Below are 72,089 nucleotides of genomic sequence, written 5' to 3' on the forward strand. Positions count from 1 at the left end.
CAGTGATTTTCAGAGCATAACAGTTCTGTTTTGAATTACTGTTTGGAATTCTCTCTCTCTCTCTCTCTCTCTCTCTCTCTCTCTCTCTCTCTCTCTCTCTCTCTCTCTCTCTCTCTCTCGTATGAGAGAAATACAACAAAGTGAAGTCACTTTCTTTTTATAGCTCGATATTCATCAAATATTTTGAATAACCGCAAAGAGCACAGATATGAGAAAGCAGATGAAAATATCTGTTATTCTGCTCATTTATCATGTAAATATCCGTGTCGTCCTGTATTCTGGGAACAGACTCTGTATACCTGGTGAAGTTGATATCCGACATTGATATGAATCTTTGTAATAACCTGAATTATAATATTTTAGTATTATTAATTTTACGGGAACGATTTTGGTTCTTGAATAAGAAATCAATTTGCGAGCATTCAGTATAAATTATCCTGTAGGGGTGGGTTAGCGCCGTCAGTGCACCTCAGGTGGTGCACTGTAGGCATTACTTAGGGGTCTTTGCAGCGTTCCTTCCATGGACCCTAGCTGCGACCTCTTTCATTCCTTTTACTGCGCCTCCGTTCATATTCTTTCTTCCACCTGACTTTCCACCGTCTCTAACAGTTGTTTCATAGAGCAACTGCAAAAGGTTTTCCTCCTGTTACGCCTTTCATACCTCTTTTACTGTCAATTTCCGTTTCAGCGCTGAATGACCTCATAGGTCCCAGCCCTTGGCCTCAATTCTATATTCTGTTCTGTTCGATTTAAATCGACTGGAACTTTCTATATTCTGTTCGTTTTGCTTGTCTTTATAAGAGACAATTGTACTTCATTTTTGTTCGTGGCATTCAATCAATATTTGTTCGTTTGCAATTTATAAACTTCTACTACCCAAATTATGATGGGCATCAAATAGAAAATGACACAATAAGTTTTAGTTTAACATGGGTAATAGGATATCACAGGTATAGGTAATTCTTTCGTTAAGTTTGTTATAATATATATATACAGTATATACACACTAAGTTTTTGTTATCACCAAATATAAAAAAAACAGTGGCCCTAAAATCGTGAGGTTTTCCTCGACCAAATGCATTGATGAGAATTAAAACGACGTAAACGTGGTGTATGCATTAAAAAAAATATAACATTCATGTTAATATAACCGTTCCTTCTCTGTGTGTTATATGTGTACCATATACTGAATTCTTTTGTTTATTTATAAACCTTAAGACACGTTCTCATTTCCAACTTGTGTATTTTCCAAAACTTATATCGTTCTTGGAAACTGAATTTCAGTGCAAGAATCTCACCAATCAAAATATTATTCCATTTTATAAAAAAAATTTGTTTTTTTGGAAACCAGGGAGCATATAATCGCCTTTTGAGAGTTATGAGAAGTCTGGAATTTAATATAATTAAAGAAGCCAAATTTCAATTGACACAGAATTTTCTTTCGTCTGGCGTGGTACAGGAATTGTGATCGTAAACGGAATGCAATATGTTTAGCTTATGTATCATATACTTTTTTTAAATGTTTTTCAGTGGATTATGAAAGTTCTGTGTTCAGCCTAGATATTTTATATTCCAGGACAAATTCTGAAATAGACTGTACAGTCTTGTAGCAGACTGAAATCCAAGACTACTCGATATAAAAGGTTCTGTTCCATGCTAATAATTTTAGGAAAACTGATGACTTACTTTTTTTTTTATGTTTTCCAGAAGATTATGAAAGTTATATCTTCAGCCTAGATATTTTGTATTCCAGAGTAATTTCTGAAATAGACTGTACAGTCTTATAGCAGACTAAAATCCAAGAGTACTCGATGTGAAAGGTTCTGTGCCATGCGAATAATTTTAGGAAACTGATGACTTATTTTTTTGTTATGTTTTTCAGCGGATTATGAAAGTTGTGTGTTCAGTCCAGATATCTTATATTCCAGGATAAATTCTGAAAAGATTGCAGTCTTATATCAGACTAAAATCCAAGACTACTCGATACGAAAGGTTCTGTGCCATGCGAATATTTTTAGGAAAATTGTCGACCTTTGTAATGTTTTTTCTGCATCGACTGAAACATATGAAAACCTTTTGGAAGACACCAATGAACTCGCTTACGTTTTGAGAAGCTTATATAAGCACCACGTGTATTGATCACTATAAATCTAGAGACCATAACATGTAAAAAACATTCATAAAACGTAGGAATAAAACACGTATTGATCTTTTTCAATCTGCAGTTACTGTGCAGTGAAAATTAATGTTTGCTGTTTTTCCTGAAGTGAGCATTAAGAAAAGGAAGGTGTGCACCCTTCCACCCTCTGCCCAGGGTCAAGTAACTTGTGTCTGTTTTCTTCGATCAACGCTCAAAAATACTGAAAAAAAAAAAAAAATGTTCATAAAATGGTAAGGCTTAGAATTTCAAATGAATTTTGATTTGTTTTGTAATTTGTAGATGAATGAGTTCACTAAACATTAAGGAATATCCAGCATAATATGAACTATATGTTTTGTATATATCAAATGTTTGTAATAAATGGATCCCACGATAAAGTTCCCTTTCAATGTCCCAGTAACTAAGTGCTCAATAGAACTGCCTAGTTTTAAGACGGTAATTAGAATAATTTGAGTGTAAGTGGTTTCCCGCTGGGGCTTGTAATCCTGTAATAAAAATATTGTTTGCAAAAAAGTTAAAAGAATATGTTATTTTATCTAGGATTATAATATGCAAAAAAAAGGCCAATGACGCAGAAATACGACGTTGAAAACATTCCCCGGAATCCTTGTACTCCGTTCGTGTTTCCATAGCAACTGTCTGGCAGTGTTATGTTCACCAACACAGCAGGTTTCTTTGTAACCCAGCTTAAGGTTTTCTTTAGACCTCAGAAGTCTTATTGATTCCGATTTAGCCCTTGGTCATCGTGAAATGGAGATATGAGAATGGAATACAATACTCACATTTTGTTGAAGACTGGTGATCTTCTGAACGGGATTAAGGCTTAGCAAACAAGTTAGGCGACATTGTAAGGGTGATGAGTTCACCATATCATTCTTCATTTATTACGTTCATATTTTAAGATTGGATTTTACTAGTACAGTATGTTATCATTCACTTTTTCATTCTCAATCACATCATTAATTTATGTATTTTATCTTCATTGCTGCGCTGAATAATCCTGATGGGTTCCGGCGCTTGGTCTTCAAGACGTCAATTTCATAATCAATCAATCAATCAACAATTGGTAAAAAAAAAAGATCTCCTTCCGGTTAGGAGCGATGCATGGAACTGTAGTCTAAATTTCATAATGAGCAAAGTGTGAAGGTCCCAAGACCCACTAAACTAAGGCGGGTCACTCCCGCTCAGACTTGTCCCCCAAAACAAGTCGAAAGAAATGAAACGGCCATTGACAGTACGACCCGGTCACCGGTCTGTGTAAATTACTCAGTTGCTTCTTGGACGTGCTAGAGCGATGGCCTACTAACTCTCCAACAGAGAACTGGAAACTATGGCAATTTGTGCTATTATAGGAAGCTGGGAACCTCCATTCACGCATGGATATGTATTGTCAACCACAGAACAACCGCGTCTCACAGTGAATGGGCTATTTATACCTAATTTTGAACAAGTCGCCACGCCACGCGGCAGTCTGTACCAACTTTACAAATCTTGCGACCGGTGCTGCGTGAATGAGGCGTCTAAGACTATGGTGGATCTTAGAAGGTCCATAGAAGACCTGCTCCCCCCTCCCCCCAAAACTTCCATACGCCTCCTAGAAAGGTAGGAGTAGTTACTTGTCCAGGTAACTATCGGGAGAGGAAGAACAACCACCTTCTTGGATACTGGGGCGAAAGTCTCCCAGCTGGAAAGGGGAACCATTCCCCCGGGCGCGAGGAGAATCAAGAAGCTGATCCTCGTAACCCCTGGGGGGACATGTAGTGACAACGAGGCAGACGGCACCGCAGCCAACAAAGGTAGGAGACACCCATTTGGAACGAGATTTTTACATAATTAGCTCTTTAGGAATGACGGGAATGTGCTGGGTAAAAGTTCGTTTCCGGTCCGAACTCCAATCCAACATGGGGGCTAGTACTAAACACGGCGAAACAGTGATTCGTCTACACTGTTTCGCCGTGTTTAGTACTAGCCCCGGGGGTGTCAAATGTATTTCGCCGTGTTTAGTGCTACCCCCTTGGGGATCAAATGTCCCTTCAAATGCCCCTAAGTTCATCTCGCAAAACTGAAACATAAAAAACCCTCAATTATTTACATTTATATTTTATTTTTTATTGCGACAAATATTACTTTGCAAGAACCATGGATGCAGAATATTTTTTTCATTTTTTTTTTATGATTCGAAAGATGTAACAGAAATAATCGAGTATGGATGTTCGGACGGGAAACGAACATTATCCATGTGCTGTATCTGGGGAATTGATTGCATCCAGAAATTTAGGGTGAACATTCAAGGCCCCCACAGGCCCACTAGAGTCATAGTTAGGGATGTTTCCTGTTAAATCTTTCTAGGGGGGACATATAAACTATGATTCCCGCATACAGACAGTCGAGGTGTAGTCCTGGGTACACCTGCGAGAAGCGACTGAGTTCCCGCTAGGACATTGTTTAGCCTGTTGGCAGGGTTCCCAGACGTACGATAATTATCGTACAAGTACGATAATTTGACCCTCTGTACGATAAACGATAACGTGTGTACGATATACGATAATTTCCGATATATTTAAGATAATTACTGAAAATGTGCGATAATTTGAACGATGTACATAATGTATTGAAACACTCCTCAAAAAGATTAATTCAGTTCAGTGAATTTCAAAAATTTTCTGCTGCTCCACAGCATAGGATTTTATCACCCTCAAGGACACGATGGCTTTCCTATGAAGCGGTAGTTAGAAGAATGATAGAACAATGGGGACCACTTCAGTTATACTTCACAGATCTGCAATATCAACCGTTAAGGAGTACTTCTGCAATCATGATTACTAGTATTTATGAGAAATTACGAAATCCTTTTGTTCGATTGTATTACTGCTTCTTGGAATTTGCCTTACCAAAATTCACTCAGTTAAATCTTTTATTTCAAAGTGAGAGACCTTTATCACTTCATTGTATAAGCAAGTATGTGATTTTGTACAAGGAATTTCTACTCATGTACATGAGCCGTGATTATGTTATGAAAAATGATCTCTCAGACATAGACCCCAACAATGAACGTAATTTTTGATGCTAGAACAGATATATTTCAGAGCTTCAGTGATCAAGAGGATTAGTGAAAATTCTAATTTGTACTCCAGTAAGAGGAAATGGTAAAATTTCCAAATTGCAGAGCCTTCATGATCACGGCTGCAAAACAGATCAAGATGAGGTTTGACTTTGGAGACAGCATACTACCAAAACTATCTGTGTTAGATCCAGTCAACGCTCTGAGTCTAGATCGTGATCAGTCTCTCCTGCCTCTTGCAATGAAGCTTCCAAGAATAATTGAGCAAGATGATGCAAACCTACAACAACTGGACAATGAATGGAGAACTCAATAGAAGACCTTCCAGAACATATCATCAACATGACACAAAAAACCTTGCATGTTAAAGAGAGAAATCCAGATAAGTTTTGGGTAGCTGTTAAAAATGTTTTGGATTTCGATGGAGAACCCAAATTTAAACTTGTGTCTGAATTTGCGTTAAATTGTCTTTCTCTCCCACACGCCAATGCAGATTGTGAGAGATGCTTTTCAAATATAAACCATGTTAAAACCAAAGATAGGAACAGACTTAAAGTTGAAACAGTCAAAAACATAATGCTTGCCAAAGAAAGTGTTATTACCAGTCCAAATAGTGACTGTACTTCATTCAAGCCTTCAATGTCCATGATAAGGAAAATGACAGCAAATAACTTGTACCTGAGTCCTTCAGAAAAGCTGGGCCCCAAATCTCTGATGAAAGTGGTGATAAGAATGATGATATTTCCTTTCCATTAGTGACATCAGTGATGATGAATAAGGCAGTGAAGTCTTTTTTTTTTCCTGTATATGATTTTTGCTACATATTTCTCTTTTTGTATTTTTCTTTATTATAAAAATATAACATTAAATTCAATACATTATTTACATAGTATTTATCTTATCATAAATACAGAAGAATTAAATAAAAATTAAAAGTACAATGTTAAATATACTTGTTACAAAAATGATATTAGTATAATCTATTTTATATAAATTATTAGTAATTGAAATTTCCTTTTAAAAAAAACATAACCCTATATCTTTATTATACTGTATTAGACAGGTAGTCTTTTGTAAATATCATATTTAAATAATTTTTGAAAGCATCAAATATTAATATTTTTATTTTCGAGTTTCTATTTTTTATGCATATAACTAAATTTGGGTCATGTATCAGCAGTCCCACAGATCGGGGTTGTAATGTGAAGTTTAAGAACAACTGGAAATTTTCTTAAAACAATTCTCATGTTAGTTGTGATATTTTCTTTTGTTTATGTTTACATTGGTGATATAATGACAATAATAATAATCACTTAAGTACTAAATTGGCTACTTTGTACAGCCCACAGGAAAGTTATATTTTTGTTCTTTTTTTTTTTGGTCATTATTAGCAATAAATAGGAATGATATCAGGATTTTTTAAATTTATCCTTACATTAATAGATATAAGGATATATTTTTGAAGGTGAAATACAGTCATATTATGAAATGAAAAATGTACGATAATGCTCATCAAAAAACGATAATTTGAAGAGGTTTGGTACGATAATTTGGTCTGATACATCTGGGAACCCTGCCTGTTGGTTAAACCCTACGCCAGATGGCAGGAGTGTATACCAGAGGGACTTGTGATTGTGGGTGAAGGTGTTTATATTCCCATCGTAAATGTCACCCAGTGTATAATACAATTTGAAGGGGATTCCATGTGCAATCTGGTATCTGTCACACTTTCAATCATCATCCCGATTGAGTGTCAAAAAGAATTAGAAGATATTTTAAACGGCAACACGATGTCTTGGGCAACGGAGACGGTCCCCAGAGAGAGTTAGCCGATTCCTATTCCAAATCGACCCTGGAGACCATGCCCTTATAGGTTCGAGACCTTAAAGGCTTCCTGTGCGCTACCAAAGGTAAGTAGAGAAGGAAACAGAAATGAAAGCCAGGCGATTATTCAGGATAGTGATGTTTCCTGGGCCGTTCGTGGTTGTCGTGGCATAGAAAGAGGATGGTTCGCTACGATTGTTACAGATTACAGGAAGTTTAACGCTATTATGAACGATAATGCTTATCTGTTACCCTCATCAGAGGCAACAGAATTTAAAAGTGGGTTACCACCCAATTCCGGTTCATGAGGACGGTAGAAAAACGGCTTCTCGCCTTATATGAATATCGGCTTCTTCCCTTTGGTGTTAAAAACGCTCCCTGTCATTTTTCTAGAGTAAAAATAACTGTCCTGTTGTCGATCGGAAGGGACGGACGTTTATTTATTTAGATATTATTGTTACTGGGAATTAGGCAAAAGAGCATAAAGAACACTTAAAATATTAGAAGCGATGAAACTTAATTTGATGAAGTGTCAACTCATTCAACGTGAGATAGAATTCCTTAGCATATATACAGTAATAGACAGAAGCTATTCGGGGCTTTGCCGCTCCCAACCACGGGGAAGGAAGTGGGAGCTTTCTAGGGAAGCTCATCCTGGATTCGGGACAAATTGTTCGACCGTCTAAAGGGAGAAAGAGAGAGTGAATGGAGACCAGTAAAAGAACTGGCTGTTAGTCATTTGAAAGCTGCTCTAGCGAGCGATGCCTCATTGCTATATCCTCATTTTGATTGACCCCCCTTTATCGACTACGGATGCCAGTAATATTATCATTGGGGGGTGTTAAATTTATCATTGATAATGGAGGGCGAGAGATGCCTATTTGTTGCGCATCACGAATGCTAAAGGGAACCGAGAAGAATTATAGTACTATTGACCGTTAACTGTGTTCGATCTACGAGGGGAGACTTAACTGCCCGGCAAAGTGTTGGATAGATAGATTATTGGTAGTTAATGCTGTCGGACGTCAGCATACAGAAGGGGGTGCCCGATGCCCTTTCTAAAAATCCGGTCGCAGGTGTATGGCACAAAATCAGAGACGATCGGAGGGGGCTACGCTTTTACAGAGTGGCCGAGTTAACCAGAGAACTGAAGAAAGAAAACGGACGTCTACGTGATCATCTGTTGAACAGGACGGACGAGACGAATGGAGAGAGAGAATGTCTGAAAAGGAGATTGTGAATAAGTGGATGAATGAAATGAACGACGCGGTAGGGGGCGCCCCTTCTGATGCATGCCCCGAAGATGAGGCAATAAAAGATTTGTGTGAATAGAAGATCCAAGAATTGCGCGAAGGACAAAGACGAGAAAAGTTGATACTAGACATTTAGCTGCCATCAATGGGGAACCCGAACGATCTAGGGTCTTCTTTCATAAACGTAACTTTTAAGAGTTTTTTTTTTTTTTGGCAGAAACGATATTGCATTGGAAAGAGCCATGGAAGAATTGCACGCAGGCCCGTCCTTTGGATGAAAAGGTCTGTGACAGATTACATGGCTAAATGCCATAGGCTTGTAACTGTATACCCAATCATCCAATCGAAATACCCAAGGCCCGGCAATGGCCGGTGGCCCCCATAAATTGTTTCATTGGATCTATAGATGTGGTTGGACAGTGGCCCCGAGGGGGCTATCGTACATGCTTATGGACGCGTTTAGCAGTACACTTTTACGTATAAATCCTCGGTCTCGGTGGCACAAGCTGTGTTGTACTCGTTTATAACCAAATTTACGTGCCCGCGTGTGATAATTACAGACCAAGGAGGAGAGTTTATTAATGAAGTGTAGCGTGAGGTAGCTAACGTCATGAAAATAAAACATTTCCTAGTCACGGCTTATCGACCCACCGCTAATCGTCGAATCTTATAATACGAAGACAGCGAAATTGCTGCGTTATGTAGTGATCGAGAATGCGGATCAGTTGCAGAACTACCTATAAATGGAGTATAATACATAAATTCCGGATGCACCGTTCTTTGCATCCGGAATTGATGTATTATACTTCATTTTACTGCACGGCCAAGACCCAGTGTTTCCCTATTCGACGACGATGGACCAAGTGAGACTGCCACTTTGCCAAATTATTCGGTAGAGAACGCTATAAGGTCCATTTGCGTCACACGATAAAAAAAAAAGTAGTACCGGCAACGGAAGATTTTTGGTGAAGACTAACGAGATATATCAAAACCAGCATGAGCAAAGATTTAGAACGAACCCTGTGAAGATTTCCCGCAGGGGATCGAATATATTTAAAGGGCTTGCAGCCGAGAAATAATACACTACTGTGGAAATAACCACATCAACGTTGCACAAAACATTCGAATTGGTAAAATATCAGGACATCCATAAAGCCCATATACATCCTGTGACCGGAGTTGTATTGTCTCCTTGTTATGTAAAATAGGATTCCCCCACACCCACAACCAGGCGTACGTGGGCTTTGGAAGAGGATGGGCGTGTTGACGAAGTGAACAGTAAAGAGTATTGCTTTGGTTAAGTGGTTCCGATATTAACAGGTATTATTCTGTTGGATATGTTACTCATATATATAACATTTCCTGTCCTTTTTATATATGCTATAACGTATGTATCTTTTTTTTTATCTTCTTTATGTCTTGGTATGAATCTAAGTCGATTGTGTGGGTGCGCTAAAGGCTGGAATCTGAAAAACACCAAGTTACGAGGACTGGGAAATGTTGCTTATAATGAAAATACTGTGCGGTAAACATTCATCAATTATATGCCTCGTTCCTTTACGAAAGTTAGTTTTAAAAATCGATCGTTGGATGCTTTAAGATCTGGAAGTGAAAGTGGATGTTATCAGTGTTTATTGCCTTACTAATATACGAGGGCAAGAGGAAAGTTTCCAGTCGAATTTGTTGTTTTAGATATGTGCATATTTTTACTGCAGTATTGGATGTAGACATTTGTTTTACTTTCAGTTTACCGTATGGTTGCCTCGTGCGGTAGATGTAGAAATGTATTGGTAATGTAAATATGCAATACCAAGTCTGAACAGTGTTGCCAGATCTACAGATTAACCTGAAATCTACAGCTTTTTAGCGTGTTTTAAGATTTTTAGATTTTTCCTCTAATGCAGTTGAAATCTACAGCTTTTTACATTCTCATCTCATTCCTGAAACTGAGCCTCTAAATATTTTAAATAATTGAAAATTATGGTACTCAAAAGTAATTTGCTCTCGTGTGTACATAATTCCAGACTTAAATGTAAACATGGTTATGGCCAGAATGAACAGTACAGTGCATTGACACATATTACGAATGCTGTCCTGGGTGACAAGCTTACAAGTCTGAAATCTAATTTGTAGTGACTATGCAACGATATAACCAAATTATATCTATTATTTATAGATTTTGTCTTGCTAGTTTTCAGTAACTTAAACAGATAAATGGTATCTGAGGCACATTAGATAAGCATTTTACAGATTTCTACTACTACAGCTTGTAAAATATTTTTGGAAAGCCATCTCAGAAACGGTTGCGCTGATCAGACACCGCTAAAGAAAATAAGCATAGGGAACCTTGAGGCTTCAAACCTTTGGAGGAAATGTATCTTGGTATCAAAGAAGGACTGAGTTGAGAAATGAAGCTCTTTATGATACACAAGTATTAAAGTATTTTAGCTAAACAGTTTGGAAATTTTATGAAAGCTGCTTCTCAGATTTACAAAAGATTTCCTTTTGTCTTAGATGTAACTGGGTAGAGCATTAAATTCCTTAATTCATCTGGTGTCTTCTTTTGGCTATGAAGTAAAGTCAAGGCTGCTTAGTAATATTCTTGATAGACTTGATGTTAACCCTGATATGACTCCATAACTATTTTGGAGCAAAGTAGCATCAGTTGGACAGATGCACAATATATTTGTTTCCAAGTTTTTCCAACTTTGTTGCGTTTACCCAACTAAAAATTTATAGTGAAAGAATTGGTCGTACTATCAACTGGAAAAAAACTAAATAAAGAAATAGCTTACCTACTGAAACACAGGTTTGATTCATTCTAAAGAAATGGTAAGAAATACATCATGTTTTGAGATTACTGTAACAAACGATTTGCTTAAATTTAGAGCAAGGAAGTCTGGACGAAGTATGACAGCCAAGAAATGTAGGACTTATAATTTTGTTGTATTGTGGGAAGCATTGATTTGAATTGGACATGTTTATTTGAGCAAAGAAACTCCTTTAATTCTCCTATTTTCTAGTCTAAAGAAAGTACCATTAACCTGTTATTTATAGCGATCTGGGGAAACACTATAATTTTGGTTGCGTTCAGAACATAAAAGTATTAATGACTGAATGTTCTTTTATTTGTCCGAATTCCGTCCTAATTATATGCAAATACACGGAAAAAAGTGCTTATGAATAAACACGTGATCCTGCAGATTTATTTCAAGATTTTATTTCAAGATTTTATTTCGCACCTACAGATTTTTTACAGAAATTTTCAGATTTTTTGAAATATCTGGCAACATTGCCTAGTAAATGAATTTATGTTGGTTTTCATGGAAATTTAGTTTTGCATCTGTAGGAGTCATGTTAAGGACGTGTGGGCGTTGTCCGAGGGGCGTGGAATGCATAAGAAGATATATCCAGACCTCGGGCCTGAGGGTCCTTGTCTTGTAGGATGAAGCTCCTTGATACTGAAGTGTCTTCGGCCCAGGCCAAGTTTGGTGACATTGAAGAAGTTCCGAATTTCTCAATCATGACGTAATTTTATTTTAATTATTTAAATGTTTTTGTTTTAACGATTTTCATCTAAATGATTCTTAATATTAATTTATTATGAAATCGACCGAAAATCGTCCCGGTTTCTAAGTCCCTGGAAGGGGATTTAGGTTAGATATGGTAGGTTAACCGGTTAATGCCCAGTTCAAGTTATGTTGGCCCCAGTGCCAAAAGAATAGATTTTGCTGTATCTCCATTCATATTCTTTTTTTGTGTAGGCCTAACCTACTGATTAAAAAATGGAAGCAGCATCGAGTAGCCTTACTCAAAAACTACGTAACCAACCCCAACATAAGGCTTTTATTGTAGGCTGCTGTTAGTGTCATGGTTAAGTTATTTCTCCCATTAAGTTTCATTGGTTAAGTTATTTCTCCCATTGTTTCATTGGGTTGACTTAGTATAGGCTATTGTAAGATTTACAAAAAAAATATAAATTTAAAAAAGTAATGTAAATATCTTTTTTAAATTTCTGTTTTTCACAGTTTTATTTGTATTGTTTTTCGGTATTAGATTATTAGGTCGTTTTTAGGCTATTGGCTAATGTCCTAACCTACCACTCAAACCTAAACAAATATGGCGTTATAGTCCAACATTTGATGGTGATACTGTAACCTAACCTGTCTTAGGTAAAGGGTAACTGTGAATATAGCATGGCCACCAAATAATTCGGTAAAATTTTATAAGTTGCCAATAAGATTCCAGCTGGCCATTTTTGCATGAAAAACCATTTTGGGTTTTTCATGCAAAAATGGCTAGGAAATGATAGGGCACTAAATAAAAGAACCTAAAAATACCAACCTAACATAAACTAGGGATGGTTACTGGTTACTTTTTTGCTGAATTAGCTATGGAGGTGGGGGGGGAGAGGTGGCCGGTATTATTTCATCTTGTAATTCATAAATTTATTAATTTTTTTATTTATCATTCGTGTACAGGCAGTCCCCGGTTTACAACGTGTCCGGCTTACGACGTTCCGAGGTTACGACGCTTTTCAGATATATTCATCAGAAATTATTTCCCGGTTTACGACGCATGTTCCAGGGTTACGACGCGTCGTACGCCGATCCGATGGAAGAAATATGGCTCCAAAATGGCAGAATAATAAAAATTTGGAGGGTTTTTTGATGAACTCAATAAAAATGCAGTTTACATCGTTTTCAATACACCCAAAGCATTAAAAGTCAGGTTTTCTTAGGAATTTTGACGATTTTCGACGATTTTTCGGTTTACGACGATTTTTGGCTTACGACGCTGCGTAAGAACGGAACCCCCATCGTAAACCGGGGACTGCCTGTATAGTGTTAATAGGGTTCAAAATAACGAGAATGAAGAGCTCTTTTTAAAAATGTTAGGTTACAATTTCATATTGCATATTGGCAACTTATAAATTAATACCAAAACATTTACCAAGATATTAATCCTAGGTTAAGCCAGTTCTTTGTATGTTTGCCCAAGTGATCTCAGTATTCCTTGTGGTAGCATTATATAACATTTTTTAGATTAAATGCATTTGCAGGGGACAGACATTTATTGCAGGGGACAGACACCAATTGATGAGTGGACCAGGCATACTTTTTTCATTATTAGTTGTTATTCATTTAACAGTTAAACATTAAATGATGTGTTGATAATTTTTTAAGGCAATCCTAACCATAGGTATTTTTTGTCATCCCCTTCATGTTTATGTTAAAGAACAGGAATTTAATCTTTAGCCACAAGTTTGGGATCCGATGTAAAGATGTTGATGAAAATGCTGATGAGGTTGAAGCAGGTGATGCTAGTGTGAATAGATTGAATTTTGCCTTGTTCCTAAACATATACAAACCTTCAGTCTTTACATATGGGATTTACTTTCAGCGCAAGCTGGAACTGGCCATTAAACTTAAAAAAAAAAAGGTGATTATTGGTAGTTGGCTACCACCAGCAGGGGAGGAAGACAGCCATCCAGTCGGTACGTATTCACTTTTTCTTTTGGCCGCAGTCTGAGACAGACATGTCTCTTCTGCTGCCTGCCATTCGACTTAATTGTTCATTTTCTTTTTTCTTTTGTATTTTTGTTTTAATATTTTGCTGTTTTGAGATATTTTGGAAATACTGAACCTTACAACATGTCTACTCATTTTAGATTGTTCCTGCACAAAATAAAAACCCTCTATCTTTACATAAGGAATATGCTTTGTTAGAACTGGCTTGACCAAGAAGAGGTGTCCAAGAACAGTCTTTCTGGCTTCAAGAAACAATCAAACAGGTGTACTCTGCAGCTGGCGAGGACGACACCAGTACGTTCAGGATGAGAGCTTATGATGTCGGGCATTGGTCTGTCCCTCGCATTCAGGAAGAATTTGTCGGTTCCTCGGGTACTGAAGGCGGGGTGTGGTCACGCCTTCTTTCCCTGGACGTTGCCCTCCCTTGCGGGCAAAGTGTAGTTTATCGAGCCGTCACACAGCTGGAATAGGTGCCGAAGCAGGTGAGTTTTTTACAACTGAGTAACCATTCTATAATCTATTGATGTATAGAAGCAACCCTCCCCTCTCTCTAGCAATGGGGGAGAGGGGCAGACAGTGCAAACCTTTTGCTTATACTGTACATGGTCTTTCCATTGTCTCTAACACAAGATTCAACCTGCTGTTAAAGTAGACACACACACCCATAACAGCATTTTAGGAAAGCATTCCACTGTGATTCCTAATGTTGTTATGGGTGTGTGTTTATACCTCAACATAGATTTGCAATTACTGTATTCATGCTTTCATTTTAATTTACTTTTCAGTTTGCATTGCAGGGTACTGGAGGCAGTGATGATGATGGTACACTTCAAGGAGAGAAATTTACCCTCATTGAACTACTTCCAGCCACCTGCAAGTCAGTAGTTAACAGTCCTTAAAAGTTATGTACCCAATGTTGAGCTTGTGCATGTGAATTACTGATACACAAAAGCTACTGCAATCCCTTTTATGTGTTCTATTTTGCTGTTTGTTTTCAAACATCTTAGAATTTTTTTGTTGCTCATAAATCTTTTTCTAAATTCCTGCTCATAATAGTTTTTGTTTTCATATAAGCAACTTACCATGTAATTACAGAGCTACCGTTTCTAACTCGCAGCAACTTTTTAAAAATTCGTGATAATGCTGCTTCTGCCCCATCCTCGCCCGCTTCCAGGACAAGGTATATCAGCTTTGGACCCCTTTGCTTCGTCCTTTCTACTGCCCCTCAAGTATTTAGTTGAGTCCTCGCTCCTCTCTCGAAATATCTCCACTTAATAGGAATCAATGTCAGCTTTTGTCTGGACGACTGGCTACTTTGATCCCTGTCGAAGGAAAAGTGCATGAAGGACTCACAAGATCCTTCTTCTTACCAAGGAATTGGGCATCTTTGTCAATCTCCAAAAATCCCAGATGAACCCATCGCAAGAGATCCTCTATTTGGGGATGACTCCAAACTCTCAATAGTTTCCAGCTGCCACCAAATGGTCCAGAGTTGTCTAGTCCTTGTGTCTTGCTTGGCTCAACAGTCGATAAGCCTACAGGTGACTGGCATCCAGAGAGATGTTTGTCAGACTAGGCAGACTTCATATGAGAGTCCTCCAGATTTATCTGAAGGCCACCTGGGACAGAAAGACACAGCCAGACACTTCCGTGTCTCAGATCACCCTGGAGATCAAATCAGATCTGCAGTGGTGGCTGTCAGAATAGAAATCCTTTCAACCTCTGAGCACCAACCTAGACTTTCATTCAGATGCCCCAGACATAGGCTGGGGAATCAGGAAGTACAGTACTGTATCTGGTACATGGACCCCAGATGAGCAAAGCCTACATATCAGATCAGTGTAAGAGCCATTAGGCCAACTGAGAGAGAGACAATACTCCAGCATATTTCACACGATAATCAAAATACAGGAAATAGCTTACCTTACAGTGGAGGATAGGGTTCAGCAGCAGCTTTCACAAAGGCGTGAAACCTTCGTAAGGGGTCTTGAATGTGCAATTTAAAATATGCCACGGCTAAATATCCAATAAAATGTTATTTGTGTCGGCCATATTTTGGGACCAAATTCTTGACATCTCTCCACCGTCTCTCTGTGGTATTGGTATGGGCACGAGTTTGTGGATCAACAAAATTTACACTGTGATTGACCTGTAAATGTTTGTAGCCCTCGCTTGCCAGGCAATCGTATGCTTTCCAGCAATCGGAAATGATTGTTGTTCCTGGTTCAATGTACTGTTTAATGACAGCAAGCAAAACCTCACAGTTTCGTTGTTCAACAGGAACCATAAAGAACCCCCTAGTTTCCCTACAAATGCCCCCAAATACCCACTGACCCTCTATAATTCTGCCCACATTATACTTCCTCTTACCAAATTTTGATTCATCATTTTCCACTATTTTACCGTCCCCTCCAATTTTATGAGACCGTCTAAATACCCAATTTACTATTACTTCCCTACAAAGTGAAGCCCAATCATTGATGGTGGGATCGCTGAGATGAAGCTCAAAACTTGCAAACTTATAAGAAAACCAATCAGATACAAAAATAAAGCAAAATGTTAAATTAGTTTCAATATCCACGTGAGACTTGGAGAACCATGTGTTTTTAAATATTGAGACATAAAAATTACACTTTTTTCTTTTTTTTGGACACTACATACGTTTTATCGCACCGAAAGGCTTTTTTGTTCAAGTCAAGACGGCACTTTTCCTTACATGTCGGGCAAATGTGTTCACTCTTGATTAAACCGTGATTTTGGACAAATGTTACGAGCCTTTCCATATGCCCATAATAATAGTTTGTGAAATCTCTATAATTCACGTTACAATTTTCACACACTGCGGGGAAACTTTCCTTGGGAACAAAATCGGAGCTTGTAGACGGCCCTGTTAATTCACTCATGGCGCTAGTGCAAGTAACGCTTAATTGGAGAAAATAGGTGTATTTGCTGAAAAAATGAACAACTTGGTAACGTAAAATATTTGTCATTGGCTGAAAACACTGCTTTCTTTTGTTTCAGAGAAAATTGAAACGTGCTTATTTACGACTGGGTATTGTCTAATGATGTCGCTTTTTGGGTGGAGTTTTTTTCGTGATGTCATTCGGAAGGTGTGGTTTCCCCATGACAATTTGAGACTGCGCAGCACACAAACGAACGAACAGGAGCTCAGTAAAATAGGTGATACAACAGAGACAACAACATGAAGGACTTTGTTTTTTTCTGTAGGTACAAATATTCAAGTTGTGTTTTCTAGACCGATAGGACTTACCGCCACTAATTTCCTTCTTCATTAGAACATACTTAGTATCTTCTTTCAATGTATAAACACATTTATACTAAAAATTGGCCGGAGCACTTATTAAGTTTTGCCCTAACTGTTACTATATGAACATCTATTCTCCGATTGAATAATGATTTGTAGTTTTTAATAAGCACACTTACCAATTACTCAATTATCACTGCATCCCAGTCTTCCTCCTCAAAGTCATCAATTGCACTAAGAGGCAGACTGCTTGAAGCTTTTGATGTGGTTGCTTGATCCAATGTGCTGTATGTCTCCAGTGTACTTTTTTTTCTAAGAATATCATTTGGTAAAGTGTATTTTGAACAACAGGTATTATATCTTTTTAACCCATACTTTATGACAAGAAGTGCTTTGCGTGTTAACAGTTTCATTTTATTTCGCAACTTTGACTTCACCAAATTCATATTGCTAAATGTGCACTCTACGTCAGCATTAGAGTGTGGTAAAGATAATGCAGAGAGAAAGAGTCATTTCAGACAGATCCTCCTGGTATGGATTTTCACCTGACGCATCTCTGTAGTGGGCTACTTCTGACCAGAAATTTAGTGTACTTGATGTTTCTGCCCAAACCACATGACGAAGTTTCTTCCACTGGAAATCTATTTGAGTAAGGGAGCTTGCATCATCTGTAAATAATTTTGCCACCTCAGTTACATTCAGATATAATGGGCTTCAAGCATTCATCAACACTCAAAAGTGAGACCAATTGCAATACACGAATATTGTCAGGTAGGCGTTGACGGAGCTGCTTTACCAATTCAACGACAAACTTTGTACATCTCTCTCTCGCATACAACTTTTATCCATAGAGGAAAATTTGCCCTCAGCCAACTCTTTTTCAAACTCAAAACCCAAGTAAGGTCTTGGATCCAAATGTTCTTCAATCACTTTGCAATGCATAACTTTCTTTCCTGGGATTAATATCTTTGCTCCTAATGAATCTGTCAATAAAACAAGGTCTCTGGGCAATTTTGTTGGGTCCTGCATTTCCACTTCAAAATTCTTAATGACAGCTTGTACCTCGCCAAAGTATCGGTATGATAAAAAGAAGAATTGCATAATTCTGTTTGTCTTTAAACGTTGAGCATAAGAGCTCTGCTGTGTAACATCGTTCTTCTAATCTTGCTAATTGGAAATGTGTTTTAAGCTCGGTCCATTGTTTCAGGATTCTCACCACAGCACGCTTGATAGATAACCGTCTAGTCTGGCTCAACTGCACTAATTTCAGAGGTGGTAAACCATCATTGATGATTTCAAACAATAGTTTGTATTTCTCCCGGCGTACAGATGACTGGGAAAACCAGTTAAGTGGAACCCGGTACCGAAACTCGACAAAATGATTCGAAATTTTGCGCCGGTTGAACAACAAACCGAATCCGAAGACGCGATCCGACCCGTCGACGAAACATATGATGTTTGTAAACAAAAGTGCCGTAACACCGCGCTAGTTGGCGTTGTTGGTGGCGTTCTTCCCACGCACTTTTAAAAGCACTTAAAGCAGTGATTTTATACATTACAGTAGACTCTGAATGGAATTTACCATAAATTAATACAATCCTGAACGTACACAATGTTTATGTAATTAGTACCGATACGCCACCAGGACGGCACTCTGGTTTGGTTACATCCGCGCTTACAAGCTGCCGATGCCGACGTAATTTAAGACGTTTTTCTTAATTTTTATAACAGACTTACAGTACAGGCTTATTTTTAATATTGTATTATTAATTTAATGTAATGACCAGGCTTGTTTTTCATTGTATTTATCATTAACAACAGTTTTGTGTATACCCGTTACAGTACATTCTGAGTGCATATAGGCTGCCTAGCCTAGCCTGCAGCGCCGGTCTACCACTGGTAGGCCAATTTTTATGATACAGTATGCATTTAAAACTGTAAGAAGACTTCTAATAAGGTAAGTTATTTAACTCTGAACTTATTTAATTGTAATGTGTGTAGTGTTTTGTATAAAAGACAAGGTTGGAGTAGTGACTGGTGGTCAGGAACGGATTAATCCATTTTCAGTTATTTCTTATGGTCGAAATTGATTCGGAATTCAACAAAATCGAATCTCGACACTCCTTCTAGAACGGATTAGTGTCGGGAACCGAGGTTCCACTGTATATGTCTCTTTAATCATGAGCTCTAAGTTCTGTGGCAATGTTTCACGTGCAGCTTGTGAAACAGCTAATTGAACTGAGTGACATATTCATCTAATTAGCTGCAGGTGGGGTATTTCGGCTTTCAGTCTTGCAAATACTCCATCATTAATACCTGTCATTACCGATGCGTTATCTGTTCCAAGTGTCAGCAGATTCTGCGTTTCTAAGCCGTTGTTATGGAGTGACATTTTGATTGCTTCACATATTGACTGCATTACATTCTTTTAGTTCAACCAAATCGAAAAATGTAACAACAATACGCTTCAGCGAACTAGAGTAATACCTAATGACAATTCCCAGCATCTTTGAGGTAGTAACGTCATTAATTTCATCAATTATCAGACTAAATTTTCTCTTTCCAATATCAGCTTGCAAGTCTTTCATGAAGTGCGGTGCAAGAACATTGCAAATTATACCCGTCCACTTCGATCTTTTTAATTTCAATTCACTAACAGCCTTACTGCCACTGAAGCATATTTTGCACACCTCAGTTAAGTGATCCACCACACGAATAGAACAATGTTCAGCTACAAACATGGATAGAGTTCCTTCAACTTTCTTTATTCACCAACTTTTTAAAATGGTAGGACAGCTTGCCTCTGTGTGCTGAATGGTTCCTCAGCTTCTCTGTGTTTGTTGTTCCTGTGTTTCTCTAAGTCACAAATTTTAGCTGAAACAGTACACTTACAGTGTTTGCAAAAACCCTTTTTACTATCACCTGGGGCCTCAAGCAGCCAGTTTTTAAACCTATCATCCTTGAGCCACTCCTTCCGGAAACGTTGCGTATACTGCGGCTTGCCCATTTTCAACTGCTCACTAAAATCACTGAAAAGAAGCAACAGATCGCACAAACTCTGACTCTCGTCAATCTAGTACTGGCAGGTTAACTGAGTGACGATGAATGGCACGAGAATTGCTTACCAAATGGACAGGTATTTGACATATTCAGTTTTGAACCAAGATTCGTGTGTGTGATTAAATCTATGCAATTTGATATTTATTTTTATCAAAACATCTAACAAATACAAAACTAGAATTGTTGCTAGATATTTCTAAATATCTCTAGATTTTTGCTATGTCGCTAACTGCTGAAAAAAGTCGCTAGTTAGACACTAATATCTCTAGATTTAGCGACAAAGTCGCTAAATTGGCAACACTACTGGGTAAGGAATTATAGGAAGCCCTCTTTTTCTCATATCTTTTCGCCTTGGTGTAGGGTTTTCGAGTTTAGGAGACCCTGGGGTACAAGGTACTTGGAGTAATCCACCAGTCTTAGTGGATAGGTTGTGGTGTTTTTTACAAGTGTTTTCAGAGTAGGTGACAGCATTGTCTCGTTTTTTAATCTTGGCACTGTGCCCAGGACAAGGGCACATTTTTGTATGCTTTGCTGCCATCAGGCATATCCTTGGCTGCAAAGCTCCCACTTTACTGAGTAGAGGTGACCCAGGGCTCAACAGCCACACCACTTTGGGTTAAGATGAGCACCAACCAGAGGCAGTATTCACCTGCAGTAACTCTCTTACCAGGCAAGGAGTAGAATATGTCCATGTATCCCAACTCCATTCAATGTGGGATTCAGCTATGTAATTATTTGGTAAGTTACTTACATGTGTGGGATTCAGTTATGTAATTATTTGGTAAGTGGAATCAGAGCCTGCCCTCCTCCCCTCTTATGGACATAAGGGCAGAAACAAATTGAGCTTACCTGCCAGGTTGTCTCCTCATAGTGGGCGGGAGTTGTCACCGAGACCAAAGAAGAAGCGCTACCGTGAATTTTAAAAAAGTTGCTGCTCGAGTTAGAAACGTTAGCTATGTGATTGCTTGGTAAGTATATATGAAACTTAGTTTTATTATGAAAATGTCATTTTCTTACGCTGTGTAAAGATTGAGTTTAGTGCCTTGTCTTCGAGTGTACTCCATGCGGGTAGATAGGTTCATTCATGTATTCTTTGTTCATTTTTCTTCCTTTTCCAGTATCCAGACCTGGAAACCTAGATGCTTCTGCCACCATGTTCCAGTGCTTGGTCCCATGGGCTGTGAAGCTTATACTTGTTGAAGGATCAGGTTTTAGGAATTGAAGAAGGATTTTCTCTTGTGTGTTCAGCTTTTTTCCTTCGATAACTTCTGAGCTGTTTATAGTACTGTACTTGCTTTGGCAACATGATTTTTATTAATTTGTGGTAAAATGCTTCTTCGCGTAGACCATTCATATGTTGGTTGGTATTTGGATTAGGTTAACGACTATAATACTTCACAAAAATGTTGTGTAATGAAAGATTTGGGGCTGTGGCTGAAAGAGAACTGGAGGCTTTTAGTGGAAGTTTGGGTTATTTGGAAAGAATGGAAATATTTAGAAATTGAATGTTTTTAGGATCTTTATTAGGAATTGTAATGAAGCTCATAGTTATCAGGTTGAAGTGTAATTTATGATTGTGTGATGAAGCTGGCTCATTAGTGCGATAGCATGTATACTTGTGTATGTCAGTGGAAGATCTGAATTACGGAATCAGTGTAATGTAGGAGTTTTGTCAGATTTTGTAACTCATGAATTTTTTATGTTTCACTTTACAACTGAATTACTTCTCAAGCAGTTGTAATCTTTTCCAGTTGTACAGATGCCAGTGAGCTTAATCTTGCAGTGGATTACAGGTGATAGATACATTGTTGCGTAACTGATGCATCATTAATTAATGGTCAGGTATTTCCTATATGTTTGGTAAGGGAAAAGTGTATAAATAGGATAGCACAGCAGCAGGAATTTTAGAACTATTTATTTTCAGTTATGTACATTTATGTGGATCACCTGTAATTCTTCCCAGACTTTGGTATGTGCACTTGATTTTGTTTAGGATTAATAAATGTGTCTTGATGTCCAGGCAACACATATTGTTCTTAGAGTGCCATTGGCCTAATGTATACACGGTATCAAGAGGGTTTTTGCCTATTTAGATCAGCATAGTAAGAATTAGTCTCAATAAATCACAGTTATTTTTGCAGGGTTTCATCACCATTTGTCAGACTTCAACTGGAAAAGAAACATTGTCATTTTTTTTTTCTTGCGACTCCTCTTTGAAATTTCAAAGCATTTAGCCCATTTTCATGAGTATCATGGTATTTGTTGAGCTTTCAGTTTAAGATATCTTGTCTCTTATTTGAGTAAATTAGGTAGTGTAAGTCTTAAGAGAACCCAATAAAAAAATAAAAAAGTTGTGGCAGTTAAACAGTAACACAAGAAGAAAACCAGTCAAAAACAACATACATTTATGGTTTCTGATGATGTAGGAAATTAATGCATAGTAAAGGTGAGTGTTCTTTACTTAATTGACAAGTATATTTATGACTTGCTGAATTTCAAGTACACCCAACCAGAGTTCTTTCATTGATAAGTGAGTCCTGTTCCCTTGTGCAGTTCATATTTAAAGTATATTTCTTATGGTATTAGACATTCTTTTAAAACACTTTTGAAGCCATTATTTTGGTTCCAGTGCAGTTTATGTACACCATACTTCACACGAGGGTACGTCTTCATAACGATTTTCTGTAAATATGTTCAGAATGTATTAACAGTGTTTGTTTTATGGAAGGCCATCTCTTACTTACGTTCCAAGTCCAGTTACTGTATGTGATATCAGAAATCAGCTGAGGGGTGATGCATTATTTGTTATCATGAATCGAAAGAACTGGCTTCCACATTTTAAGTGTCAGGGACAGTATTATATTTTTGCTGTTACTAAAAAGTTCACAGGCATTTTGTACATTATTGTTAATTTTATTTTGTGTCATTGCAAATATTTTTCATGAAATTGTAACAGGCAGAACACATTTTAGTTTCTTTGTTACAAGGAGCAAAGATTCTGTTCTTTATTTGAAAGTTCAGAGGTCATTTAGAAGAATCCCTCAAGATGAAAGGAAGTTAGGGTAGAAATTTTAGTTTTTTCTTTATTTTTATACTATATTATTATAATTCAGTATTTAAACCAGCCTGTTGACTGTTAATATCTTTACCCCTTGAGTGGAAACCCAGATGAATTAGTTCTGAAATGAGCAAAGGAAAAGTTGAATAAGTTGGATAGCCAAGTTTTTTGTCATTTCTAGCAATTTTATCACTGCTACTCTACTGTGATTACCTGTTCAAGTATCTTGTTCGTTGACAGGTTTCCACTTTTGAAAAAGTTTTTTTTTTTTTTTTGCCATCCTACATGTATTTAGAATATAAAGAAAAATATGTCTAATTAAGATACTTCAAATGTGTTCTGGCTGTTAATTCTCATGGTTGACTTTAGTATAGTACCTCATTGCAGCAGTGGCCAAATCTTTAAGGTTAATCTAAAAAAAAGTGTACTTTCAGTGGAGGTTTTCATGTGTGGGTGGGTATGGATTGCAGTGATTCTATTATACAGTTGCTGTATTGAATTTATTTTGTTGTAAATCAAGTAAGGGGTTTTCTATTCTACTAATCTAAAGGAATATTTGTTCATACAAATCGTGCCTAATTACCAAGGTCCAATAATGAAATTAAAGTGCAGGATAAAAGTTATTCAAATGGTAATTAGCTGACAGGCTAATGTTTCTTTGTTAGATGGCGCCCTGTGTGCTCACTGTAAGGAGCAGGTACTTTTATTTTTCCCTTCATAGGGACTTTGGTCCAAGGGTTGGATCTCAGAAATTCAGACTCTTAGAAGATTTAAGAAAGAGCTTCCACCTGTAATCAGACTTTCCAAGTGAGACCTCCTTCATGTCTTGAGAATGTTGCCTAGAGAACAATACTATTTGACAAAGGCATCACTAAATGATCTAGCACCCAAAACTGTTTTGCTCATGTTATTTACCATCTCTAAGTAATGAATGAAACTTGGAGACTGTCAGGTTCCCTGTTTGATAGGATGTTCATCAGTAGTTTGTTGATTTACTCTAGATAATAGATATACTAGGTATGATACAAGTCCCAGGTGAGATCACAAGCCCATTTGTTATTCCTGGTCTGACCACCCTTTGTGGACAATTGTCGTAGAACACACTCTGTTGTGTCCATTCCTGGGACTATAGCTGTACATGAAATAAATTAAGCAATCTAAGGTTGGCAACATTCTGGTTGAAGGATGTTATCATCAGGCTCCTTGAATCAGCATCAAAACAGACCTTCACCACCTCGTGAAAGTCCCCGTTTGTGAAATTCTTATTTTTTACCATTTTATTCAAGGATGTTTGTTGTTCCAGTTACAGAACCAGGTTGGATATTCCCACCAGATTTTATTACAAAAAATCTCGGAAACATAACGTGTGACAATTGTAGCACTTTCAATCATGTCATGTGGTAGTGATTAAGTGTAAATTTGCAAGATTACCATCCTTCATCTTGACCTGTTTCAATGTTTTTGACTCGTGCTTACAAGTTCACACTAAACCTTGGCACAAAAATGGTGTGCCAAATGCATATTGACTACCTCCTGTAGGGGGTAGTGCCACCAATCCACCTCGCACGGTGCACTGTAAGCATTACTTCAGGTTCTTTGCAGTGTCTCTCCGGTCCTTAGCTGTTACCCCTTGCATTTCTTTTACTGTACCTCTGTTCATCTCCATCTTGCCCCCCCCCTTTTTTTCCAACAATTGTTTCATAGTGCAACTGAAATTTTCCTCCTGTTACACCTTTCAGACCATCTAGTGTCAATTTCCTTTTCAGTGCTCGGCCTTATGGCCCAACTTTATATTCCAGTCTTTAAAAAAATTCAGCGATATGCTACTCAATGCCTATTGCCACTAAAGCATTCCAACCTTTTGGTTGGCTTCTTACTGTAACTGCAACATGAAAGCACCCTCAACTTTTAAAGCCAATTAAAAGTTTGAGATGTCTAATGCAGTAGTTCTTGAGTATGAATTTAGTTTGCAATACATGCGTCTTCTCAGTGATTTGTAAATTGTTTGTTATGTTGATTACATGTTGAGTGCTTAGATTTTCAAGTTTTACAACAAAATTAAGTCTTTATTGAAAATGAATTTGGCCACTGATGCAGTATTGTCTCAGAGTAATTACTTGAATATTATACATCTCCAGAAGTTAACTGGCTGAATTTTTTAAAAGAATTTCATGTCTAAAGTTGGCTTTGCTGTGTTAGACATTTCTTTTGGCATAAGAATGGGCTTCCATTTTTAGCTCTGAGTGAGGATTCATATTTGTAATTGCAGGTTAGCAAGGAAGTCTTTTCATATTACGGAACAATTTTATACAACACTTTGTATTTATGAAAGTTTAGTCAACAGCTTGCAAAATGAAATAGCAGTGATGCACTAGGTAACGATGATGAAGGTAGTTGTGTAGTATTGCATTTATAGTACACTTTCAGGGAAAATACCTAAAAATATTCCATGTCAGTTTTCATAGATGCTAAGGAAACCAGATGTAAATGTTCCTGTACATAATTTTTTTTTTTTATTTCAAGACTTCAAAAGCAAGTTAAATATACAAATTGTTTACTAGCTGCAGGAATAAATGTTCAGTATATAAATATATATTTATTTATTTTTCCATTTTAACACATTGAAAATGTGGTAACTATGCCACTTCTTTACTAGCTGTAGGGAGACACACCAAGTTGATAATGATGATGAATACCCTCAACAGTTTATGAACTTATTTACTAGCTGTAGGGAAACACAAGTTGATAATGATCAAGAATCCCTCAACAGTTTATGAAACACTTGTTCACTAGTAGGCAAACTGACCCAGAGGCACATTGTAGGCAAACTGCCCAGCCATGCTTAAAGGCTTTACAAGGCACAAACACCATCCACGAAATGGTACCCGTACCTTGAAGGACAGACCTCATGTAAAAGAGAACTCATAGGATGGGGAAATCCAAAGCCTGATTAGGAATGTTAAGTGTCAATGAACAAATTTCCTCAGCAAATAGGGGGGTGGTGGTGGTGGTCTGGCTAGAGCAACATTCTTTACGTTTCACCTGTGAAACCTTCATGCTACTACAAAAGTCTGGTGTGTAATCTGCAGTAACATCCATCAAACGGGTATATTGCACAAAATGAATTCGGACAGCTTGACAATATGTCAAGGTCAAAAAAATCAGAGTAAAACAATGATTCTGAACAAAATATGATGGACAGCCAGACAATAATTCCAATGAGTACAGCCCTTGCAAACTGGGCATAGGTCTCAACAATAAGCCTGAAAACAAAGCACCATTAAGGAATGCTCAGACATGCCAAAGATTTTGAATGAATGCATGCATGAAATTTGGGTCATACAGCCTCGCAACCAAGGCCAAGGAAACCATTCACCTTAAAAAGGTTATGAATAAGAGCATAACACTTAAAATTAAAACGAGTCAATTGAAAATAAGAGGAAACAAATCGAGCAACCCAAAGGCACAAGCCTTATGGTTGTCTGGTTAACCTATTTTAATAATAATAATAATACAGTACAATAAGAACGATATACTGTAAACACAATTTAGGTACAGTATATCATGGGAGAAAAACACATCCAAAGACTATTCAAACAAAAAGGGAGAAAAAAAACTTTCAGAAAGCTGTAAAGCAATGAACATCAAGAGCCACATACGTACCATTTAAGGTAACTCTCTACCCATATTTGTATGACGTACCAAATACATTTATGATCCAAATTGCATTATTTTCATTTGTTCACAGATTTTATACAATCCACTCCCCAAATTAGAAAGTTTGCAACATGAGTTGTCAACCGAAACATTTAATGCCTAACTCATCAACAGGAAGATTCTCACCATCAACACCATCACTTGAGTTTATATGGGGGAAAACTGACCCTATAATGTACAACCTCACGTTTCACAAGCTGGACTTGAAATGTAGTGCCAAGTCAAAATGCAACATACCAGTTTCCAGAGCTTGAAATCTCCAATCCTCCTTTCTCAACAAAAAATTACAGGATGAACTTATTACTACAGTCTCAAATCTAGCATTTTTCCTTAGGATAACATAGCTTGAGTAAAAAAAGTAAGTTTTGATCTTTCAACTGGTGCCATGACAGCACAATGAGAATCCAACTCATCCAACTGAACTGCACAAGAACCTGGCCACACCTTCATTCACTGTGAAGCCATTAATGTCCAGTGGAATTTTTCAAACTGATAAATGTACAATGAGAGAAATCATTAAACCTCCTACTCTTCCTGGAACTGTTTTGGAGGTGGTTCAAGTCTTAACAGACCTAGGGGAAGCACGAAAATTAATTTCTTTTCAGGTTTCACATCAAATGACCTTACACTTAAGTCTTGGCATAAAAAATCAGAATCAAACAGCTAACGTTAATGAGGCAGTCAAGGTGGCATCACCTCAAATACAGGTTTCAGAAAGTACAACTGTGGAACCCAATAGGCTAGGGTTAGCTTAATCTTCTACTTAAAGTCTCAGCACTGACGTGAGATAGGCCTGCACTGGCAATATACCAACATATAGGAAAAAATTCAGTTATCAAAACTTTTTTTGTATGACATCATCATCAATAAAACAATTCCTGAATACCAAACAGCGTTAGGCAATGTTCAATAAATTCAAGCAGAAAGCTGCAAAATAAGGTGTGAAAACCTTAAATGCTCAAGGCAGTTTTTATCCTTGAAATAATTTGATGACAAAATACTACTGAACAGCTTTTGAATATCTCAAATTTACCAAATTTAAGCTTATAATGATGTTTATAAGGGACAAACCATAAAATCTCTTACAAAAGATTAAATTTATCACTTATCCCTTACTGGACGGTCTAGAATATACATTAAGAACACCTTTAGACCAGGGAAACTTCGAGGTTGGACATTAAATTTTTTTTTTTTTTTTTTTTTTTTTTTAAAGATATGCAAATGCACATGGTATAAGAAACAAAATTGTAAAACATTTTCTTTACCTTCCCCAAAAGTTGTGAAAGTTAATATTTCTGACCGTATGTGGGGCCTCTTTTCCAAGAAACTTGTACAAATATGCTAATTTTACAAAGTTATGCAAGTTATTTCTAATAATTTTTTTGTAAAATTACAATTACAGCTCACATATCATAGCAGATAAGACCTAAAATCAGTAACAATTTCCAAGTATATTTATGGTAAAATATTTATATGCACCAAGATGGGGAGATGCAGTACCTTTTAGTGAGTTGTACATGTTTTCTCTAATATCTATTTGCACTTCAGTTTGCAAAATTACAATTATAACCTACAAACTATCATAAAAGATACGAACTAAAGCCAACAGCAATCCCCGAGTATATCAACGGTCAAACGTACAAGGTGTCCTGGGATGGGAAGATGCAGTACATTCCCTATGAAATCTGAAGTCACTAATCTCCCTAGTATCCTAGAATGAAGTGTTACTCAAGTGATAGGAAAGTTTCTGCACAAAATTAGTTCAAATATTATGGGGCAAAATAACAGTACAGTACTCTTATGATCAGAGTCGGGGAGTTTAATATGCAGTAAGGGTTAAGAAAATTATCGCCGCTCATTTAAGAACAAAAACCTTCTAGTGACCATTATGAGAAAGAGGAATATGAAGTGGTCTCATTAAAATATTTCACACGGTAATAATGTGTTCCTGATTAATTTGAGCATTTGTCATATCATGTATTATAAAACTACTATCCACATTCAGTAAACCAAATACATCAACAAAGATTTGGGGACAATAACACCAGCTGGCACCCTCATTCCCTAAAGTTCGGAGTCTGAAAAAGCGTACCAGAACTAGAAGCACTGCACGAGCAGTAAGGAGTTGCAAAGATAACAGAAATCTGGCTAGGTAACTTTTGCTTCTTCCTTCACCTTCCCCAATTACATCAACTTTCCCATGTAAAATGCCTAAAGGTCTTGACAATTATTTACTTAATGTTTCATTACGTCTTATCTTTTTCTAACAACTGTGTGATTTCATTTACCCTCTTCAGTTTCTAAATCTAGCTCCATTTTACGAAGCAATGGACCTCACTTTTTTCCCAATTAAATCTTCCTTTATTCTTGTACTGTACAACATCTATGGCCCCATACAACCTGTTTAGTTAAATAATAAATCCCAGGATAACTTAGTCATTTTTCTTCTATCTTTTATGTGTGCAAGGTTACAAAGGGCAAACAACCATGCACCACCACAGTCAACCTAATTAACATAGCCAAGTAAAAACCACAAGAGCCCTTTGACTCAAGAGATCCGGTAAACCAATTAAATTTTCATGATTTTTAATATGCTTATTCCCTGTTTACTACTTATTAGATTTACAGCTATCTCATTTATATTTACAAACACTCCTGAACTGGAACCACCATCTATTTTCACTCTTCAGCCAGCTCCAACTCATGACTAACCAGTCACATTTCTAACCTCTCCTCATTAATTCAACCCTCGCTTTCACTGTGCACTGAATTACAATCCTTATCACACCATTCTGAGCATGTACATTTACAATTGTACTTGTGTGGGGTGGATACTTCCTTACTAAGTTCTAATTAGTGTCTAATTATTGTAGTACACAATCACTCATTGCACAATTATTGAACAGACCAAGCTATAAGTATATAACCACACAAGCTCAAGTACCGTATTTGACAGCATATAAGACGCACTTTTTTAATCAAAAAATGGCCTAAAAAATCCCCCTGCGTCCCATGTACATAATGTAGGCTCAAAATTTAAGAATTTTGGCCGAAATTATACATGAAACGTCACGTAGATGTTGTAGCCTAGCCTAACATTCGGCGTTATCCTAATAACCTATTAAAAACCAAAGTTTATTATAATTATTTATCATTATCACACTTACCATCACCGCAATTACTACTGTTAGTATTATAATCAATATCTACGTTGTTATTATCGATAATTTCATTAAAATGTGTTAATATCATTATCGACGTCTACAGCGCACAACGCATTCCACATTCACAGACTTACAGTCTACGTGTACTGCCACCTATTGGTGATTATCTCGAGAGCTTTACGGATAACAAGGCTGAAACGTAGTAAATTCAGAGCTTGATTGCATACTTTTATAATATATAATGGATATATATAACATATATTACCGTAGGTAACATCTTTATTAATGTTTTTATTGATTCTGCCGGTAAGAAACAATGTTTACAAATGAATATGTTGCAATCTATTGGTAAACCTATGAGGTAGCTTTCAGCAGCAGACGAAACATTCGATCGTAGTAAATGGCAGATTGTATAATACATATTTTGATAAATATAAATATGGTAAATAACTTCTTTATTAATGCTTTTGTTGATTCTGTTGGTAGAAACAATATGCATATGATAACCTAATACTACAGTTTTACTTACCAAATTCATATGAGCATAGGCTAGGAAACTTTTTTTTCCCTCAATGTCCTGCTTAAATTGGGGTGTGTCCTATGCAGACATGCGTGTCTTATAAGCCATCAAATACGGTACATACCAATGCTGTCAAGTGCATAACCACCAATGCTATTCACATATACCACACAGGCTCTAGTATATACCAGTGCTATAAGTATATAAACACACAAGCTCACGTATATACCAATGCTGTAAGTCTATACTAACCACCAATGCTATAAGTATATAGCCACACAAGCTCAAGTAGCATGAGCTGCTAACAGAATCAGCCTCAGATTTCAATTTCTTTCATCACTGTGGCTTGGGAAAGTTCAAACTATTTCTTAAATACATTTTGTGTGTTCTTAGGCCTGTAAAAATTTTAATAGATTTTAAAATCACAATGCCTGGGGCAGAAACATATGGTTATTCAAAAGTGTTCTAGCTAAACCAAAAGACTATACCATAAAATCCTGGCCAATATAGTTAAGATTTGTTCCCCCTTGTCTGATAAAGGAAATTACATATTACATTAACTCTCCATTTAACATCAAAACACATCATAAATGTCATTAATTTCACCATTCAAGTATAAAATATTATTTTCAACACATTAACCCTTAAGGGACAGATTGAGCCTCAGTGTGAAGTAAAACAGGTTTGGGGAGGTGGACAGATTGAGCCTCAGTGTGAAGCAGAATTACACACCACTTGTGGTAATAATAGTTCGAAACAAAGGTGCCAATACTTCTAGATGCTATAAATTCACTAATGGCAACTTTTATACAGACGTGAGCATTAGGCCAGTATCAGTAATGCTTGTAACTTCAAGGGGTGCTTGTAAATATACGAAGGGGTTGCTGTTGTTTTTTGTTTTTGTCTTTTAGGATAGTATGTCGGTTGTAAATGTAATTTTACAAAGAAAACTGCAAAGAAATATTAGAAAAAGCATGTAAAAGTAAAAAAAAATTAATGAATCTTCCTTCTCGTAAATTTACGTGAATATTTTACAAATATGCCAAAAATTTGTTAATGCTTTTATTTTTTATCTGTTTTGATATTGTGTGAGCAGTAATAATAATTTTACAAAATAAAATAAATTTATTTATTAGAAAAAACATATGTTGGTAAAATTTACGACTGTCTTATAAATGAGGCCCCACAAGGGGTTGTAAATAGTCATTTTCAACTTCTCGTGGAAGGTAGGGAAAATTTTTTGGAATTTTTTTACTTATACAGTGTGAATGTGCATGTCATTCTCTTTCCATTGATGTGATTTTTTTTTTTATTTTGCCAACCTCAGAGTTTCCCTGATCTGGGGTGCTGCACACTGATAAATTATGCCGTCCCCTAAGGGTTAACAACTGTATAAACAAATACACAAAAAATCTACAAAAACAGGACTAACCCAATGGCTCCATTTTCAATGATGAACAAAACTTTGCTACAATGAAACTGTTAAAATTGCAATAATTAACTAAAAATGCTTCACATTCTGACAAGATCTCTATCAAATGGATTTAGAAAAGTAACTAGCAATGGATTCTTGCCAATACAAAATTTTTAATGGTCCTGCACCAAACTGCACAGACCAGTTGCTGTGGAACTATAGTTAGTTTCAAGAACATTTGAGCAAAGGAGCACATCTGCTGAAATTATGCAGAAATAAAAACAGACATCCAATGAGGCTGATCTTAAATGTGTTGAAAATTATCTAAACTCTGTTACATCAGAATCATTTTGAAGTTAATGCAAGACAAACTTTTATACTTTTTGAGAATACATTGAATTACACAGAAATCACAAAAACTACAATCAATCTCCCAGATTTGCAGGCTCATGATTTGCGGATTTCTCTATGGAACATGTATACACATTACTGGCGGAAAATTTGCCTATTCGCAGTATTTTTCAAAGAGAAATATTCATAATTTACTGTATTTTCATGGCTAAACGCACTTTTTGTGATAAAGCTATTAAAATACTCAGGTATACGCATTTTTTGAGGGTTTTTTGGTGTTTTGAACTATCAAAATAAGCAGTTATAAGCATTTTTAGAGGGGTTTTGAGTATTTGTGGATTTTAGCTATTCATGGGGGTTAGTGGTACGCGTCCCCCACAAATACCAGGGGTCGACTACCTAATCTAGAAATCACAAATATAAATAATTATCAAATTTCCTTGCAACTTGGAGAAAATGAGTCCACTTGAATGAACTAACTGAAACATTGTCACGGCAGTCGCCTTTATGTACAAAGTCTCTCTTCAGCTTTGTTCTGTAATAAAAGAGAAAAGCTGTCAAAACTGTCACCATCATACTGCATTTCAATTTCCATGTTGAAATTTCAGCATCTTACTTTACTTTCAATTACACTGGGATCCTATTTCTATAATAATTTATCTGCTAATGCATTATATAAATAATACTACTATCTAAAGGCAGAAACAAGTATGATTAAAAAACTTAACTAACGGAAAATGGCAATGCTAAATAAAAATATGGCAATGGTGCACACAACCTGAAATGGCAACATCATAACAAACAAATAAGAATCAAGACCATTCCGTATCCCTACAGAAAACATGAACAGTGCAACATCACGGCACCTCACCAAGAATAGGACACAAAGATAATCAAACAGAAAATAAGAACAGGACACAAAGCTAATGAAACAGAAAATAAGAAAAGGACACAAAGCTAATGAAAATAAGGGGCACAACAGAAGCTAATCAAACAGAAAATATGATAATTAATAAAAATGGCATAAGCAGAAATCCATTTACAGTATTAACCTTCCAAACCAATGCTTCCAGACAGTGTCTTCAGTGTACGCCAGCTGCTAAGAAATGTGGAAAAAGATTTTTTTCAGGTAAAATTAAGATTCTTCTTCAAAATCATCAAAACTAGTAAGCATTACAATGTCTTGTGCATTGCAGAACAAGAAAAATCAGTCGGTAAAAGTTGCAGCCATAATTACAGACTAAACCTAAAACCTAAAACAAAATTTGTATTTTTAGCAATCTGCATGTGGTGTCTAGCCCAATGCAAAGCATGAAAATATATAATAATGAAATGAGCCAATCATTACAGATATACATTTGTGAGACCTTTCAGTTCAAAAATGTACCAAGGACATACCGACTGAATTACTGCATTACATTTCTACCTGTAAGGGCACCTGCAGAAGCTCAACAACTCTTATTCAATTTTGTTTTACTTTGGTGACTGGCATATTTCAGTCACTATTTGATATCTCAAGACTTTATCGGACTTTGAGCCATGCCCCTCCAGCCTTGGGGTCATTTATCTGGCTTAAAGGTAGGTGTGTTCATGCACAATGTCGTACTTGTCAAAATTTCATTTTCCCATAGGTTTACCTACTGCCGTACTGTATTTTTGTACACAGCACAGTTATTTCAAAAACTATGCTAATTTTTTTTTTGCTTTATTTGGCTTTTGAGGATTCCGTTCTATGGACCGAATGTGAAATTTGGGCCATATGGCCCTGTAATAGACTAGCTGATAGTTTCTCAGCTCCTGAAAAACTAATGAGCCGACAAAAGCTCTAAAAGCTACCAAAGGAAAGTAATAATACTTCACCGAAGTCCAGCAAAAGTAATAATACTTCACCGAAGTCCAGCAAACACAACCAAATAGCAAGAAAAAAACTGCTGCAAGCAGCACCAATGCCTGGATCAGAGCCAGGAGAAACAAAGTGAACTTATTGGTCAGGTTGTTCCTTGTGTTCCTCATTAGTGGGCGGGGCTTGTCACCTAAACAAAACAATAGAATCATTATTTGGTTAGTTACTTACTTACTGTATATGAAATTATAAATTAAACATTTTTAAATATTTTACAACTGCCATGTCAAATAGAACTTCAACCATCAGGAGAAGCACACTACAATGTGTTCAACTGATAGTAACCTGTTTTCAAACTTTTAGACCAGGGGCTAACGTCTCTATTGCTCTTACAGTTCTCATATCTTATTGGAATGGAATGGAGTATAAAATTTTATGCCAGAGGCCAAGAACTGGGACCAATGAAGTCATTCAGTGCTGAGAGGGAAATTTAGAGTAAAAAAAGTTTTAAAGATGCAACAGGAGGAAAATCTCGCAGATGCATTATGAAACAATTGTTAGGAGAGGGTAGAGAGTAAGATGGAACAAAGGAGAATATGAACAGTCCAGTAAAAGGAATAAAAGGGGTTACATCTAAGGGCCAAAGGGATGTTGCAAAGAACCTAAGTAATGCCTACATTGCATCACAAGAGGTGTACTGACTGCACTACCCCCTGAGGGCTTATTTATTATATTTGATAGGGGTGGGGGACAGCACCTCTCTTGCCACTCCCCAAAAATGTATGACCTAATTGGTCTTTTTATAGAATGATGGTCACTTTTTAATGCATATCATTATTCAAGTGGCTTCTTCCACTTCTCTCTACAACCACATGACCACGAGTTTTCCCAAGAGGGAACCCAGCACAAATAAGCAGTTTTGGACGGACCAAGAAATGTGAAGGAGCAACTCTTGGGTTTTTTGGGACTATTTGGTGGGAACTTCCAAAATCTTTCAGGATATCTCATGCACTTAAGCCAGAATATGACAAAACATGTTCTCTTACTATTCAGAATGAGATTCAAAAGCCTAACAAATACTGCCAACTCTTCAGTACATACAGAGGCAGAGTTGGGTAACTTAACTACAAATGGTTCATCATTGTGGATTACTGCACACCCAACACATATCCTGCCTGAACTATTGTCAAGTGGCTGCCTATGATCCTTATGAATAGCATCATGTTCCAGGACTTTTAAGGGTTCAATCTCTTCTATGGGAGCATTCTTAAGCACAGGGAAATTTCAGGTATGATCCAAGGTTGGATATGAGGATGGTTAACTTCTTGGTTTTTTGGCTTCCTCAGAGAATTTCATAAATTTGCTCATTTAATCTAATTTTAAAAGGCAATGGTCGTGGCCAACTAAACCTGAGTTATTGGCTTCCTTTAAAACACAGAACGAAGGGTTACTGGGGTCATATTTAATTCTATACAATTATGACAGACCCAACTCCTCCATTTACAATCAGCGGCAATTCATTAGTAACCATATAAATGTCCTCAACAGGAAAGGCTCTAAGGTCCATGTTTTTTTACAAAGTTCTCTCCATTTAGTTTTATATTTATATGAAGAATATACAGTAACAGACAGCCATACTCAAGCTGGAAGCTACACAATAAATTGCACAACCTCAATAACAATTTATCCACTCCCCAACTACAAAGTGATGCAACTTCTTAACATTTATGATTAACCAACTTCAGACCATCCTTGTGTCATAACCATGTGACTTTTAAAAGTATCACGTCCTAAAATTTTACATTTTCAAGAGGTAAAATTATACCTTCCAAGTTCAACAGGGTACCTACTTCAAAATGTCTCCACCCAGTATCATCTGAATGTTCATCAATCCATTTACTGAAGACATTTATATACTTCTCCAAATGTTTGGAGGCTGATGTGATGTTGCAGCTAGAGAAGTCAATTCATCAAGAAAGTGCTTTTTACAGGAGAGGAAACTCAAATGATTTCAAGTTACCACACATCACTAAGGTTACCTCATGGAAGAATCCCCCCACCCCCATTACCAAATACCTAGCAAGTTTCCCACCCCTACTTTTATATATAAAAAAAAGAGGGGGGGGGGCAGTGAAGCTATTCTAAAGGTTTGGTTGTGACAGTTCAGTTGTACACCACTTACACAAGTTTACATTACCTGTATTGCTATACTGCACTGAACATGACCTACTTTAGCGAGATATAGAGAATCATTTTGGGCTATTCTGAGGTTGCTATTTTAATGCAGAAGGAATTGCAGTGATATAACAATGTGATTATTCTTTAGTGTTAACTAGGGTCATTTGCAAATAGTACTTCTTTCATTTGTATTTTTTTCAGAAATTATATAGTTCCAACAAATGAATCCAACTGACATTACCTTACAACCATCCTAAGAAAATAAAAAAAAAAATTCATGTTTTACTCAGGAATGCTTACTTCATCGATAGGGTTTTAAACCAAATATAGCTGTTACTAACACAAGGATTAGACATGACTTACACAATGTAGTACCTAACAGACAAATACTAAAAATCTAGCTGGTTCTTTTAACCACAATTTAAGCAATACCTGTGAAAATAAGAGCCATTCCCGATCACAAGAGGTTTTCTAAAGAGCAAACAGTGGCTGTCCTCAGACCAAATTGGGTGTGAGTGGGTAAATGACTGAATTGACCTGGGCAAAAGTTCAGGAAAAGATGTCATTAATCAGCGACATTTATTTTGTACAGCCACAGCAGTTGCGCTGTGACCATCATTTGTACAAGGCAGTAACTAACAATTTTACCACACTTATTAACCACATCACAATGATGGTGTTTCTTTAGATAATGCACTTTATGGATCATCTCAACTGATTTAAGTGCGAAGTACAGTTTAAATAAGGTTAGAAATTATATGCAAATATTATTGTTAGCACTGGCTAACATTGAAAGTTACGAAACTGGCAAAACTACAGGGACTTTCTCACTTAGAAAAAGTGAACACCATAGCATCTCATAAGGTGAGAGGCTCCAGTACAGTTGGCTTCAAGAATTTTGGTACAAATCACAACAAGCTAAGGAGACATCTGTAACTCCATATTGTTTTACTAAACACTGAAACCTGACATTACTTGTCGTATAGTAAATGTGTTCCATGCCTTGTGTTTACATTTTTAATGACTTCATCACGTGGAGCCTTCCCAACATCTTGTAGTCTGCTAAACAAAGAACTAATACCTGGCAGACTGCAGAATTACCAGATGTCTCCTGAACTTAACGGTGTAGTGAAACTCTTGAGGCAAACGGTGCTATAAATGAGTCTGATAAAACAAGTGAACTCTTCTACATTATCACAGGAGTTACTTCTTTGCAGTGCAGAACTTAAAACTCTTATATCCTAAAGGATTTATAGTGTACACATATGCATTTTTCATGTTCATTTGCTAACAATAGTGTACTGTGGAATGGAAGGCAATTTAAGCCAAACTCTAGAGCTGGGACATATGAGGTCATTCAGCGCCAACAGGGAAACTGAGAACGGAAATGGTTTGAAACGTGTAACAGGAGGAAAACCTTGCAGTTGCACTATGAATATGAAACTGCTGTTGGGAGAGGGTTGAAAGTAAGATGGAAAAAAATTTAATACAATCAAGAGGTATAGTAAAAGGAAGGACAGGGCTTGCAGCTGGGGGTCGAAGGGACACTGCAAAGAACCATAAGCAATGCCTACAGTGCACCATGTGAGGTGCATTGACAGCACCAACCCCCTTCATGGAGTAATGTACTAAGCACCCTAAAAGCATTTTCCTGATGTAATTTTTTTGGTTTATACAATAACGAAAATCTTAGAATACCCATTTTTGGAATGGTTTACACAAATACTACAAAATTAAGACCTCCACGTAATAAAACCAGTCAAAACAACAGACCTTGAACTGAAAAAATCTTGATGGGATACCAAAAAAAAAAAAAAAAGTGTAATGTCATCTTTTCCTTACTGAGGTACTACAGTACCTTTTTAAACAAAATTCAAAACCTATGAAATACTGTACAATCACACTTCTTGTAAAAACATTAAAGAGCTTAATTTTACTACAAATCACTGACATACATAACTATCACCGCTTTGTTTTGACAAAAACAATAAAAACTAAATATGAATGAAGAAATTTTATACTCAGCTATACCTTTAGGCACGTAACACTTCCCCCCATACTTCATCACAGATAATCAGGATCTTCAAGAATCAAATGCAATCAACCTGTGTCCATTCAAAAAATTCCTGCGTCCCATTTCTAGCTTTGAACAGGGCTCAACTGAAGAGTTTGTACCTGAAAGTAGTGAATACTGGATTAAGGTGAATTAAGGACACAGACAGCTGAGTAGGAAGAAATCAAAAGTTAAAAACTAAAAGGCAGAAGGCCCTACAACTGGGGCTATACAGATCCAATATACTGTGGCAAACCCCTACAGGAAACTATAATCATTGATATCTTATGTAAAACATTTCAACTTCACTGCAAAATATGCCAAAATTAAGAACGACAGCTGTATGAAATTACGTTAAATAGTGTACAGCACTGAATAAGCAAATGATGGGTTAAATATGCTCATTTGGGGTCACCTAAATATGCTCATTTGGGGTCACCACAATCACAAAACACTGGTACTGTATCTTTACTTTTCTGCGGCCAGCCCTACGAGAGCTGAAAGTCAGCCCAGTGGTCTGGTTAAACAACAACAACAACTACTGCTAATACTACTACTACTACTAGTAAAATTTTCTTTTCTGCAAAAAGGATTGCATAAACAAAGATACTTCATATTCATCATCTTTCCCACAGTACAACAATCAAATTGGACAAAATACCTACCAAAATGTCCTATGACCAATATGCTACTCTGTGTGACGTAAGTTGAATCCCACATTTTCCAAGACATCTTAACTTCAAGATCTATCTTTGTGTACCTCAGAAAAAACCCAAGTTACTACAGGAAAGCTCAACTTTTTCCAGGATTATAATAGCAATTTCTACCTCTTGAAACAGACTGCATCTCCACTTTACCTACACTGAAATAATTTAAAACCAAATGAAATGTTAATGCATTGCAATACTGTATATGAATATTCACACATTTATGAACTGACTAAAAATTTGAGGATGAACCACCTAGTGTGACTTCTGCAGTGTACTGTCAATAGTGTTCATGGACTTTTCCACACCTGTCTGTCATATGCCTGTTAGGTAACCCTGGATGTTATAAATTAACATATACCTCTAGTTTTTAGTTTTCTGTAAAGAAAACTATTGTGCCAGCTTTGTCCGTCTGCATTTTATTCTGTCTGGCCTCAGATCTGAAAAACTACTGAGGTTAGAGGGCTGCAGATTAGTATGTTGATCATCCACCCTCCAGTCATCAAACATACCACATTGCAGCCCTCTAGTCTCAGTAGTTTTGATTTTATGTAGGTTAAAGTTATCCATAATTGTGCTTCTGGCAACGATATAGGATAGGCCACCACCAGGCCATGGTTAAAGTTTCATGGGCTGCAGCTCATACAGCATTATACTGAGACCACCAAAAAATAGATCTATTTTCGGTGGCCTCGATTAAAAGCTGTAGCAGCTGTACAGAAAACTCGACTGTGCCAAGGAAACTCTGGCGCAATTTTTAACAGTACTTTCATTTACTTGGAAGAAAAACGACAACAGGTGAAAAACCAGTGGCACACAACTTTCTTAACCAAAGTCCCTTCAGCACCAGGTGCACTGCCCTCAGCCTTTTTCCCTTTACACAATTCCTTTTGGGCTCTTCCCACATAACTTTCAAACTCATAATTAAACTTGGCCTTCTTCAATTATCACATAACATATCTTTTTTGCCCAGTCCTATGAGAATTTGGGGAGAACTTCCAGGTAAGAACGAAGTATGGGGAGAACTTCCAGGTAAGAACGAAGTATGGTGTTTAAGAATAACACCCGCTGACAACATTCACAGTCAGGTGACCAAGAACTTCATTCAAGAATCACTCTGCCAGTCGAACACAGTTTCCTTAGTTCAATTTATGAAACCCCAAAGCTGTTCTTGTAAAGACTAATCTGACTAAAATTTTTGTTCCTAAAAGCATCATCAGTGACACAAGAGTATAAAGGAATTTCAACAAATCAGACCTAGCACATATAACAATAACACAGCTATGTTTCACATTACAAATTCATTGTTCAAATTCAACATGCAGCTAACCTGAATTGAACTGAATATAGAACTTAGGCCAAAGAGCAAGCACTGGGACCTAACGAGGTCATTCAGCGCTGAAACGGAAATTGACAGTAAGAAGGTTTGAAAGGTGTAACAGGAGGAAAACCTCAAAGCAGTTGCACTATGAATCAATTGTTAAGAGAGGGTGGAAAGTAAGATGGAAGAAAGAAAATATGAAAGGAGGTACAGTAACAGGAACAAAAGGGGTTGCAACTAGGGGCCAAAGGGAAGCTACAAAGAACCTTAAGTAATGCCTACATTGCCCTGCATGAGGTGCACTGACAGCACTAGCCCTCTACGGGGAGACAGCTACCCTGGCATAATACTCAACTGGAAATCTTTTGAACCATGCTTACTGCATAATAAATTATTTTATTAAAAAATATTTATGTAGCAAACACCCTTTTCTTTCAACACCTTATCATACATTAAAGGGTCTCTCAAGTTCTCATTAAATTACTGAGACACTGGTAACAAGGAAAATAAACACTACAGGAATACTGTTTAATGAAAACAGTTTCTGAACCAGTAAAATAATTTCCTGGTATCTATAAAAAACCTACTCAAGCTATACAGCTCTGGCCAAAGATGAACTCGAGTACAAACCACACAAGCCAATGTTTATCTTCAGCATGTCATACACACTCAGAAAGCGTGCGTCAAAACCCTCTAAAACACCAGTCTTTTGTGTTCCAAACAAAACACTATGAAATACCTATGATACACAAACACATATGATTAATAATTGATAGGTTGGTTTATCTTTGTCGTATTTTCAAGATAATTCTAATTTTAATTTTTTGGCTGCTTTATGAATTGGTTTTAAAGGGAAAAATGATCACAACAGGTGGGCGCTGTTAGCAAGCAATAAAAGGAAACAATAAACGCGATTTCCCCACAAGACGAAAGCAACGGCAAGCAGGGCAGAGGAGAGCAAAGCACATCTACTCACAATGCCGAAAGTAAAGTGATGCTATACCGGCCCGGTCGTTAGGTAGTTAACTACTTTACCACCTTTTTAAAAGTTTAACGGCTGGTTCCAGCTTCTCTACAGGTAATTCCTATATAAAGACAAAGGTTTGTATATTGTGTAGGAACAATTCACTGTTACACAATTAATGATTATCTTTTGTTTCAGCTTCATTCCCACGGGGCTCTTACTAAACATGCCAACCTAGGAAGTGGTTGTAGTTTAAAACAAAATCAACCAGCAGTAATGGCAACACTTGGTAAATGTAAAGGAGACAGCCACATGAATATATTGTTGACACAAGTTTTCTGCCAAACAATGTAGAATATAGTGTAAAAATAATGTGGCACGGGTGAGATAATGTGAGAAATTGACAGAGATAATGAGAAACTCACCATCTTTTGTCTATATTTTTACTATTTTTCCCTAGGGGCTGGTACTAAACACAGTGATCTGAGGAGCTTCCAACATGGTTAATACCCAGCCCCTCCCCTCAAGGATGCACAATCACAAACAAAAAATGCTAAATTTCTCAATACAACTTTTAGTTGTGAGGCCCGATTCCCGCCAGTCATCGACTGGGACAGGTTCCCCATGCATAGACAACTATTTCTATAATGCCAGGTCCTGACCTAAACAGCTCTTACCTACCTAACCTAACTTTGGGCAACGTGCCCTGACCTAGCCAGGGGTTGAACACCCCCTAACCTGCCCCGGTCAGCAACTGGCGGGAATCAGCCTGCACAACTAAAGTAAAGTTTTACTAATTTCTCCTTACCTTAGTATAATTCTCAAATTATTTCACCTATAATATATTATATAGACCCTTTTCTATAATGTTAAGCCAGTAATGGGTATCTTTGTGCAGCATTCTCCTTCCCATTTACCCAACACCTTCCTAGTCAACGTCACTTATGTTGAATTACCAGTCACTGTGTCATGAATTGAACTGAATATAGAGTTTAGGCCAAAGGCCAAGCACTGGGACCTATGAGGTCATTCAGCGCTGAAATGGAAATTGACAGTAGAAAGGATTGAAAAGTGTAACATGAGGAAAACCTCACAGTTGCATTATAAATCAATTGTTATTAGAGGGTGGAGAGTAAGATGGAAGATAGAGAATATGAAAGGTGGTACAGTAAATGGAACGAAAGGGTTGCAGCTAGGGATCAAAGGCACGCTGCAAAGAACCTTAAGCAATGCCTACAGTGCACCACGAAGGTAGTCGTGGTGTACCCAGGTGCAGCATCTACTTGTAGCCTAGCCTAGGCTTCTGTTAGGCTAGGCCCCCCTCAGTCAAAAATTCTCAAGGCTAACATTTCCATACACACTGTTTAATTTAACAGCCTTACCTATACAGAATAAATGCAATAATTAAATTTATTAAAAACAACAAAGTAAAATGAAATATCCCCTATTTAGGCTAGCCTAATGCTGATATTTCCAATCTGAAAATTTTGTTTTAACAGCCGTACCTAAACATGTAATTAAATTTGTTTTAAACTAGTAAAAATGAAATAACCTCCTTTTAGGCTAGCCCAAAAGGTTAGGCAGTAAAATTTTGCATTTGCCAATAAGACTCCAGGCAGCCATTTTTGCATGAACAACCATTTTGGGTTTTTCATCCAAAAAATGGCTAATAAACGACAGGGCATTAAAAGACCTAAAAATGCCAACCTAAAATACCCTGGGGGTGTTCCCTGGTTACAATTTTGCCGTATTAAGTATGGGGGGGTATTGTCTTACAAGTCATAATCTGATTAATTACTTTGTTATTAAGCATTTGTAAAGGTCATGTATTGAGATGAAAGCTTTTGTTTCGAAGTGTTTTACCCAAGAAATAAATAAATATAAATTATAATGTTAGAGGTGGCTGGAGTCTTCCGAAAAATAACCTTACTGGCAACTAATAAAATAATACTCAAAAGGTTAGGCTACCTTAAGACTGTGGACTTCAGGCTAGACACCATGGCCTGGGGAGAGAGAGTCAATGTGGAAAAAAATCATTCATTCTGATCATAGTGCAACCTTTGTCAAACTCCCAATCTCAACATTAAACAAATTTTAGAACGACTTGCAAAAGGAATATACCTGTCCCGGACCTCTTTTGTCTGACCTATCATGAGCCCGACGGATCACTTACATTTCGAGGAAGTTCATAAATATCCTTCATATGGTAATTCTAAAACCCATTTACCCCGTAATACCACAGTTTTTCACATAAAAATGGCTGGCTGGTCTTATTGGCAACTTAAAAAAATTTTACCCAAAGAGGTTAGGATACCTTAAGTGGTATTATTTTACTTATGGACATTAATTGCTTTCAACATAAAATATAGGTTTTTCTGTCGTATTATGATGTGATTTGAATGATTTTGAGGTTTATTTCCATCGCAAATGAATACTTATCCTTCCCCGGCAAATGATATATACAAAATTAATAAAATTACGACTTGTCAGAATACTGCACCCCCCTCTCCATAGCTAATATGGCAAAACTGTAATCAGTAAACATAGTTTTGCCGTATTAGCTATGGAAGGGGTGCAGTATTCTGAAAAGTCGTAATTTTATTAATTTTGTATATATCATTTGTGGGAAGGATAAGTATTCATTTGCGATGGAAATAAACCTCAAAATCATTCAAATCACATCATAATACGACAGAAAAACCTATATTTTATGTTGAAAGCAATTAATGTCCATAAGTAAAATAATACCACAGTTTTTCACATAAAAATGGCTGGCTGGTCTTATTGACAACTTAAAAAATTTTTACCCAAAGAGGTTAGGATACCTTAAGTGAATGCCATCCTTGGTCAAACTCCGAATCTCAACAGTCACCTGCGAGTGTAATACAAATACAATCACGTCCACGAACCTGTCCGGACAGGATCATACATTTCGAGGAAGTTCACATACAATCCTTCACATTTCTAACTTGTCGCCATATTCTAGATCTTCACGCGACGGTCTCTGAAATAAGCATGGTCTTCGAAAGACCGCCGGAACGGAGACGCGAAATTCGAGAAACTTTTCTCGACATTAAGGTGATGGACGGTCAGCAGAAGCCGGCTGAATGTCTGCTGTCATTTTGATGGTGTTTATTGTGATAATACTTCGCTATTTGCATTTATATAGTTATAACCCAAAAAATGTACAAATAAAAAATCTAGTTACCCATTTGGTCATGACTTACAACCAGCCTCCTGTGCTACTTACAACCAGCCTCCTGTGCTTCATGTGTCACTGACGACGGACGAAGAGGGTTTGCACTCTGCAGCGGTGTTTCAAGTCAAGTGACTCAAGTTCCAATAATGTCCTGGCAAGTTTGGACGCTAATTCGGGTTATTCTCCGTTAATTCTAGTGCTATTTGGAGATATTATTACAATATCCATGGTATATATATATGTATATAATTTTCATATGCCACTGATGTCACCTATCTTATTTTCGATGTAACTGTTTCAGCAGGATGGTAGATCCACAGAAAGCAACGTTAACTGAAAACCCCCTTCATGGTGGCTCTGATACTGATAGCAGAAAACCAAGGTCTAGACTTTGGCAGAAAACGATCTTATCTCGAATGAAATTTATACAGCAGTGGTAATTTAAGCATGACCCGATTTGAAAATCGTAAATTCAGCGTGTTTTTGTTGTCCTGAAATCGATGGAAACTATCTAAAAAAAAAAAAAAAAAAAGATAGAGCATTTTGACTGACGGTAGAAGCGAGACAAGCAACTTTGGGAACCGATAAAACTAGCTTTGAAACGATGCTCAGCAAATTTGGTAGATCAATGAGGAGAAAGCTTCCCTGGAGTCTTTTTTGGTGGGAATTTTGGTCATTCAGTTTGGTAGAAGCAGACTAAAAAGGTAGCACTAACTTCCGATGATCTTCCTCTGTCTCTGTGGCTTCAGCCTTACCCATTTCTCCAAGGGGGTGGCTGTGACATGGGGAAAAAGGCTGTGGCGTCGCTATGGGTGGGCCAGGGGAGCCCAGGCACCCCCAGTCAGATGATGGGCGCCCCCACTGGCCCCCTTATAGTATTTGATACATCTGCATATAGTGAAAGTTGAAAATTAATTGAAAATTGAGCTCCATCATTTCAAATACAGGTTTGCTAATTACTAATATTATATTCTTTTCTTTCATTCACTTGGATATATACATTCAAGAATAGCACATTTTACTAATTACAGAATTGGTACTTTGTGTTATTTTCTTTGGGCCCCAAAAAATATCTTGGCCCCACCTCGGCCCACCCCACCTTAAAGGAATGCCAGCTACGCTACTAGAAAGGTTCAAGAAGTCAGGATGCCTTGGACAGAAGTAAAATGATTTACCTTGTTCCTTTAACTTTTCATTTAACTTTCCTGTTTCTATTCAGTACGTACTTTGTATCACCTTATATATATATATATATATATATATATATATATATATATATATATATATATATATATATATATATATATATATATATATATATATATATATATATATATATATATATATATATATATCAGAATAGAGAAATTGTGGATATGAACATGGAAACAAAAACCTTCCACAGTAAAGGCTGATTCACATTATACCATCACGTCCCCGACACATCACGTCACGTCAAAGTACGCGAGTATTCCCTACACGTAATCAAATGGACTTGTTCACACCATCACGTCACGTCACCATCATGCACACTGCATCCACCGTCACGTCACGACACGTTTTCTTGGAAAGAATATTTTGACGTGACGTGACAGTGCTTTTGCAAGTTTCTTGGGGCTAAATTTGTGAGACGCCATCGTGATGGATAGTGTGAATACAAGGCACGGCTGATATCGGGACGGTGACGTGACGTGTCGGTGACGTGACGGTATGATGTGAATCAGCCTCAAGATTGTAATCGACAAACACATAGCCAGGAGAGAGAGAGAGAGAGAGAGAGAGAGAGAGAGAGAGAGAGGAATTCCTTCTGATATTTTGCATAGGACTGAATTGAATTGAATATAGGATTTAGGCCAAAAGCCAAGCACTGTGACCTATGGATCATTCAGCGCTGAAACGGAAATTGACTTTATTCCTTTTACTGTACCTCCGTTCATATTCTCTTTCTTCCATCTTACTTTCGACCATCTCCTAATAATTGATTCATAGTGCAACTGCTTTGAGGTTTTCCTCCTGTTACACCTTTCAAACCTCTTACTCTCAATTTCCCTTTTCAGCGCTGAATGACCTTATAGGTCCCAGCGCTGGATTTTGGCCTAAATTCTATATTTTAAATTCTATATTTTAAACTCTTCTCTTCTAAAGATAAAAATAGGAAGAATCAGGGAACACAGAGGAAGCTACAAAAATAAAAACACTGAGAAAAGAATGATAAAAGCTGTTGTTAATTGGTACGTTGATAAAATTCCAAGTACCTTCATTCCAAATGGGAATATTTCTTCTTCTCTTCCTTCTCCTTCTTCTTCAGGATTTCCTCATCTTCTTCTTCTTCTTCTTCTTCTTCTTCTTCAGGATTTCCTCCTTCTATCTTCTTCTTCTTCTTCTTCTTCTTCTTCAGGATTTCCTCATCTTCTTCTTCTTCTTCTTCTTCTTCTTCTTCTTCTTCTTCTTCTTCAGGATTTCCTCATCTTGATCTTCTTCTTCTTCTTCGTCAGGACTTCCTCAGTTTTCTAATTCTGTTCTTCTTCTTCTTCTTCTTCTTCTTCTTCTTCTTCAGATTCTTGATTTTGTTCCCGGATTCCTTGGGGCCGAGGCGCGAGGGGCCACCAGCCGTTGGTGACGTCAGGAGATAAGAAATTGGGTTTTGCGTCTGACATTAGACTTGGTGGCGAGATTTTCCTCCAGATGCTGAACTTTTTGTGCCCTTTTCTTCTTCTTTCTTTCATTTGCGCATCCCTTCTTCTTTACAACTACCCTATCTTCTAAAAGGAAGAGGTAGCAGAGGTGAACAATGATATTCAACTCATGAAATGTCAACTAATATTAAGATTATTCGGACCAGAATTTTGGAAAAACAAGTAAATATTGCTCCGAAGTTTCTTCTGCGCAATCGAGTTTTCTGTATAGCCGCTACAGCGTGTAATCAAGGCCACCGAAGATAGATCTATCTTTCGGTGGTCTCGGTATATTGCTGTATGAGCCGCGGCCCATGAAACTTTAACTATGGCCCGGTGGTGGCCTGTCCTATATCGTTGCCAGAAGCACGATTATGGCTGAATTTAACCTGAAATAAAATAAAAACTACTGAGGAGGCTAGAGGGCTGCAATTTGGTATGTTTGATGATTGGAGGGTGGATGATCAACATACCAATTTGCAGCCCTCTAGCCTCAGTAGTTTTTAAGATCTGGGGGCAGACAGAAAAGTGCGGACAGGATAAAGTGCAGAAAATATAAAGTGTGGAGAGAAAAAAGTGCAGACAGAAAAAAGTGCGGACGGGCAGACAAAGCCGGCACAATAGTTTTCTTTGACAGAAAACTAAGACAAAATCAAGTGAGACCTTGATGGACCCTTCGCCACTACTTCGTCTGCCTAAAAAATCACGGCCTTGAAACCTGAGCCGCTGGCCCGGAAGTTCCCAAACGGTTTTTGGGGAGAGGCGTCGCGGAAATAGTTTTCCCTCCTTACGGCGGGGTCTCACAGTACCGGCTTAAAGGGGAAAAGGGGGGGTAGGGAGAGAGAGAGAGAGAGAGAGAGAGAGAGAGAGAGAGAGAGAGAGAGAGAGGGGGAAGTCTGGGTGGCCTAGAGACTATATTTTTGGAAGCTAGATTTCCAGTAAAGGATTATGTTCACTTGATATTGTGACGGAGAGAGAGAGAGAGAGAGAGAGCGATCTGGGTGGAGAGAGCAATATATAGAGAGATTTCCAGCAAAGGATTGTGTCTATTTGATAATGCGATGAACAGAGAGAGAGAGAGAGAGAGAGAGAGAAGTCTGGTTGGCCTAGAGACTATATTTTTGGAGGCTAGATTTCCAGTAAAGGATTATGTTCACTTGATATTGTGATGGAGAGAGAGAGAGAGAGAGAGAGAGAGAGAGAGAGAGAGAGAGAGAGAGAGAGAGAGAGAGAGAGAGAGAGAGAAGTCTGGGTGGCCTAGAGATTATATTTTTGGAAAATAGATTTGCGTGTAAAGGATTATGTTTTCTTGATATTCTGATGAAGAGAGAGAGAGAGAGAGAGAGAGAGAGAGAGAGAGAGAGAGAGAGAGAGAGAGAGAGAGAGAGAGAGAGATCTGGGTGGCCTGGAGATTATATTTTTGGAAAATAGATTGCGTGTAAAGGATTATGTTTTCTTGATATTCTGATGAAGAGAGAGAGAGAGAGAGAGAGAGAGAGAGAGAGAGAGAGAGAGAGAGAGAGAGAGAGAGTTCTGGGTGGCCTAGAGACTATATCTATGGAAGCTAGATTTCCAGTAAAGGATTATGTCTAGTTGATATTCTGAAGGGGAGAGAGAGAGAGAGAGAGAGAGAGAGAGAGAGAGAGAGAGAGAGAGAGAGAGAGAGAGAGAGAGGGGTTCCTATTATTTGTCACTTTCCAATATTATACTTCATATTTTCCTATTCTGATTTATTCATATTTCTTGTCTTTTATTTTTGCTGTTATTAGAAAAATCGAACCGTTTTATTGCTGGAATTTTCAGCTAAAACTTTTTCTGCCCGCCCTCAGATCTTAAAAACTACTGAGGCTAGAGGTCTGCAAATTGGTATGTTGATCATCCACCTTCCAATCATCAAGCATGCCAAATTGCAGCCCTTTAGCCTCAGTAGTTTTTATTCTATTTAAGGTTAAAGTTAGCCACGATATAGGATATGCCGGCCACCACCGGGCCATGGTTAAAGTTTCATGGGCCGCGGCTCATGCAGCATTATACCGAGACCAGCGGAAGAGAGATCTATTTTCGGTGGCCGTGATTATACGCTGTACAGAAAACTCGACTGCGCAGAAGAAACATGGAATCACAGATTTAATTACACCAAAAAGAATGACTTGAATTCTCTCTCTCTCTCTCTCTCTCTCTCTCTCTCTCTCTCTCAGCCGTTCCTGCGTTCTGTCAGTTGTTCTATTGACTTTTTTCTTCAGTAGGGCCACTTCCCAAAATTCGAGTGGGAACTTAAGACCACTGGGTGGTATTTGAGTTAACTCCTGCGACAGCATTACTCAAGGGTCATTGTAGCATCCCCTTTCATTCCTTTTACTGTACCTCCTTTCATATTCTCCTTTCTTCCGTCTTACTTCCCTCAACCCTCTCCTAACGATTTTCGTAGTGCAACTGCGATGTTTTCCTCCTGTTACACCTTTCAAACCTTTTTACTGTCGGTTTCTCTTTCAGCGCTGAATAACCACATAGGTCCCAGCGCTTGGCCTTTGGTCTAAATTCTGTATTCTGTTCTAGGTTTGTTTTGACTCTTGTTGACACTGTTAATGTTGGTCTACTTATTTCTACAACTCCTGCTAATAATAATAATAATAATAATAATAATAATAATAATAATAATAATAATAATAATAATAATAATAATAATAATTTTTCAATTCTTCTTACATATTTTTTTTTCTCATCAGGCCTGATATTCTCTTATACTGGCCGATATAGTCTGGGTGAGGAAATGGTTTTTTGAAAAAAAAATTTCTAATTTTTTTTATTCTGCATAACTGGAAGTTAAAACTGGCGTGTGGTCGCCGTAGAGTTTCTGTGACTCGCAAATTGAATCTAGGACACGGCGTCCCACAGGGGCTTAATCCCCTGAGAACCAGCCGATGAAAAATCAGTTCTCACAACAAGAAGCACCCAGGACGCTATAAATACAGAACTAACGACTTCATTCCAATCAGAACAAGCCCACAATTCCTCGAGAATGAACCGATGATACGGTTGGGAATGCTGGAATTCCATTGCGTCCTTTGGAGAGACGACGAAGATGATTCTCCACGCGGGAATACGAGGAATCCTAGTTCCCAGATTCAGTTTGCGAGCCCCATAAACTCTACGGGAGCCACACGCCATTTTTGACGTATGACTATTTGAATAAAAATTACCTTTATTTCAAAAAAACCATTTCCTTATCCCGACTGTAAACATCAGCCAGTTATCAGCAAATATCAGCCCTGTTGAGAAGAAAATAAGGAGAAGAACTGAAAAGATATAAGTGGAAACAACTAAAAAATGCGCCGAAGTTTCTCCGGCGCAATCGAGTTCTCTGTACAGCCGCTGCAGCGTATAATCAAGGTAACCGAAAACAGGTCTATCTTTCGGTGGTCTCGGTATAATACTGTATGAGCCGCGGCTCATGAAACTTTAACCACGGTCCGGTGGTGGCCTGGCCTGTATCGTTGCCAGAAGCACGATTCAACCTTCAATAAAATAAAAACTACTGTGGCTAGAGAGCTGCAATCTGGTATGTTTGATGGTTGGAGGGTGGATGATCAACATACCAATTTGCAGCCCTCTAACCTTAGTAGTTTTTAAGATCTGAGGGCGGACAGAAAGTGTGGACAGAAAAAGTGCGGACGGACAGACAAAGCCGGCACAATAGTTTTCTTTTACAGAAAAGTAAAACTGAGGAAATAATTCTCCCTCCACATTTGTGAAGCAGCGAGCGAAGTGTCTGGATATGAGAGAGAGAGAGAGAGAGAGAGAGAGAGAGAGAGAGAGAGAGAGAGAGAGAGAGAGAGAGAGAATTTTATCCCCTCGTTCCACTTCCATCACGAACCTTATCAAGGAGGAACTAATAACATACCGACACCGCCAGAAGTGAAAACTGCCATGTCCCCGGTGCCTTAGAGGTCAGAGATCTACAACACCCAACCTGATAACAGCCTCTATCGACACAGGAATGATTCAGGGGTCCTCCCTTCCCCCCACCATCCCCGCCACCCAACACAGGCCCTAAGGCGAGATCAGATTTTTACCAACCACTTTCCCCTCGCCCCCCTAAGACAGCCGACATCCAGAGGACGTCTCCTGAGGGTGGGGGGGGGGGAGATTAACTCATTCATCCTTCTTATCTGATCTCGTTGCGACCTTAGCAGCTCGAATGGGACTCCTTAGGTCTGTTGTCAACCTCAGTAATACAATTTGCGTCCTTATAACAATTGTTTTCTGTAAAAGAAAAGTACTTTTTTTCTCTCCGCCCTCAGATCTTTAAAATTACTGAGGCTAGAGGGCTGCAAATTGGTATGTTGATTCATCTACCTTCTAATCATCAAACATGCCAAATTGCAGCCCTCTAGCCTCCTCAGTAGTTTTGATTTTATTAAAGGTTAAGCCATAATCGTGTGTCCGGCATTGATATAGGCCAGACCACCACCGGCCAGCGGTTAAAGTTTCATGGGCCCCGGCTCATACAGCATTATACCGAGACAACCGGAAGATAGGTCTATTTTCGGTGGGTCTTGATTATGCGCTGTACAGAAAACTCGATTTCGGCGAAGAAACTTCGGCGCATTTTTTCTATTATTAAGCAGCAAATTCATTTTTACATTTTTTTGTTACAGGAATATATATATATATATATATATATATATATATATATATATATCATGAATGATTTTCGAATCGTTTGTGCGTTGAAATTACGTTTAATTCCACTCGGTCGATGTGATCTCTCTCTCTCTCTCTCTCTCTCTCTCTCTCTCTCTCTCTCTCTGTCATCTTCCAATTTTCAACTTTAATAACTATTTCTGATGTGTCAAAAGTTTATCTGAGCTCCTCGATCACATTCCTCCTCAGCCTTTGTCTCCTCTGTCAAAACTTCGAATATTTTCTTGCTTCAGGTCCCCTTTTGGGGGAGAGAAAGAGAGAGAGAGAGAGAGAGAGAGAGAGAGAGAGAATGGGGGCTGGACGTGGAGAGAGAGAGAGAGAGAGAGAGAGAGAGAGAGAGAGAGAGAGAGAGAGAGAAAGAGAGAGGGGGCTGGACATGGAGAGAGAGAGAGAGAGAGAGAGAGAGAGAGAGAGAGAGAGAGAATGGGGCTGGACGTGGAGAGAGAGAGTTGGGGCTGGACATGGAGAGAGAGAGAGAGAGAGAGAGAGAGAGAGAGAGAGAGAATGGGGCTGGACATGGAGAGAGAGAGAGAGAGAGAGAGAGAGAGAGAGAGAGAGAGAGAGAGAGAGAGAGAGAGAGAGAGAGTTGGGGCTGGACATGGAGAGAGAGAGAGAGAGAGAGAGAGAGAGAGAGAGAGAGAGAGAGAGAGAGAATGGGGCTGGACATGGAGAGAGAGAGTTGGGGCTGGACATGGAGAGAGAGAGAGAGAGAGAGAGAGAGAGAGAGAGAGAGAGAGAGAGAGAGCTGAAACAGAACATTATTTTCCTTTTGATTTTAAAATCAGCTTTTCAGTCTCGAAATGTGAAAAATAGCAAAGAATCCTCTCAATTTTCCCATGAGGAGAAATTCGTTTCGCCTTTAAGGGAAAAAATGGTTTCAGTCGCTGTTGGATCTCAGCTTCGGATTTTGGACCTAAATGTCATCGCATGTAACTTAATAAGAGTCTGGTGATATTTGCAGTCTGGTTCTTGCAAACTCAACTCATGGTCTTAGAAGCTTGGATTCCAAGTCAGTGGCCCCTTTGGTGGGCTTGTTCCTTAGGAATAGGGTTCATCTTCTGAATAATAATAATAATAATAATAATAATAATAATAATAATAATAATAATAATAATAATAATAATAAAATCTGAGTGGATCTTGTTTGGCCTCCCCCGGGTGACAGTAGGGGAGACATGACACAGCCATCCAAATTTTGCGGTCCGGTTTGTCCGCCCCTAGATGGGGGTGGGGTAGGTTAGGTAGGGGATCGGGAGGGTGGGGGAGACATCCACCCTCCTCTTGCAAATCTGTTTGTCCGCCCTGGATGGGGACGGGGTAGTTGGGGATCGGGAGGGTGAGTGAAAATCCATCCTCCTCTTGCAAACCTGTTTGTCCGCCCTGGATGGGGCGGGGTAGGTAGGGGATCGGGAGGGTGAGGGAAAACCCACCCTCCTCTTGCAAACCTGTTTGTCCGCCCTGGATGGGGACGGGGTAGGTAGAGGAGTCCCCAGGGTAGGCAGAGGATCAGGGTAGGGTAAGGGAGACAGCAGCCCCGGGTTCCAGCGTGCGTAGCACATGCCAAAAGCCAAAACACTAGATTGGCTGAATTAGCAAAACAGCTGTCACTGTAAAAATACAATGGCTTATTGGTTTACCGAAACAATGATTTCATAATATACCACTGAAAACAAAGAGAATTTCCTTAAAACCTCATTAAGTATTTACTAATACAAACTAGTGTGGCGTCCATCTGCATCTACACAACTGGGTCACTGAATATCAATTAATATTATATATTCCTCTTTGGAAGACAGCAGTTTATCAAAATCGAATATCTATGAGCGATTCTCATCATAATTCACAATCCCTCACTGAATATCAATTAACTGTCATTACTGGAATGTGATCTTGCAAATTGCTGTGATGAGGAAAATGAATGAAGTGTTTCTTCATATTCAGGTCACGATGAATGCTTCAATTCTGGGCAAGTCATGGTTTTCTTCTTACTAATATCATGTTTAATTCTCTCTCTCTCTCTCTCTCTCTCTCTCTCTCTCTCTCTCTCTCTCTCTCTCTCTCTCTCTCTCTCTCTCTCTCTCTCTTTTCCATTGTGAAGCATATTTATCATTCCCTCTAATTAACATCATGTTCAGTTTACAAGTTTCAAGTATCTCTCTCTCTCTCTCTCTCTCCAGTCTGTACGTTCCCCCACAACTCAGTCTCTCTCTCTCCTGACTTGTTAAATTGAAGAGAAACAACAGTAATGCTGTGTGAACCACGGCCCATGAAACTTTAACCACGGCCGGGGGGTGGCCTGGCCTATGTCGTTACCAGAAGCACGATTATGGCTAACTTTATAGCCTTAAATAAAGTAAAAACTACTGAGGAGGCTAGAGGGCTGCAATTTGGTATGTTGATGATTGGTGGGTTGATGATCAACATACCAATTTGCAGCCTTCTGGCCTCAGCAGTTTTTAAGATATGAGGGCGGTCAGAAAAAGTGCGGACAGAAAAAATTGCGGACAGGATACAGCGCGGACAGAAAAAAGTGCGGACAGAATAAAGCGCGGACAGAATAAAGTGCGGACAGAATAAAGTGCGGACAGAATAAAGCGCGGACAGAAAAAGTGCGGGCAGAAATAGTGCAGACAGAAAAAAGCGCGGACAGAAAAAAGTGCGGACAGAAACAGCGCAGCCAGAAAAAAGTGCGGACGAAAAAAAGTGCGGTCAGAAAAAGTACGGAAAGAAAAAGTGCGGACAGAAACAGCGCAGCAAGAAAAAAGTGCGGACGAAAAAAAGTGCGGTCAGAAAAAGTACGGAAGGAAAAAGTGCGGACAGAAACAGCGCAGCCAGAAAAAAGTGCGGACGAAAAAAAGTGCGGTCAGAAAAAGTACGGACAGAAAAAGCGCTCACAAAAAAAAGTGCGGACAGCAAAAAGTGGTCAGAAAAAAGTGCAGACAGAATAAAGCGCTCACAGAAAAAAGCGCAGACTGAAAAAATGCGGACAGAAAAAGCACGGACGGACGGACAGACCAAGCCAGCACAATAGTTTTCTTCTACAGAAAACCAAAAATAAGAATAAAAGGGAATGAGACCTTCAGCGAATCAATATCTACAGCTTTTTATCCTTTCCAAGGAGACCAGGTGCTTGCTTCCCACGGAAGAGGAGAAATGGAAGAGGAGAAATGACTGAGGAGAAATGGAATAGGAAAAATGGAAGAGGAGAAATGAAAAGAACGGGAGGAAGAGTGACACACGATTCATTACGGATGGAGAAGAAGAAAAGGGAAAAATCATTATTCAAGTCAATAAAATGATGCTTAAGGAAATAGATTCAAATATGTGAAGTAATGAAAGATTGCATATTTCAGGAAGTAAATCTGAGAATTTCATATATATATATATATATATATATATATATATATATATATATATATATATATATATATATATATATATATATATAATATATATATATATATATAATATATACATATACATATACATATACATATACAATACATTTACATATAAGTAGAAGGAATTAGTTTGATAGTGATAAAGAATGCAAAAAAATAAAAACAAAACCTTAATTCATTTAACTTTTGGACTCAGAGCTGCTGACACAGCATTCAGCCATTTACTGAACGTACGCTTCCAGAATTCGTCAATTGCTGACATTCCTTTGTAATGAACATGCCCAACAGTCCCAAGGTGCTGACATTTTCCTAATGAACGGGCAGCTCAGTGTCCATTGCCGCTGACATTCACCCAATGAACGCGGCTGCTTTCCATCGCAGATCGAAGGGGGCCGTTTGACTGACCTATGAAAATTTCGGGGCTCTGTTCCTCTGGACATAATGGCTTGGGTTCAGTGAAATTTAATGAATGGATGAATAAGCTTCTTGTAAACAACGTCCGGATAAGAGAGAATGATTTGAAAAAAAAAGATTAGGTTAAAACAAGGAAAAAATGCGCCGAAGTTTCTTCGGCGCCATCGAGTTTTCTGTCACAGCCGCTACAGTGTATAATCAAGGCCGCCGAAAATAGATCTATCTTTCGGTGGTCTCGGTATAATGCTGTATGAGCCGCGGCCCATGAAACTTTAAATACGGTCCGGTTGTGGCCTGTCCTTATCGTTGCCAGAAGCATGATTATGGCTAACTTTAACCATAAATAAAATAAAAACTACCGAGGAGGCTAGAGGGCTGCAATTTGGTATGTTTGATGATTGGAGGGTGCATGATCAACATACCAGTTTGCAGCCCTCTAGCCTCAGTAGTTTTTAAGAGCTGAGGGCGGACAGAAAAAAGTGCGGACAAAAAAAGTGCGGAAAGAAAAAAGTTCGGTCAGAAAAAGTGCGGAGAGAAAAAAGTGCGGAAAGAAAAAAGTTCGGACAGAGAAAAGTGCAGATAGAAAAAAGTGCGGACAGAAAAAAGTTCGGACAGAAAAAATTGCAGACAGAAAAAAGTGCTGACAGAAAAAAGTTCGGACAGAAAAAATTGCAGACAGAAAAAAGTGCAGACAGAAAAAAGTTCAGACAGAAAGAAGTGCAGACAGAAAAAAGTGCAGACAAAAAAAGTGCGGAAAGAAAAAAGTTCGGACAGGAAAAAGTGGACAGAAAAAAGTGCTGACAGAAAAAAGTGCGGACAGAAAAAAGTGCAGACAGAAAAAGTGCAGACAAAAAAAATTGCAGACAGAAAAAAGTGCAGACAGAAAAAAGTTCAGACAGAAAAAAGTGCGGACAGAAAAAGTGCGGACGGACAGACAAAGCCGGCACAACAATTTTCTTCTACAGAAAACTAAAAAGGTTCAACAGAGAGAAAGAGAAAAGACAGGAACAAGCAAAGTGCAAGCAGACGGAAGCCGGGACTGGACTCAGCAAGCACGGAATTATGGCGCAATAAATCTGCTCTTTCGGCTTTGGATGCAAATGGATGGGTGACCTTTCTGGTCCTTTGTTCCTCCTGATTTTGGTGGAAGGATTTCAATAATGCCAAAAAGGAAGAGAGAGAGAGAGAGAGAGAGAGAGAGAGAGAGAGAGAGAGAGAGAGAGAGAGAGAAACAGAAATAGACAGACTGTATTTACCAGAGAGAGAGAGAGAGAGAGAGAGAGAGATTCAGAAAAAGAAAGACACTATACATCCCAGAGAGAGAGAGAGAGAGAGAGAGAGAGAGAGAGAGAGAGAGAGAGAGGAGTCATAAACTTCAACTTGCCAAACAGGTACTGTATCTATATACTTGTATTGTTTCCACTGCTCTTCAGGGAAGGCACTTAGATTATATAAAGCTTTACTGGACAGACTCAGCCTCACAGCGAGGTCTTAAAAACTACTCAGGCTAGAGGGCTGCAAATTGGTATGTTGATCATCCACCCCAGTCATCAAACATACCAAATTGCATCCCTCTAGCATCAGTAGTTTTCGTTTTATTTAAGGTTAAAGTTAGCCATTTTCGTGCTTCTAGGCGGACAAACAGGTTTGCAGGAGGAGGGTGGATGTCTCCCCTACCCCCCTGATCCCATACCTACCCCGCTCCCACCCAGGCCGGACAAACAGGTTTGCAGGATGAGGGTGGCTGTCTCCCCTACCCTCCCATTCCCCTACCTACCCCGCCCCTACACAGGGAAAACAAACCAGTTTGCAGAGGGCGGGTGGCTGTGTCATATCTCCCCTGCTGTCACCCGGGGGAGGACAAACGAGATCAGACCCACTCGGATTGTATTATTACAGAAGCAATGTCATTCCAAAAGGATTTTATAGAAACAGCTCCTATAAACAAAAGGTTTCAATATAAGACGAGGGACCTCAGACGAACATTCGGTAACCCAAGCTAAGAACAGATTTTCTCTGTCGTCTGAAACAAAGAACATCACAGTTCTGCTGCTTTCAGAACGGAGAAACAAAGAATAGGATTTGTTATAACTTTGAAATGACACTAAAAGAGCAGAGAGAGAGAGAGAGAAAATCCTCGGTAAAACAAGAGACCAGGAGAAAGTGGGGCGAGGGAATTGAATTGTGGAGGAAGCTTCCTCCCGAAAGTTCGGGGAGGCAGAAAGAATGGCCCACGCGTCGACATATTCTGCGAGAGGGGGAAAAAGAAGAGAGACGAGATAAAATAAAACAAGTAAAACAATTGAGGAAGACTGGAAAAGCGAAAGCGGACGTCTGCAGAGAATCGAACTTTGAAATGGACTGTATAAAATTCATGTCAGCCAAAAGAAATACAGTTTATCTGGAATACTGAATAAGAAAAAGAAACAAAACTGCAATAAATGAGTGATAAGAGACATTTTGTATATAGTATATATATCCAGTTAAAGTTCAATAGACTTTTATAAAAAAAAAAATGCTTATTTTACAGGTATTACTTCTTCCTTGCTCTCCGGAGGCTCTTATTTATATCTGTATTTTTATTTTTATATATTTTAATTTATATATACATTTTTATTTTTACGTCACTCACTGCTTCTCGTTGCCCAATTTAGGCTCCCGGTCACAGGGTTCTCATCAAACGTAAGTTCCATCAGCTTCCAGACTGTGGAATGCTCTACCTCCTTTTGTATTTCCAGGATGTTTTCAAAGATTTCCTTATATGTTCCCCATTAACAGCCTCTTGCTAGACTTCTGGAAGGCGGTATTGAATGAGCAGATCCTTTTACTTACAAAATAAATATACTTTAGTCATTTTATTATGCACTCTTTATCGTTCACCTTTATCATATTTTTTTCTGTGATTATTACAATTTTTACTCTGTCAATTAACAGACATGAGAGAAAGTACCAACTGTCGGGTTAGCTGTGAGAATGTCAAGAACAGGAAGCATTTGTAATTGTTTATGATGCTCTCTTTTCCAGACATTGAAAGACACTGAAAACATAAGTACGTTGCAAGCGTAAGCATGCTGAAAGCATCAGTGCGCTGAAAGCATAAGAACGCTGAAAGCATAAGTTCACTGAAAGCATAAGAACACTGAAAGCATAAGAACACTGAAAGCATAAGTTCACTGAAAGTATAAGAACGCTGAAAGCATAAGAACACTGAAAGCATAAGAACGCTGAAAGCATAAGTTCACTGAAAGCATAAGTACGCTGAAAGCATAAGAACACTGAAAGCATAAGAACACTGAAAGCATAAATACACTGAAAGCATATATACGCTGAAAGCGTGAGTACGCTGAGGGGTCAGGTTCGGGGAAGCGAAACGGAAAAATAAATCGACTCAGACACGATTAAACGGTTCTTTTCCGCCGAGGCGGATTCTGTACCCCCGGACGAATTTCCTCACTTCTGATTCTTTGTGATTCGAAGTTTTGTAGAGAAATGTTGCCTCTTTTATAAGGTGTTTGTTTGTGCTTGCAAATCATTATTATAGATTATAACATTTCCTTTACCTTTCAAGAATTGAAGGGGAGGAAATCTTTTGCCTTTCTAATTATTATAAGAACAAACGAGTAAAAAATGAACCGAAGTTTCTTCGGCGCAATCGAGTTTTCTGTGCAGAGTATAATGCTGTATGAGCCGTAGACCATGAAACTTTCAGCCACGGGACGGGTCGGTGGTGGCCTGTCCTATAGCGTTGCAAGATGCACGATCATGGCTAACTTTTAGCTTAAATAAAATCAAAACTACTGAGGAGGCTAGAGGGCTGCAATTTGGTATGTGTGATGACTGGAGGGTGGATGATCAACATACCAATTTGCAGCCCTCTAGCCTCAGTAGCTTTTAAGATCTGAGGGTGGACAGAAAAAGTGCGGCCGGACAGACAAAGCCGGCACGACAGTTTTCCTTTACAGAAAACTAGCAGCGTAGAAGGCGGTAGAAGGTAGAATTTAAAAAAATAGGAAAAAAAGAAAAAAAAACATAAAAAACTCCGAAAAGAATGAAAATGAGAGCAACGGGAGAAAGAGACGTTTCCGCTTTTTCTCTCGTTTGGGAATAAATCTTTCACATCTCATTGAATCCTTCCCCCGTTGTAGTTCTTCTCTTCTATTCAATAATACAACCGAATAATAAAAGGATCGATGAGAGACGATTGCTGAGAAAGAACGATAAATTCTTCTTCTTCTTCTTCTTCTTCTTCTTCTTCAGTTCCTTCTTCTTTTTCTTCTTCTTCTTCTTCTCCTTCAACTTCTTCTTCTTCTTCTTTATCATCTACATCTTCTTCTTCTTTTTTATACTTCTTCTTTTCCTTCATTGCTCTCTTTTTCTTCTTCTTCTTCAGAATATCTCTGAGAAGCCAAAGAATCCCATTGTGACAGCTGTATGTTATCCTTACGTCTCATAAAGTGGGTAAATGATTATGAAAAGGAAACCCACCTGTAAACAGTTAATCATAGACAATATCTATAAACAATACCTGTAGATAATATCTATAAACAATAACTGTAGACAATATCATCGGCAAATAATTGATAGAAGGATAAACTAAAAATTAAAAGTCTCCTGTCTTCTTCAAAAGAAAACTATTATAGTGATGGCTACTTGTCTGTCCGTCCGCACATTTTCTGTCCGCCCTCGGATTTTAAAACCTACTGAGGCTAGAGGGCTGCAAATTGGTATGTCGATCATCCACCCTCCAGTCATCAAACATGCCAAATTGCAGCTCTCTAGCCGCAGTAGTTTTGATTTTATTTAAGGTGAAAGTTAGCCATGATCGTGCGTCTGGCAGCGCTATAGAACATCCCACCACCAGGTCGTGAATGAAAGTAAGATGGAAGAAAGAGAATATGAATGGAGGTACAGCAAAGGGAACGAAAGGGGTTGCAGCTAGGGGCCTAAGGAAGGGACGCTGCTAAGAAGCTGAAGTAATGCCTACAGTGCACCGCACGAGGAAAGGAAAAGGACTGGAATAATAATATGCTTATACAAGCTACTTACAATAACTCCATCTTCTGTCGATCTAAGAACAGCGGATTTGCAATCAATTTTTTTTAGTTTTCTGTAAAAGAAAACTATTGTGCCGGCTTTGTCTGTCCGTCCGCACTTTTTCTGTCCACACTTTTTCTGTCCACTCCTTATTCTGTCCGCACTTTTTCTGTCCACTCCTTATTCTGTCCGCACTTTTTCTGTCCACCCTCAGATCTTAAAAACTACTGAGGCTAGAGGGCTGCAAATTGGTATGTTGATCATCCACCCTCCAATCATCAAGCATACCAAATTGCAGCCCTCTAGCCTCAGTAGATTTTACTTTATTTAAGGTTAGAATTAGCCATAATCGTGCATCTGGCACAGCTATAGGTGCCAACAACACAGGCCACCACCGGACCGAGGCTGAAAGTTTCATGGGCCGCTGCTGTGAGTTTCATACGAATTGTTTCTCGAAACAAAATAGGTCAGGAAGAACGCAAGAAAGATTCCGGGACCTTCTGGGTACATTCCCTGTTCCCCGTGTACCCAGACCGAAGTCTTGGCTGATGGAGAAGGTCTTCGCGCCTTTTTGGGACTCTCCAAAAATCGACAAAGACTTTGGTGAGCTAATTTAAATGCGCCGAAGAGCAATTGAGTTTTCTGCACAGCGAATAATGCTGTATGAAACTCTCCGCCACGGCCCATGAAACTTTCACCCACGGCCCGGTGGTGGCCTGTGTTGTTGGCACCTACAGCGGTGCGCTATAGGTGCTAGATGCACGATCATGGGTAACTTTAACCTTAAATAAAATGAAAACTACTGAGGAGGCTAGAGGGCTGCAATTTGGTATGTTTGGTGATTGGAGGGTGGATGATCAACATACCAATTTGCAGCCCTCTAGCCTCTGTAGGTTTTAAGATCTGAAGGAGGACAGAAAAAGTGCGGACAAAAAAAAAAAGTACGGACAGAAAAAAATGCGGACAGAAAAAGTGCGGACAAAAGAAAAGTATGGAAAGAAAAAAGTGCGGACAGAAAAAGTGCCGACGGAAAAAGTGCGGACAGAAAAAGTGGACAGAAAAAGTGCAGACAGAAAAAGTGCGGACGGAAAAAAGTGCGGTCATAAAAAAGTGCGGAAAGAAAGAGTGCGGACATAGAAAAGCGCAGACAGAAAAAAATGCGGACGGACGGACGGACAGACAAACAGCCACCTCTATAATAGTTTCCTTTTACGGAAGACTAAAACTCTTTCCTGGGGTTCGTCGAAGATTTGCAAATCATGCATTTAACCATTCTAGACGGCCAAGTAATTATTTTGTTTTCCCTCAGACTCAGACAAAACTCTTCCAGTCAGGACGCGAATCCATCGTTCCCTTCAAAGTGAAATACAAAGCATCTCTGAGTAATTTTATTATTATTATTATTATTATTATTATTCAGTAAACAAAACCTATTCATATGGAACAAGCCCACCAAAGGGGCCACTGCCTTGAATTTCTTTAAGCTTCCAAAGAATATGTCAGTTTCAACCTCCCACCGCAGCAGACCCCCAGAACACTGCAGCAGTAACTGATCACGATACAGAGCCAATGAATTTTACCCATCACCCTGGGGGAGACACGAACCCCCGCCCAGACATCTGAGTGGCATGCCACGACACTAGAACCACTAGACACCAGCGGCGAGTTTTTCTCTCTTCTCTCTCTCTCTCTTTGAGGAGTCTTCAAAAGCCCTGTTATTGCGGGTGCGAGATGTTGTGAACAGAACGAGTACAATACGCGGTCGGTGGTGTCGAGGATTTAATGGTTTCCTAATGACGTGTATTTTGTGTTTGGATTATTGGCTCTCTCTCTCTCTGTCTCTCTGTGTGTGTGTTTTCTGTTACTCTGTGTGTGTGTGTGTGTGTGTCTGTTTCTGTCTCTGTCTCTGTGTTTTCTGTCTGTCTGTCTGTCTCTGTCTCTGTGTTTTCTGTCTGTCTGTCTGTCTCATTCTTTTCTGCCCCCCTCTCTCTCTTTTCTGCTCCTCTCTCACTCTCTCTCTCTTTCTTTCTTTTCTGTTTCTCTCTCTCTCTCCCTCTGTTTCTCTTCTCTCTCTCTCTCTCTCTCTCTCTCTCTCTCTCTCTCTCTGGCCAACGCCCACTTTCTATTGGATTACTATAGGACTTCCTTTTAGAGTGAAATCATATCAATATTCTGAAGGAGAACACAAATGATTTCTTTTAGGGTTCAGAGGAAATAGAATCAGCCATAAGGATATTTATTAGGACCTGAAAGCCCCCGAAAATTTGAGGAGGAAAGTCCAGAAGAACCTGTATTTTATGAAACAGGAATTCTCTTTTCAGTAGTCTTCTTATTTCTTCCATGGAGACGAGAAAATGCACTGGAATGTGGTTTCAGAACTGCACTGGAATGTGGCTTCAGAACTGCACTGGAATGTGGTTTCAGAACTGCACTGGAATGAGGCTTCAAAACTGCACGGTAATGTGGCTTCAGAGCGCACTGGAATGTGGCCTCAGAACTGCACTGGAAAGTGGCTTCAGAACTGCACTGGAATGTGGCTTCAGAACTGCACTGGAATGTGGTTTCAGAATTGCACTGGAATGAGGCTTCAAAACTGCACGGTAATGTGCCTTCAGAGCGCACTGGAATGTGGCCTCAGAACTGCACTGGAATGTGGCTTCAGAACTGCACTGGAATGTGGCTTCAAAACTGCACTGGAATGTGCCTTCAGAACTGCACTCGAAAATGGCTTCAAAACTGCAGTGGAATGTGCCTTCCAAACTGCACTGGAATGCGCCCTCAAAATTGCACTGGAACGTGGCCTCAAAATTGCATTGAAATATGGCTTCAGAACTGCACTGGAATGTGGCTTTAGAACTGCACTGGAATGTGGCTTCAGAACTGCACTGGAATATGGCTTCAAAACTGAATTGGAATGTGGCTTCAGAGCTGCACTGGAATGTGGCTTCAAAACTGCACTGGAATGTGGCTTCAGAACTGCACTGGAATGTGGCTTCAGAACTGCACTGGAATGTGGCTTCAAAACTGCACTGGAATGTGCCTTCAGAACTGCATTGGAATGTGCCTTCAAAACTGCATTGGAATGTGCCTTCAAAACTGCAATGGAATGCGGCTTCAAAACTGCACTGGAATGTGGCCTCAAAATTGCATTGGAATATGGCTTCAGAACTGCACTGGAATGTGTCTTCAAAACTGCACTGGAATGTGCCTTCAAAACTGCATTGGAATGTGCCTTCCAAACTGCACTGGAATGCGGCTTTCAAAACTGCACTAGAATGTGGCCTCAAAATTGCATTGGAATAAGGCTTCAGAACTGCACTGGAATGTGGCCCCAAAATTGGACTGGTATGTGGCTTCAGAACTGCTCTGAAATGTGGCCTCAAAACTGCATTGAAATGTGGCTTCAGAACTGCACTGGAATGTGGCCTCAGAACTGCACTGGAATGTGGCCTCAGAACTGCACTGGAATGTGGCCTCAGAACTGCACTGGAATGTGGCTTCAAAACCACACTGGAATGTGGCTTCAAAACTGCACGGGAATGTGGCTTCGGAACGCGTGGAAGGGAATTATTTTTCAACAGGACGGAAACGCTGATTGATAAAAAGCTGCCTTTTCATTGACTTTAAAAACTCTGTGACCCCCAAGGATTTTCGAGGGTCGTTGTCTAGGACTAATATTTCTCTTGGTTTCATTATTTGTGTGATGTTGACATTCTTTTGCTTAGGTTTTTACGGTCATCCCCCAAAAAGGCTTGTACTAAACATGCCGCAAAGGTGGATACACACCGGGTTAAAACCCTTGGGGGTCACTATCTACGAAAGATCCCTGTAAATATTATAAAGATAATGACCCCCAAGAAATATTAGTCCTAGATAACGGCCCCTGACAACCCTTGGGGGTCACTGTCTAGGAAAGATCCCCGTTTTGTTATTTCTTCAGTTTCCAGGAATTCCATACTGCTCTGGAGTTCTGGAACAAGTAACAAGAAACCTTTTTATTTAGAAAATCTTCCAGTTTCGTAATCTTGCCATCTGACCTTACATATACACACATACACACACACAAAAACTCCTCACCCCACTCCCTAGTGGCATCTTGGCCATTCTGTTGTGTCTGAGAACTTTCCAAAGTTTTAACAAAAGCACCCTCCGCCACTTTCCCTCGAGACGAGCCACAGAATCCATCATAAAATATTTACTCAGAATTTTCCTACATACATTCTTACCCTCACACGGGAGCAGCGGGCGGGTGTGAGCATTGCATGGCAAAAGAGGGAAATTTTTCGTGTGGAAGTTGAACCTCAGTTCATTGCTTGCTTGTTGAGTCATGAACTCGAACACACTCTTCGACAATTTTTCCACCGAAATACTCTTGTCGATGCCATCAAGATGAAGAGATTCTCAACTTGAACAGACTCAGTCTTTTTTTTTTTTTTTTTGACTGACTCCTGTTCTTCTCTTAAATATATCTGCCATTAACTCTTTTCAGTTTCCCCACAAAGGACTTCGCCTGTAACAAACAATGCTGCGTTTTTATTTTATTTAAGGTTAAAGTTAGCCATAATCGTGCTTCTGGCAACAATATAGGATAGGCCACCTACGGGCCGTGGTTCAAGTTTCATGGGCCGCAGTTCATACAGCATTATACCGAGACCACGGAAAGATACATCTGTTTTCGGTGTAGCGGCTGTACAGAAAACGGCGCATTTTTTACTTGTTTGGTTTCCTTTCGACCTTCAAAAGCCAGAAATTTACATGGATAAATTATGATGAAAAGCAGCATAAAAATGCTTATGAAAACCACTACTAATTATAAAGAAAATAATCAGCTCCTTCGTACCTTTCCCCCTCTGCAAGAAAAAATCTGTTACCAAACACGAACCATTGTGCAAACTTTTCGCGAAAATAAAAATCTGCCAAAGCGAGAAGTTTCCGCGCGAACGTCCGAGTTACGGGAGCTTTTGTTTGCGTCGTTCCCTGTGAGGTGGAGATGTTTTATCGAGATTCATACACTGTTTAGAATGATATTTTGCTCTAGCTGTGTTTCAGACGTTCTAAAATACATGGAAGGTTTTGGGGAAGAGTTGGAACGTTACTCGTTTATGGTTTCAAAGGGAAATACTTTCCTTGTTTCCCAGAATATATTGGCTTGTATGAAGTGGAGATGAGTTACGGAGATTCAAACACTGTTTATTTAGATGATACAATTTTAACAGAAAGCATGTTGCTTGAAAATTTCTGGACTGGAGAAGCTTCCACGTATCTTAGAACATTTGAAACATAACCATAGAAACATATATAAGATACGTATATGGCACTGAAGGGTCTCTATGTTTAACTAATTCTTACCTCGTAAGTACGTACTGTTATCAATGATTCGTTTACTTTTGCCCTCCTTCCATCCTCTCTCTCTCTTGACTCTCTTTACAGCCTCACTTGCTGTTCCCTCTCTTTCTCTAACGCAGTGGTTCCTAACCTTTTTATTACCACGTCCCCCTCTAAGAGTTGGTCCTTCCTCCATGGACTCCCTCTAAGAGTTGGTCCTTCCCTCCACGCCCCCTCTCAGAGTTGGTCCTTCCCTCTACGCCTGCCCCGCCCCCCACCCCCTTGCATCTGAGTAAAATTCCCTCCTAGATTTAAAGGAAAATGAAAAAAGAGAGAGAGAGAGAGAGAGAGAGAGAGAGAAAGAGAAGGAGTGTTTTTATTCTTTTAGGAACAAATTAGTAGATATTTGACACTGCTGCTTAGCGACTCTTGTTGAGAGAATAACGAATATAATCAGGGACTTTTTTATTTTTCCCTATTACTCGCGCCCCCTCCCTTGCAAATTGCTGACGCCCCCCCCCTTGGGGGTGTGCCCTCCAGGTTGAGAACCACTGCTCTAAAGGAATGAATTGAAAGCCACGGCTAAATCTATTTCGTTTCCGTGAGAAATTTACGCTTCTTCTTGATAACGTCATATATCATTCTTCTTTTTAGCTTTCTGTAAAGAAAAACTGTTATCGAGACGGCTATTTGTCTGTCCGTCCGCACTTTTTCTGTCCGCCCTCAGATCTTAAAAACGACTGAGGCTAGAGGGCTGCAAATTCTATGCGGATCATCCACTCTCCAATCATCAAACATACCAAATTGCAGCCCTCTAGCCTCGGTAGTTTTTATTTTATCTAAGATTATGGTTAGACAAGATCGCGCGTTTGGCAATTATGTAGGCCAGGCCACCACCGGCTGTGGTTAAAGTTCCATGGGCCGCGGCTCATACAGCATTATACCGAGACCACCGAAAGATAGATCTATTTTCGGTGGCTTTCATTATACGATGTACAGAAAACTCAATTGCGCCGAAGAAACTTCGGCGCATTTTTTACTTTTTTTTTTTATCTATCGTGGCTGACTTTTCAATTCATAACATTAATACCATTCTCCCTTATCCTGCGTGTTAACTCTGTCACTATTTATAGTTACACCGGCACTCATTCTCTCTCTCTCTCTCTCTCTCTCTCTCTCTCTCTCTCTCTCTCTCTCTCTCTCTCTTTCTCTTTCTCTTTCTCTCTCTCTCTCTCTCTCTCTCTCTCAAACATACTCAATTTTGCTTTCCTTCTTTTGTAAAACCGATTGTCCACTTCTGAAAATTTTCTAGACATGCCTTGAAGTATTTAAGCAAATATACGCGAGAGAGAGAGAGAGAGAGAGAGAGAGAGAGAGAGAGAGAGAGAGAGAGAGAGAGAGAGAGAGAGAGAGGAAACCTATATTTGTGATACGAAAGCCTCCTCCGTTATTTGTATGTCTGAGTCAAGGCTGGCATTACGGTACGGTACCGAGTATGGTACGGCACGGTTGATATTTAGTCGACATGTACGGTACGGAATTACGGTACGATAATTTTACCAAAGTACGGTACGGTACGGTTGGCATTTAGTCTACATGCACGGTACGGAATTACTGTACGATAATTTGACCAAATTACGGTACGGGGTAAGGTTGATATTTAGTCTACATGTACGGTACGGAATTACGACACAATCAGTTTAACAAAGTACGGTACGGTACGGAGTACAGCACGGTACGTTTGATATTGAGTCTACATGTACGGTACGGAACTATGGTACATTATTCTTAACGTACTGTACGGTACGGGAAAATAATTGAGGCTACGGTATTTAGCCAGGTACGGAGAACGGAAAAACAAGGACTTGTGTTTGAGCAGAGCGGGTTTTGACTGTGATGAAAAAGATACGAAAGAATCAAGAGTTTTTTGCACGGCGCCTTAAACGTAAAACCAGTCTGATAATGAACTGGATTTGCACCAAATTCAAATATGGAAGTCACTGGGAAATGAATTATAAATTTTGCGGAATGTCAAAAAGGAAAACTAATTGATTGCAGGATGCAAATATTGTTTGCGTAGCATTTAAAACCATATCATGTCTTACATTTGTAAGCAATAATGTGTGTGAGCTTTATAACTGCGTAGAATGAAAACGAGAAATCTTTCTCTGAAAATGTGATCAGAATTAACTCCAAAGGTCTCCCATTCATCCTAAATGACAAATCATGTCTAAATCTTGGCATCAAATCAAGTATTCATGAAGATGTGGACCCACTGCAATAATCTGCTGTTTTGCGAAATAAATGGTTTTGAAACTGTGCAGCAAATCCTGTTAAAAACTTCCTTTCCACGTTCGAGAAGCGAGTAACCGTTGCATCATAGCCTTGTACATTATGCAATATGTTAATTAAATTTCAAGCGTTCTTGCATTGAGGAACAGAAGAGGCTATTAATTGTTACCGTGATTAAATCTCATGTTTTCATTCAGCAAAACAAAGCTCTCTTTGCTAGAACACACACAGTATGATGTTAATTATTGACAGATGCAAGGATTACGAATGTCATTCATTTTCATAAGCATTCATACTGCATAATCACATCCGCAGTAGTCTACGTTTCAGAAATTTGCCCATTTCTCGTTTCATTGTGTTTTGCATGGCAGAATGGCGATGCATTTCTTTGTGAACTTACTTTTCCTGACGGAGGGGTGTGAGGAACCCCTAAAAGTGGCCAAGGAAAGAGGGGGATGGATTCACAATCCTCAGAAGAGGAGGGGCGTGCAAAGAACTTCTTTACTTAAGCTGCGATTAATTCTTTCGGAATTGTGCAACTGTTTCACAGATGAAGCATCAGTCATGAAACCCCTTGTCCAGGCTAATAACTTAATCAGATGACTTCTGTTGATGCTGGTGTTTCCCGGATGAGAGTTCGTCCCCTAGATTTGCTTTTCGGCCCTGTCACGTCGTCCATTTCGTCCCATCTAAACATCGTCCCACACGTTGTCCATTTCGTCCCACCAAAACAGCGTCCTCTTTCCTCACAAGATCGCCAAAGTCTAAGGATCTTTCCACTGCACTTCCTCCATCCGGTTTCGCCGGCCACGCCAATCTGGGTGGAATACTTCATCAGAAATAAGGGAACGTCTCTTTCCCTGTCATAAGAGTTCACTCGTTTATGCAGGGCCCTAGCTCAGACGGAGCAGGTGGAACTGGAAATGAGGCGAACGCCAGTGATACGTAGTGTACCAAATATCACTGGGCCATGCGACAAAATTTTGATGAACTGTGCTGGCGGTAATGGACTAAGACAGCTGCAATTCAACAGTATTAGAAGATATATTCGAAAGTCTATAGGTAAGAAGAGTACGCCTTGTTAAAAGTTGACAAGTAAAAAATGCGAAATCGAGTTTTCTGGACAGCGGCCCATGAAACTCTGCCGGCCGTGGTGGCCTGTCTTATATCGTTGCCAGAAGCACGATTATGGCTAAATTTAACCTTAAATAAGATAAAAACTACTGAGGAGGCTAGAGGGCTGCAATTTGGTATGTTTGATGACCGTAGGGTGGATGATCAACATACCACTTTGCAGCCCTCTAGCCTCGGTAGTTTTTAAGATCTGGGGGCGGACAGAACAAAGTGCGGACGGACAGACGAAGCCGGCACAATAGTTCTCTTTTACAGAAGACCAATAATGAGAAAAAAGAATAAAGACTTCCACTTGCTCTCGGTTCAACCAGCTGCATGCACGATTATCTCAAAAAACGTCTCAACAAGTTTGGAAGCAAAACTGACAGTGAGGATACAAATAAGCGGGTCTTCCAGTCAAGTGTTTACACTGACCTGTTTGGTCTCGTCCCGACACCGACTTTGCAAAATCCTTCCAGGTTCTTTCATTCGCATGACTGTAAAAATCAAATGTTACGTCAGACTATTAGTGTAGAAAAACGGAAAGTGATATTATGACTGCAGTGTGTCCCCCCACCCCCCCGACCAATTAGAGTAATAGCTTGGATAATGGCAATGGTTTCTAAGCAGCGCAATTTGCAGATTAGAGGTTAGCATTAAAATGAGGGATGAATTCCAGGAAGCAAATAAACCTTCGTTCTTTCTTATGTTTCGTGGTGAGAGAGAGAGAGAGAGAGAGAGAGAGAGAGAGAGAGAGAGAGAGAGAGAGAGAGAGAGAGAGAGAGCCTTGCTATGGCTGAAGGATAATGACATCTCTTTCTCTCTCTCTCTCTCTACATCATCAAGTCATCCGCAACTTTTAATGAGATGGAAATTCGCACCAACTCAGTCTGGAATCTCCAGGTGAAGCAAGATTATTTCCCCTTTTCCGCCAGAGGGTACGGGGAGGTGGAGCCAGGGCCCCCCCCCCCGCCCTGAGGAAAAGGACTCTGAGATCAACCTTTAGGAAAGTCTCCCGTCCTGAAGAATCATTTTAAATCTGATTAAATCCTGGAGGACGGACATGCTAATGCAACAGAAGTAGACGGTTGCCATTAAAGTAAGTTATCTCTTTTACTTTTCTGTAAAAGAAAACTATTGTGCCGGTTTTGTCTGTCCGTCCGCACTTTATTCTGTCCGCCCTCAGATCTTAAAAACTACTAAGGCTAGAGGGCTGCAAACTGGTATGTTGATTATCCACCTTCCAATCATCAAATATACCAAATTGCAGCCCTCTAGCCTCCTCAGTAGTTTTTATTTTATTTAAGAAAGAAGAAGAATAGCCTCTGTAGTTTTTAAGATCTGAGGGCGGACAGGAAAAAGTGCGGACGGACGGACAAAGCCGGCGCAATCATTTTGTTTTACGGAAAACTAAAAATGGAATCGGAGCAGCCACCGAAGAGAGTAATTTTCAAATTCCCCTTTTTATTCCAACGAAACTAAAAAAAAAAAAATAGAAAATTATATATTTCTTTTCGACACAGAATCTATGACTGGGACTGAAACTGAATCAGATATTTCTTCTCCAGGAAATATTTCTGCGAAACGAAATTACTCATTTATTATATTCTGTTGGGAATTAAATATATTGATATATTATTGTCTTAAAATCTTTTCCAACTGAATTAAATTGAATATAGAATTTAGGCCAAAGGCCAAGCACTGGGACCTTTGGGGTCATTCAGCGCTGAAACAGAAATTGACAGTAAAAGGTTTGAAAGGTGTGACAGGAGAAAATTCTTTTTGCAGTTGCACTATGAATCGATTGCTAGCAGAGGGTTGAGGAAGGTAAGATGGAAGAAGGAGAATATGAAAGGAGGTACAGTAAAAGGAACGAAATGGGTTGCTGCAGCTAGGGGCCTTAGGTAGGCACGCTGCAAAGAACTTTAAGTAATGCCTACAGTGCACCACATGAGCTGCACTGATGGTGCTAACCCCCTACGGGGCTTTTCCGATTTGAATAACAATTACAATATCAACGACAAATAATAATAATCATGATAATAATAATAATAATAATAATAATAATAATAATAATAATAATGTTAAAATCCGAGTGGATCTTTCTTGTTTGTCCGCCCCGGGTGGGGGATCGGGAGGGTAGGGGAGACATGACGGGCAGCGCCGGGTTCCAGCGCAGCGTAGCGCGCGCCAACAAGCTCGAGTAATAATAATAATAATAATAATAATAATAATAATAATAATAATAATAATAATAATAATAATAATAATACCTGGCATTATGCCTTTTCAATGACCCAGCTTCCTTTGAGGTCAGACTCACCATTCTCACGCACAAAAATGAATACAATTGTCGCACCCTTTTATAGGACTATAAAACATTCTTCCAAGAAAAAAAAAGAAAGGAACAGATTCGAAGCAGCCGACAGACAAAAAAAAAAAAAAAAAGAGCCGGGACACAGACACAGGCAGAATCCCAAGTCAGCA

General features: G+C 38.8%; 2 long non-coding RNA genes across 5 annotated transcripts; one reads left to right on the top strand and one right to left on the bottom strand.

Annotated features, from left to right (window-relative positions):
• Positions 1-3,252: 3,252 nt before the first annotated feature.
• Positions 3,253-28,112, top strand: LOC136855811 (uncharacterized). Of its 3 annotated transcripts, none has more exons than XR_010858134.1 (5): positions 3,253-3,957; positions 13,703-13,796; positions 14,013-14,312; positions 14,616-14,707; positions 21,274-28,112. It is a non-coding gene; the product is annotated as an uncharacterized lncRNA (long non-coding RNA). The 3 variants fall into 3 exon arrangements; XR_010858135.1 differs by having other exon boundaries at positions 3,254-3,957; positions 14,628-14,707; XR_010858136.1 differs by lacking the exon at positions 3,253-3,957 and adding an exon at positions 11,623-11,827.
• A 3,862-nt stretch (positions 28,113-31,974) lies between these two features.
• On the bottom strand, positions 31,975-44,763 carry LOC136855812 (uncharacterized). 2 transcript variants are annotated; one of them, XR_010858137.1, is made up of 4 exons: positions 44,696-44,763; positions 39,119-39,315; positions 38,432-38,575; positions 31,975-32,914 (listed from the first exon to the last, which is right to left on the bottom strand). It is a non-coding gene; the product is annotated as an uncharacterized lncRNA (long non-coding RNA). The 2 variants fall into 2 exon arrangements; XR_010858138.1 differs by lacking the exon at positions 44,696-44,763 and adding an exon at positions 44,654-44,689.
• Between the last annotated feature and the right edge of the window lie 27,326 nt (positions 44,764-72,089).

This window comes from Macrobrachium rosenbergii, chromosome 33 (assembly GCF_040412425.1).
Source record: "Macrobrachium rosenbergii isolate ZJJX-2024 chromosome 33, ASM4041242v1, whole genome shotgun sequence".
In the NCBI taxonomy this organism is placed as follows: domain Eukaryota; kingdom Metazoa; phylum Arthropoda; class Malacostraca; order Decapoda; family Palaemonidae; genus Macrobrachium; species Macrobrachium rosenbergii.